Consider the following 72,089-nt stretch of genomic DNA (forward strand, 5'->3'; position numbering starts at 1 on the left):
CAGTGTATGTGAAAGGTAGAACATGTACTCGTGCAGGTGACATGCTCTGGTAGTGTATCACAGCCATTTTCGTTGTTCACTATTGTAAGGCTATCTTGCCCCACAGGCTATCATGGGGAATGCTGGCTACAGTGGCTACCAGCATATCTTCCCATAGGAGCAAGATAGGACATAAAAGTTTAGTATCCCTGAACTCAGAATTCAATAACACATCTTTTAGGAAAGGTTGTCTATAAATCCTGTGTTTGAGAACAGCACTTTTAGAAAGTTGCTGTTCTCTTGTCTGACCTTTCTGTGTGCCTTGGGCTGTTTGTGAATTGACTGTCTGGTTTGAAAGTGACAGAGGCTGGGAGCCCCCAGGAGGCTGGCTGAGTCCGCCCTATGTTGAATGACTCTATCTGCATCTTGAGTGGTGGGAGGGAATAGCACCTGGGCCTGAATAGGGCTGTGCATGCCTCCTACAATGCTGGCTCCACCTCCTGCTTGGAGGCTGACAACCCTGCCCCTCTCCGTGAAAGGAAAGGAGAGGCCAGGAGCTCAAGGAACACCCAGAACTGGTTCAGACCGGGCTCAGAGCCCTCCTGCAAAAGGGATCAAAGACTTTTAGGGGTATAAGTACAGGACCGTAACTACAGAAAATGAGATCATCCTGGAATCAAGAAGGAACCTCTGCCAAGGAGAAAGCTGATACTGAAGAAGTAAGACTGTCCTGCTTTGCTCTGCTGGACTGGCCTGCTGTTGCTTTGCTGCCAAGGAGAGGGGAAGGACTTTGCTTTGTGCTGTGTCCTCTTACTTGAAGGAATCCCCAAGGGCCTGAGAAGAGCTGGCTCCCTGTTAGGAAGTCCCAGGAGCAAAATTACTTCACCCCCAGCTTCCCTGAACTCTGCTGAGAGAGTTCTGTCCTTTTTAGAGTGCTTGGGCCAGTTGTGGTGCCTCTGGAAGTTGTACCTGTGTTGGGAAGCTAGAAACCAAGATTTTAAAGACTTTCTGCAAGTTTTATCGCATCACTTGCTTGTGGAGCGCATCCCTGTCAGTGCGAGGAAATTCCCACCGCTATGAAGGCCGAGATCGTCACAGCGCCTGTTGCAGCTGCCAGAGTCATCGCATCCTTCCTTTGCGGGACGCACCAGTCAAGTGCGGGAAGATTACCATCGCTGCGAGTATCGTCGCAGAGCCTGTCGTCACTGGGTGGGTTTGCCGTAAGCATGAGCGGATTTTGCGTATTGGCAATCCGCGTATTTGCGTATTTGCGTATTTGCGTATTTCGAAAATACGCAAAATCCGCGGATCCTAGCGTATTTTTTTTTTTTTGTGTTCGCACGGGTTTCTGCAAGTTCGCGAGGGTTTTATTGTATAAAACGCTCGCGAACGTGCAGAAACCCGTGCGAACACAATGTGCCTGGGTATTGCGCTCGTGAAAGTCAAGGATGCAAAGTCTATCCAGCATCACAGCTGATTTTCGACGGTAGGTTTGGGAAGAAGGCACATCTGCCCAGCCTTGACAACGCTTACGATTGTTTTTGGGCTGATGAATGAGTCACTGAATTTAAGCTTCAACTAGGGCACATGCTTTATTGATATCTGTAAGTGCTTCCTGTTGAGGTTTAATTTTTGTGCCAGGACCATCGTGCCAGAATGAACCCTGCCCTTCATATTTATTCAAGAAGACGCCACCGTTTTGTGCCATACCTCTGCTCAACTGGAGTACTTTCTACTGGATAATCAGTAAGTGCTACCTCGTTGGGTAAATGTATAGTGCTTTTACTATACTACAGCTTCCTAAAGTGCCAGAGAGTTGTCTACAGCGACCATGTGTGTGTTACTATGCAATCGCCCCGAAGGGCGCAGGGGTCCCTTGGGTGAGCTGCTGCTGTAATTTACAATGGCGCCAGCAAGCTGCCAGCGCCGTTGTAAAATAGTTACAAAGTTAGCTTGCACAGGAAGCACTTAGATAAAATAAAGCATCACCTGCTTCGTTTTATCTAGTGGTTCCTGTGCAAGCTAACTTTGTAACTATTTTACAACGGCGCTGGCAGCTTGCTGGCGCCATTGTAAATTGTGGGGGTTCAACTTTTGAACCCGTTACGTCCGCGCTGATTTTTTTTTCGGATTTTGTGGGAAATCCGTAAAATACGCGGGTTGCGGATTTCCCAAAAATCCCAAAAATCCGTGGGCGTAACGGATTTACCGCTCACACTTAGTTTGCCGTACCGCTTGCTTGCAGACCGCATCACTTCGCTGCGAACATCGTCGCAAAGCCATCGCATCGAGGAGCTGCGAGAGAAAGATCACCTCTGGACCGCGCATCGTCGCTCCGGAGATCGTCGTAGCCCCCAAAGAACATCGCATTGTGCCTTTGCGAGCTTTTTCACTACGAAACCTATGCACCGGAATCCATACAAGATATCGCCTCCCTCCCCATACAGACCGGATTCGTCGCAACACGCCCTCTACATCCAGCGGGGTTGTCGCATCGCCTCCCCATGGTCTCAGGAGTGATGCATCGCTTGTTTTCCACCGCACCAGCTTCTGTTTTGGAACTTTGTCGCCTTTAAAGGCACAGTTGGCTAAACGCGACGCAACTGTGAACTTTCACGCAACTGTGGATTATTTTAACGCAACCTTAAGAACTCTTTTGCAACTATAATCTTGAACTGTGTATGTTGGATTTTTGTCGTTTTGGTCTTGTGTAGTTTAGATTAAAATACCTTTATTTTTCGAAACTGTTGTGGAGTCACTGTGTTGGTTGGCTGGTGCAAATACTTTACAGATTGCCTTTGATAAGCCTGACTGCTTGTACCAAGCTACTTAGAGGGTGTGCAGAGGTTATCTAAGAGTGTTTCCTCCTTACCCTGACTAGAAGCAAGGGACGCTATTTGGACAGTGGTACCTACCAACTAGAGACCCCCAGTTCTAACATGAATGTAATATTTTGTTTGGACTTTCAATGGTGAATGAATTAATCAGGTTTTCTTTACTCATATGTATGTTGATTGTTGTAATTGTGCGACATCAGCCAGGCGCTTTTTGTTCATGGTTTTGTGCTGTTGATGTGCAGTATCTTGGTCCGGGGGAGGTGGGGGTGCTCGCGGTAGGGCCGGGGGGGGCTAGTGGGGGTGATCCAGGGGATGGTGGCGGTGGGTGTTGTGGCCCTCTTGGGTGTTCGACCCGCATGATCAAGTGACTCCATTGCATCTATTGCCCTTCAGGTGTGGCTCTGGGCTGGACTCCCTGGTGCAGGCTGTCATCTGACTTTGCACCAGGTCAGAGCAGGTGTTTCCTGCTGCTAACGCGCCTTATCGGATGTTTTAGGTTTTTGTTGCCGATCTGGCTGGTTGTTGAGAATGCTGCGGTGTGGTGTTGTTGCGGCTTTGGGCATCTCATTAGCGATAGTTGCCGGGGTCATCTGTGGTGATGTTTTTTGCACCTGCTATCACGGGAAAACTGGTGGTATGGGTTGTTAGCACGAGCTTGTGAATAGGAAGATAAATTTATCGCAACTTTGACTGCGATAGAGTGTCGTTAACGCGGCGATAACTCCTTGAGAATATGCCCCAGAGTGTGTGTGTATGGGTGGGTAGGTGTATGGGTGTGGGTAGGTGTGTGTGTGCTCACAAAGGAAAGTGTTTTATTCAGACAATGCCACAATAAGAATAATTGGAAATGGAGACTGAGAGAAGATCGGTAGTTGAGCACGGAGAAGGATAATTAGGCACCAGTTTCTTTACCCCAGAGTGCTCAGTTTTTTGGCTAATTTTCAGCACTCTGTAGGAGTTCTCCCATCTACTTCCTCACTATGGCAACCGTTTTGACAGGCAGGGAAGACCTTTCTGTATGCCGCACTGCTCATGCTCCTCACCCAGGCAGAAGATCTCGTATATTGATTCCCTGTGTTGCTTTCTCAATTATACTTCATTAGGGCGAGTGGGTATCTGTGCTGCATCAATTCCAACCCTGTGAGCCTGCTTGAGACCAGAGCTACTATTCAGCCCGCGAACAGCGGCTTTCATGACAGCTACACTTTCAGCCCATCTAGACTGACCTTTTTCAGTTGATATTCTTTTGCTGTTTTTATCAAAAGGTTCTTTAATAAGTTCAGACATTTTTGGTATCTTAAAAATAATGATGTTGTTGGATGAAAGAATTCGTTTTTTTCCTTGCAGTCAGGGCTGCAAGTCAAAACCGGGAAAAAAGTGTGTTCTATAATGGCAGTCATATTCCGTTTCACCTCTATGTGCCCAAAAACTTTCACTTCACCATCAGAATATTAACATTTAAATATAGGTTTCCCAAAATATCATTGTATCAAATCTGCCTTTTCTGATTGGCCGCTCTAGATTTTTCTTGCTTTATACTGTGGGCCTCATTTAGGAAAACTGTTGCATCGCTGTGTGAAAACAGCGATGCAACCGTTTTCACTGTGCCATCCTTGCAACAGGATGGATTGTTTGTATTTAATGTATGGCACTCCATGTCGCAGGGAGTTACAGATACGTCAGTATCTCTGATGTATCTGTAGGCATAAAAGTGGTGTATTGCTGGGGTGTATCTGAAAATGGATGCAACACCAGCAATGTGTCCTTTAACATGGGGCAAAACCCATGTGAAAGGGCCTGCATCAGCCATGCCCCTGCTGTGAGGCAAGCAGAAGATATTGACGCAGTAGGGTCCAAGAAGTGTTGCAGTTAAATCTCATAGATTTAACTGTGCCAATTCTACGACCCTTTACTGCGGGGGAATGCCCACACAGCATACATTATGTGTGGTGCACGTATAATGTAGCACAGTGGTTTACAAAGTGACTCATCTGCTTAGATGCATCACTTTGTAAATATGGCGCAATGTGACGTATTATTTACACCACTGCAGCGTCACAAAAAGTGATGCAACAGCGGCGTAAAAGTGTTGCAGGTCATCATAAATAGGGCCCAGTGTAATTTACCACTGCTAAACAGTAGCTAAGAGCCTGTGCTTCCCCACTAAAGCATGATCTGTACTTTTGAAAACCCAGTTTGGCGTATTTCACTTCCCTTTATGTCTCTTGTGAATGGTGCCTAAAGGACGCTTTCAGCATGGGAAGTTAAATGTCATATGTGGGCTGTATAGTGTAGGCACACCACCGACATATATGATGAAAATATATATCTGTCAGGCGCTCCACTTTGCTCTGGCTGGGCTACAGTTTAAATGCACTGCAGCAACACCGACTAAGTTAGAAGGTAAAAACGTTTACCGGATTACCTGCTTGGTGTATCTGACCTCTGCTCCATCATGGTCAGCCTGAAATTTCCCTTTGGGCCTGGTCAGCTATAAGCTTGTTGCTTTAGTTTTTGTGGCACTTTTTGCCCTAAAAGGTTCAAAAACATTGCTGTTTCTCCTTAACATGTTTTGATTATCTTGATGACCTTGACTCATTACAGTAGCCTTTCTTTTCCTAAATTGGTGACACATTTTTACTCTGTTGTGTTCTTTGATGTAAAATTATTGGTACTGCTTGAACTAAACGCTTCTCTGGGAATTCCCTGCTGCTTGTGAAATAGTTACCAGGGTTTGAGTAGTGATTCTCTCAGAACATTTTTTGACCTAACTCGAGTGGGTTTATTGAATGTGTGGGGTACCCCCTGCCAAATTAATGACCCCATTTCTTACAACCATGGCCAAAGTCTCGACTACCAGCACAGTGCGAACTTAAATATGTATTGGGCAACATACACTTAACTTAACATTTATGTAGCTTGACAATATATCTGCAAGGCGCATAGATTTGTAGTTAAGAAAACTCATTTTATGTTTTCCCACATATACTTACATGATATTCTGGTAGTTGATATTTTTAAAACAATATTTGGTGGTTAGATATTTTTGTCTAGGCACACTACTGAGGCCCAGGTTTTCCGATCATACTGATTTTGTATACAGACATGAAAGCATTTTTTTCCCCTTTGTATTGATGTTTAAATAGGGATGAAAAATGGTAAGCATGCTATTTATTGCCTCCCCAAGCAAGCACTCTTCTGAGTTGCATGAGGAGTGTTAGGGAGAACAAAAGGCACATTTAATATATCCTAGCATAGTGTCTTTCCTGTAAACTGGTGTTGCATCAAGTAAATGCTCATCCCGGGTGCCCCCTCATCTATGCCTCATTAACAGTTTATGCAGCAGTGCAACTGCGACCTGCTAACACACCCTTTTGTTTTAAACTGGACAAAATAGAAATAAAGTAAAATAAAACACAGGTTGCTGCAAACCTGGAAACAAAACAGAATGGAATCAAATAAAAAGGATTAATGTGCTGCACAGGCAGTGACAATTAAACCAACATTTTAAAACAATGGAAAAGAATGATCAGAAATGAGAGATGAGGATTATACCTGAGACATTTTTATGAATGCAGAATGCACATTCTCATGAGTGACCCATTGCTGTGCAGAGAACAGACATGTGTATGTCTGCGGGGAAAGAACACTCACAATGTAGTTTGTTTAAAGGTAACTTACATTTACCAAAATATTAAAAATGGAAAAATAACAGCTGCAGTGTCCTTTTCTTGCACAAAGAACATGAATGTGGATAAATGCTGATAAAGGAATTGTTATATCCGACTTGTGTCTTCCCTGCTGCTCTGCTAGCATGAGTGCTAGAAGGCCTGATGACCTCTTGGAATTTTTGGTGCCTGGCTTGTGTGTGGAGTGGCAGTTGATGGCAGGCAAGCTGAGCGGTAGGGAGACTGCTCCTGGTGGGATTACTTTATATCTACTTACCTTATTCCAATGAACTTAACCTGGAACTAAGGGGCCCATTAGGATGGCGGGTGGATCACCCCCGCCAGGCCGGCGGCAGCTACCACCGGCCTGGCGGGGGGCGATCCGCCCTCCAACCGTGCTGGAATGACCCCCCCGCCACATTAGCATGGCTGGGGGGTCCGTGGCGGACGGAAAGACCGTCCGCAGCTTTTCCGCCCCGGTCGCAAGGCGACCGGGGCGGAAAAGGATTCATATGCTGGCGGTGTCTATCAGACACCGCCTGCCATATTACAATGGTCATTTACCAATGCCATTCCGTGGCGGCAAGGCATGGGGAGTCTGCTCTGGGGGCCCGTTGCAGTCCCCCAGGGACTCCAGGGGCGTGCACATGGGGGGTACCTATGGTACCCCCCTGCATTTCAAAGTACAACGTGCCAGGCACCGTGAAGTGCCTGTGACGTTGTGCTTTGAAATGCACAACATATATTTTTACTATTGCGGCGGGCGGTGCTTTTAGCACCGCCCACCGCAATGGTAAAAATACAGGATGCGCCCGCCACTGTGGTGGGCGCATCCTAATTCCCCCCACGGGACCCCCACCCTTATAGTGGGTGGTCCCTTGTACCGGGAGGATGGCGGGCGGGCCGGAAATGTCCGCCGGCCATCCTAATGGGGGCCTAAGTGTTGTAAATAAAAGATCTTCTGTAGCCAAGTAGTATATAAGTATGTTGTAGATTTATTGATGAGATAACAGCTTCAGATTCGTTACTGGAAGATGTAAAGTCCAGGTAATGCCCCACCAGGAGCAGCCTCTCTCCTGCTCAGCCTGCACACTCCAACTGACATTCCCAACCTCACCAGGCACCCATACATTCCACAATATCATCAATCATCCAACATTCCAGACATCTCTAAGCTCACCAACACTCATTCTGGCTGAGCAGTAAGGAAGAGATACATAACAAAAAGCTTTAATAAATCCAACCTATTTTACACACCTGGATCAAAGGACTTTCAATTACCACAGGAATTAAAAAATAAATTAAGATAAACCATACAGAAATGGAAAAAAAATAACATTACACAAAAACCCTATGTACATTCTATGACAGATGCAAATACATCTATCAAACATCTAGCTCTGGTGAAAGCTGTATTTATTAATGTATTAATGTCTGTATGCCATCAAGTTGTTCATCTTCCAGCATCTACAGAGCATTTTATTTTGCAGACGTGCATACATCGTAAATGTGAGCTTATAAGTGTGGTGTAAATACAATACTTTGTAGTGTTTGCTTCCTACTTGACATTGTATTCCCCTATTTTTCTCCTTCGGGACATTCTTAGGCTTCATGTTTGAAGACCTAGTTGTCCACAAGTATCCTTTTATATTTATTGGTGGCCAAAACTTTCCTTGTTCTTACGGGAAAGCTGAATAGCACCAGCTCATATTATACTGGTATACCTTGGATTCTTGAGACTTTGACTGAGGGTGTGGAACATTTACGTAATTACACAGAATTTTTACAGAATTAAGTGAAATTACCCCAAATTATGTGAAATGAAAATCTGTCATTTCCCACTATATTTCAGTACAAAATTAATCCTTCCATAATTTTGGGGCACAAGTATATAATTAAACAGGATTACCATAAACAACAGTCACTCTTGTTCTGCTGTTACATTGTGTGTTTGTGGAATTGTTTTAATGCAAGTTATGAATTATAATGAATTGCGCCAATTGTTGTAAATTTTTGCCATGAACAGAGCATAAATGCAAAGTGGCATGATAAAATAATTTCAGAAATTCCACATAAAAAGAGAATTTGAATTCCTGAAATTACGCGAGTGGCGCCGACATAATTTAAATTTCACTCATGTCTAATTTTGACCCGAAATGATCAATGATGAATTTCTGAAGACTGGACCTCGAAGATGTGGCATTGGCCATAATTGCAAGAAAGTGCTAAACAAGGAAAGGCATCAAGGACAGCACTGATCAAAATTGTCACCAGATATTAGTGGAGGCTGGGTGCATGATGTCAGCACTTTTTGTTAAGTTGTCAGTTTCTTTCCTGCTTGGGTACAAAACATTATACATGAACTTTGGCCCAAGTTCATCGTCCAATCACAGAGTGTCAGTATGAGCTGCAAGCAGAAGATAACGGAAGTGGATTTCAAGAGACAGCAAGCTGTTTGAGCAGTTGAAAGCCGTTAAACATCCACTTCAATGAGCTGGACAACAGCTTGGAGTAGTTGGAGGGGTTGCGGGAGTGGGTTCGGCAGTGCAAAGCTACTATTGAGGACCTGAAGGCTGAGAATATCCTCAGCGAGGGTGCCCTACTCCCATCAATAATCCTTTTTAGGTCTCGCCTAGACGAAAGCAAAAGCGAAGCTTTTGCTGTCTAGGGAGACTACTCATGTCGCCACTTTCGCCACTTTCCGGGGAATGTGGACAGCAGACTGTGACGAGCTTGTCCTCCTGGAGATTGTAGCTCGTGAGCGCGCACGTCGCGTCGCCGTGCCTGCTATTCCCATGCACAGAAAGGCTCCCGCACGCATGCGCACATACACACACTGCATACACACACACACACACGCACCCCCCCCTTTAACAGACACACGCGCAGACAGACACACGCACGCACAGACACACTACAACAGACACACGCGCACACCCCACCCCCACTCACCCCTCCTCCTCCGCAACACACTCACCTGTTCTGGCGATGCTCGGCGTGCCTCTCGGGCGGCGGTTGCGCTTTGCGGGGCACTCTCACCTCATGAGAGCCCCGCCTTCTTCATGCGCCCGGCCGCTCTTCACCCGGTCCCCCATCTCGGGACCGGGACTCGATCAGGAGCCCTCGGGGCTCCTCGGACAGTGGCTTCTCTCTCGCGCCGCGATGGGGGCGGGACTTCCGGTTGGGGCCGCGCTGCTATTGGCCGGCTGCCCATCCGCTTCCGGGTCGTCGCAGGCAGCGCGGCGGCCTGGCGGGAAGCGGGAACTTGAAGAAACTCCGCTGGAACACACATTCCAACATGTAGCAAGCAGCAGCTACAACAACGCAAAGTGTTTTTTTTTTCTTTTTTGTGTATGAAAACACTTTGAAATATGTGCGCTACCAGTTGTAGAAAACCTTCTCAGTGCAGAGCGATAACGTGCAGCATTAACACCAAGCCTTCACATTTTAAAGAACGACACCTTTTTTAAAGAGGCCGTCATATTTTGACGAACTCTCGTTATTTACCGAATCACATGCTCATGCTGCTGCCTGGTTTGTCTACATGCACACAGGCAGAATCACTCGGTACAAAATGGCTCCTGTTCACTCGTCAGTACGGTCTTGCGCCGCCCCACCTTCCCCCTGCCAAATACATTCATTCCAAATACTGCTTTTTTTTATATCAGACTGACTTCTCACATCTGGGATAGCAGGGGCACCTTCCACAGTGATTAGTGCTTCACAAAAAATAATTCTCGGCTAGCGCTCAGAAACCTTGAAGCTTTGATTGAATGACACTGCAGTTTGATGCCCCGCTCGTCTTTGATGCTATGCGTTCCAGACACTGATTTTATTAAGACTCACTTGGAGCTCTAAACTGTCACTTGATCTTTCTTTGGGTCATTTCGTTTGCCCGGAAGGACTAACATATCTGTGAAACCCTCTTCTTTTATAGTTTGAGCATCGTCTTCGTTTAGCAGGATAACATTATATATTTGAAAATACAAATATCCGGGAAGAGCAGAGAGCAAATCTCCGTGATGTTGGGCATTCTCCTATCATAAAGGAAGCGTGCTGGTGGGACCTGTGGCATCTAACGCATCATTTAACCCTATATGCGTGGGCACCTACCACAAAAATGTATAGGATGAGTTTGTTCCGTTCCCGTTTTTAATTTGATGTAAAACTCAAATCACTGCACACTCTCTACTACACACTCTCTACTACAGTCACTACTCTCTACTACACACTCTCTACTACAGTCACTACTCTCTACTACACACTCCCTACTACAGTCACTACTCTCTACTACACATTCTGCTACACACTCTCTACTACAGTCACTACTCTCTGCTACGCACTCTACTCTCTACTACACACTCTACTACACACTCTACTACACACTCTCTACTACACACTCTACTACACACTCTCTACTACAGTGACTACTCTCTACTACACACTGTACTACACACTCTCTACTACACACTCTACTACAGTCACTACTCTCTACTACACACTACTACACACTCTCTACTACAGTCACTACTCTCTACTACACACTCTACTACACACTCTCTACACACTCACTACTACAGCCACTACTCTCTTCTACACACTCTATACTACACACTCTCTACTACACACTATCTACTACAGTCACTACTCTCTACTACACTCTCTACTACACTCTCTACTACACACTCTACATTGTACACTCTACATTACACACTCTACATTACACACTCTCTACTACACACTCTCTACTACACACTCTACACTACACACTCTACTACACTCTACTACACACTCTGCTACACACACGCTCTACTACACACTCTACTACACACCCTCTACTACTCTCTACTACTCTACTACACATTCTCTACTACTCTACTACACACTCACTACTTTCTACTACACTCTACTACAGACTCTCCACTCTCTACTCCACACTCTCTACTTCAATCTCTCTACTTCAATCTCTCTACCTCAATCTCTCTACTTCAATCTCTCTACTTCAATCTCTCTACTTCAATCTCTCTACTTCAATCTCTCTACTTCACATTCTGTATTACACACTCTCTACTACACACTCACTACTCTCTACTACACACTCTCTACTACACACTCTACTACACTCCCTACTACACACTCTCCTACACACTCTACTACACACTTTACTACACACTCACCACTCCACTACACACTCACTACTCTCTACTGCTCGCTCTCTACTACACACTCTCTACTACACACTCTCTACTACACACTCTCTACTACACACTCTAGTACACACTCTAGTACACACTCTAGTACACACTCACTACTCTACTACACACTCTACTACTCACTACTCCTCACTCTCTACTACAGTCACTACTCTCTACTACACTCACTACTACACACTCTACTACACACTCACTACTCTACTACACACTCACTACTCTCTACTACACACTCTCTACTACACACTCACTACTCTCTACTACACACTCTACTACTCACTTACTACTCTCTACTCACTCTCTACTACTCACTACTACTCACTCTACTACTCTCTCTACTACCCACTCTCTACTACTCACTCTCTACTGCTCATGACAATGCCATTTATTTATCTGTTTCCAAAACCAACACATAAATAAAACATTTGTCATTTACAATGCCAAAAGCGCTAACTTTTGCAAAGGCGTTGCATTGTAAATGCTTGTTTTCTGAGTGTTTGAGCAATTGATATAGATTACCTGTGTATAGGAGGAGAAGGCTTCAATAGCGTGTTTTAATATGGCTCTTCCTGCTGAGTTTGGTGTGGAGACTTACAGAGGTAGCGGTGGTGGTCAGGGTACAGAGTGTCATCCTTCCTCTCTGTTTTGGACCTCAAAGACAGGTTCATTTTTGACCATACTAAAGAGACATTATGCACACCTGTGAACAAATTATAGGTTTATATGATGTTAATGGCTTCACTATGACTTTTAGGCAGTCCATATATACATGGATGCGCAGATTCGTAGCTGTAATTGTATCCCTTGCGGACTCCTTTCAGTCTGTCTTGGGTATGGATCCAACAAACAGGGCCGGACTGGGAACCACAACCGGCCCTGGCAAAGTGCTCGCCCCCCCACAGGGGGTCGGGGGTGACGCCGAGCTCTTTGCCGGGGTCAGTTTTCAGTTGATTTTGGTACAGGGCCGGTTATGCTGCAAAAACTGCCCTGTAACCAAAACGGCCCCAGGGGCCCAAAACCGGCATCCACCTGCGCGGCGCACCGGGGGATTGCCCTGTGCCCGCTATGGCCAGTCCAGCCCTGCCAACAAAGCACAGCTGGATTTAAAGACCTGTGCTGCCTTCGTCATGCTGCTACGTTTTTTCGAGTGATTCCAACTAAGACTGCAACTAATCTGCATTCAACTCGCCCTGTGCAATGCTTTTCATCTAGAATTAAGACTGCAACCTGATTGCCTTTTACATAGGGAAATTAATACAGCGCTTCATTTGCACGACTGATTACACTGCTGTCTCCGCCGTCGCGCCTCTTTTTCTCCATCTGTTTTGTAGCGGCTACGCTGGTTCTTACATAGACCATTTCATTCAGGGCAGTACAAATATAAACTACACAGTCCTGAAGATGGTCTCACAGATGGACACATAAGAGACCGAAACGTCGACCATCGCCTTCTCCTACTGTCAATTGATTCATAAATTTGATGTATAGGAAGGGTGTTTTCAGTACCTACAGTGTTATATATTGATTTATTACTGAAATTCCTGTAGGCCTGTTTTCCATATTTGTATATAAAGATCTTCTGCCATTTTAACTTCACGATAAACTCAATATTTTCCTATACATCTGTCTAGTTTTAGTTTTGTTTTGTCTTTGTGTATTTGTTTGCTGACTGATATTAATTTGCATTTTATGAAATCTATGTGACCTAAAAGAAATAATTTTTGATTGTTTCAACCTTGGGACCATTAATTTGTCCTACCAGTAAGTTCAAATCTATATATATATTTAGAACAAATTCCCTTGAAGGCACCCTTTACCTTTTCATATATATTTACCCAAGCCCCCAAGGGTAGTTTGGGTTGCTCACTGTGGTAAACCTGTGCTGGTAAGGAGCATTCCAACTTCAAAGCTGAGTGCAAAAGTTAATGCCACCATAAAAAAATCAAAAAGGGACAGGTTGAAACTCAGCTTTTTAAAAGTAGCTTTTCCTTATATTTTTAAAGCTCCATCATGTCCACAACATACCCGGGCACAGCCGAGCAACTGAGTGTCGTCGTCAGAGCTTACTTCTACAGATTAGAGGTGGGTGAGTCAGCAAATTAACAGGGCAACCTGATCCAGGGGTCTGGTTTGTCTTTTAGAACCCATGCATGAGCTGAGCTTTGAAAATGATTGCCATGTAAATTGCCCAACAAACCTCATGTAAAATATGGAGGGGCTTATTTATAAGCCCCTTGCAACACCTTTGCGCAACCTTTGCATCACTTTTCATGACGCGTCAGTGGCGTAAACAATGCTCTACATTGCACCATATTTACAAGGTGACACATTTAGGCAGATGCGTCACTTTGTAAACCCCTGTACCACATTGTACCTGCGCCAGGTATAATGTATGCAGGGTGGGCGTTTCGCAGCACTAAAATCATTTTCAAAGTGGTGCATTGAAATTTATACGTTTTCAGTGCCCAACTTCTAGGATGCCATTGCATCAAAACCTTATGCCTGCCTCATGGCAGGCATATGGGTGACGCAATGCTTTAAAGATAGGCCTCCGCAACGCATTGCTGGAGTTGCGTCATGCTTGCGACACAGCTCCAGCAATGCGTGGCTTTTGCGCCAACAGATACGTCAGGATTCCTGACGTATCTGTCTTTCCTTGCGAAATGGAGCGCCATACAATAAATACGGCGCAACCATCGTGTTGCAAGGAGGGAGCAGTGAAAACTGTTGCATCGCTGTTTTGTTGCAGTGATGCAACAATTTTCATAAATAAGCCCCGATATCTCTTCAATATTCAAAAAAGTGTTTCTTTAACATGTGGGACTCTAGACATTAGTATGTCACATTAGAGTACTGCAGTTATAAGTTCTTATTAAAAGTGATAGTTTTTAAACATGAAATTAGAATCATTCTGCCCCTGCCCATGAAATGAGAACCATTTTTCCCCATCCCCTTCATGGCGACAATTCCATTGGGGAACTACGAGGCAATACAAATGTCACATGTATCCTGCACGTTGCCCAGATTCTTAAAGAGCAACAATATAGTCTATTAAGCTAAGCACAATAGGTGCTTTAATATGCCATCATTAATTCAACTATATTTGTTTGGCACTCATGACTTGAATATGCTAAATTTACATAATACATTCACTATGAATTGGCAAAGTCCAGTTTGGATTTAACCCGTTTACCGTGTCGAAAACGGAGTGGGCGGGGCTGCGTCAGCCGTTGGTCGTGTGCAGCACCAGGGAGGTTGGCCGACGCAAGCAGGGAAGGGGTTAATAGCACTTGTTTGCCTTTGTGAGCATGACTGATGACAGTGCCGCCAAGTGCAGAAGGCCAACACTATGTGTTCAGTGCCTATTGTTCTTTTGTATGCTACACTGCACTTTTGCAGTGAGCCCCCTCCCCTTAGTTAACTGTTGACTTCTCAACATTCTCATTACCATCTTAAGCTATGTTTTTGTCACTTCCCTTTGTTTAGAAGAGAAGACTTGGAATATATTTAAAACTGTTTAGTTTGAATTGATTTGCAATAATGTTGTTTGTAATCCTTTGGCACAGAAGCATCATACCTCTTTCGAAGATGCTTGAATCTGTGAAGAATCTAGGTCCTGATTATGAGTTTGGTGGTCCGATGGACGGGCAAACCCATTGTGTCAGTGCAGCAACTGCCACACCGGCCGTCCGACTGCTGTATTATGATTTTGTCTGTCAGACTGCCATAGGGCCTCTGCTACAGCCAGGGATCCATGTTCCCTGGCTGTAGTGAGGTCCCTGGGGTTCTTGCAGTGGTCTGAGACCACAATATGCTGGTGGTGCAGCTGCTGCACTGCCAAGCATAGTATGAGTTGCGTCACTGCCCTCCTTATCATGGCGGTGAGCCCGTCATACAAATAGTGGCAGTGAGGAAAATAAGGGGGCTATACATGCCACCCTTGTGCCTCTGTGCATGGGGGTGCATGCAGGTGCATGCAGGGGGTCACATAGTGATCCCCTGTCTTTCTGTAACTTCAGTTCCTGCACGGCATGAACTTTAAAATCCATGCCATGCTGGAATGCGCTGTAGCGTGCCACAGTGCTGCCCTTGTAAGACTCTCCTTTGAGCCTTTAAAAGGCAGGGCCATTGGCCAGCCGCCGCAAGACGGCCTGCCGGGATTGAAACTTGTAATCCAGCAGGCACTGGAGTTTAGGGGTGTGGGAGCGGGGTGTTTGCATGCTGCCCGCTCCCACACCACCAAACTCATAATCAGGCCCTTAGACTTTACTAAAATTGCTAACCAGTGGTTTGATTTACTGTATTTTTTTTTATTTCCGGAGATGGACTGGTATTTAAATATGTACCGCCACAAACCCTTCCTTTTGCCATCTTTGTGCTCTGCATTTCTGTGTTGCAATGTCACTGTGGGTCATAAGAACTGCTACCATAAGTTTGGTTCAGGGGGTTCCAGGAAAATTCTTCACTGCTCTTTTGTTATGGTAGCCATGAATTACGACGCCCCCTTTCTACTATTGCCCTTAGGGCATTAATTTTAATTTACAGCCTCATGGATTGTGCAAGGGATGCATCCTTAAAAATCCTTTGTTGCTCTTTTATGGGAGCTCCCCATGGATCAGATCAGTAGGCAAGCCTATATATACCTGTATTTGTTTTCCATGATTGAGCCAATGAATTATAATTACATTCAGTAATTATGATGTTTTTTTCTTTTCCTTTTAGTTGGCAATTGGTTTGTGAAGGTGTGACCATAGGCTGCTTTTTTTCCGAGAGTAATTGTATTTCGGTGTTTACCAAGGTAAAGGTTTCCCCAGTGGAAAACGCTAGAAGCACTTCATGCTTGGGGCATGGGCATAGTGTGGCTTCGCAAAACACACTCTATCCTAGATGATGCGTCATATTGCTGCTACCATCACATTTAGCATACTGTAAGCCTGTAGAAAGTTTATTGGCCTAATCCTGCACAATTGTTATCATGTGCTCACCGCTTATGTAAAACACACTCTGTAAATAGTGTATCCTGAGCTCAGTGCAGCCAGACACAGTGCATTCAGGCATAGGCCACACAGACACACACTTTTGGTATTTCACTTTTTTCCAAAATAGGCGAAGCAAAAAAAGATAATACTATTAATATTATTGATAATGTAGGTAAGTGAAATGGATGTTTAGTAGCATTTTGATTGTTGGAGCCTGTTGTTTCACTTTTCCTATAATAAGTATAGACCTGTAAGATCCAAATTGCAAAGCACAGTTGGGTAAAGCATCAGAACTGGAAGAAGGTGTCACACAATGTCAGAACACACAAAGCTATGCTGCATTAATCCACTACACACAACACATTTTAACCCCTCGTAATAACATGTCACACAATTCATCTACACAACACTTCTGTTCCACATAATTCCACTCCATGCCACATATTTACAAACCAATAAAATAAACTCCACACAATTCAACCCCATTCCATGCCATTAAATTCCACTTCATGGGGACGTGGCCTGAGGCGTCAAGATGGCGGACGCTCTGGACCCCCTCCGCCATCCACCTGGCATCGCCCGTCCTCAGCTGCAGCCTACCTGCTCCAGGCGAGGAACTCGACCCACCGCACTGTCCGCTCTGCTCCGATCCCACTCTTGAGCAGATCGGACTCCTCTGCACTGTGAGTGGTCTTCTCTCCCCACCAGCCCCAGCTCTCCAAAATGGTGACCCCGGCAGCTCACCGCGCATAAACGGACATTCCTCTGCCTGGCAGCCGTGTCTGTCAAGCCCGCCACCGGAGCCCTTAGCAGAGACGTTTTCGGGGACCTTCCAGTGCTGGGGCGGCATGAGGTGACGGGGGGTTATTGTCAGCGCTGGTGCCCCACTGCGCTGGGACGACTGTGACCAAGGGAGGCCTGCCGCGCCTTGGCTTTTACCGCCAGACAGAGGTGCTCCTGCCTGCCTCCCCCGCCTGGCCCTGTTGGCGATCGGGCTGCCTGGTGAGTCGGTGGGGGCAGGGCTCATCGGGGACGTCCTTCCTGGCCTCCAACTACTGCTGTGACCGAGAGAGAGTTGTGCATCACCCCCTGAGGCCGCGGGGGGCACGGCTCTGCTTCTGGGGCTGATGTGTGTCCCCCTGAGGGATTTGGCTGGCAAAGTGGAGAGGCTGCTGTGGGACCGGATAGACTCCAGCTACAGCCCTCGGGCCCTGCACAGACGGTGAGTAGGGGGATCAGCCACTAAGTTGGGTGGCGGACGGGGTGACAGAGCAGTGCTTCGACCCCCTATTCTCTCCTCCCCTGGGGGGGGCCTCTGGTGGAGTTGAGGTGGGCGACTTCTCCTGGCTATCCCGTGCCACCCTAGTGGCTAAATCGGACTGGTTGAGGGCGACGGCCCTCCCTGGGGCCCTGGCTTCTGGGGGCATCCTACCCGAGGGGGTGGCCCTGGTGGCGGAGGTGCTGGGGGGGATCAGCCGCTGGGTCTGGTGGTGGGCGCAGTCAAAGCAGGGTCATCGGCGCCCCGGCCCCCCCTCCCATTGAGCGCTTCTTTCTGGGGGGGCACCTTCGTAAATCCACCGGCCTGAGACTGCATCGCCTTGGATGGGCCCTCCCCTACACCTAACTGAGCCCTCCATCTGTCTCTGTTGCACCAGCGAGCCGGGGATGATGGGCCCGCCAGCCCCTGGGTTAGCTGGCCTCCTGGGCCCGCCACTCATTTGCGGCTGCTCTTGTTGAGGGGGCCTGGATCTGGCTGGAGTTGCTGTGAGGGGGCACTCCCCATCCTTGATCACACTCTGCTCTGTCTGTTCTGGACAGTTTGGGTGGGCCACGAGCTCCCTGCGGGCGTTGGCCCCTCACTGCTCTGGGCTGTTCCATCGGAGGTGAGGTCATCTGCTTCGGACTTTGGGGACTTCCTGTAGATGGATGGCGGTGGTGGATGTTTGGCCGGCATGGCCACCCTTCGCTGATAAGTTCTGCCGGATCCCGTGGGTGGCTCCAAGACACGACTTGTTTCTGCCCCCGCCAGGGACCTGAGGGGTTGGACTTGGACACCTGGGCCTGAGCATTGACAGCCTAGGTGTCCGGGGGACCCCCCTCCCACACTTGCTCTCCAACGGATCAGCCACCCACCCTGAGATGAGCAGAAACTGCCCCGTCCAGAATCCGGACCCGGGAGGCAAACCGGCTGTCCTGCCTGGCGCCACCGGGGGAGATCTCGCCATCATCCTTGAGGCGATAAGCACCTCTCAGGCCTCAGTAGAATCCAAGATCAGCGAGGTGAGGGTGGATGTGCCTCTCATTCACCAGGATTTGCGAAACACCACAGCACGCACTACAGAGGCGGAATCCCGTTTCTCCCCGGCGGAGAATGACATCAGCCAACTTAAGCCCCAGGTGGCCCGTCTCCAGACCCAGACCTCGGCACTCCACCGTAGGGCCGTGGACGAGGAAAATAGATGGAGGAGGAATAACCTGAGTCTCCTGGGGTTTCCCGAGGGAGTGGAGCAGGGTCAGGCCGACACATTTGTGGACACCTGGGTGCGCTCTTGGATGCCCAAAGAAGCCTTGTCGCTGTAGTTTGCTGTTGAACGGGCTCACCACTCCCTGGCACCTAGGCCTCCTCCCGGGGCCCCTGCCTGACCTATAATCTTGAGGGTCCTTAACTTTCAAGACTGAGACGCCATCCTTGGGGTAGCCATGGCACAGGAGCCACTGCACTATCATAACAGCAAGATCATGATCTTCCCAGATTACACTAGGGAGGTGCAGGCCCAGCGCCAAACCTATGATATGGTCAAACAGAAGGTTCGCAACATGGGTCTCCGATACGGTCTCCTCTTCCTGGCCCGGCTCAAGGTCATCTTCCAAAATAAGTCATTTTTTTTGATAGCCCACAGGGAACGTGGACCTGGCTCACAGAGGAGAGTCCCCTCCTGCCCTGGCCAGCTTCCTCCCCCACTCAACGAGCTCCTGAGCAGCCGCACCCGACCCTCCCCAAGCCCCAGAGGCACCGGACGAGGTCCCGCAGGAAGACCGACCGTCGTGGGGAGGCATTCCTTTCTCCGGGTGGGATGGCCTAGCACCCTCCATCTCGAGCCTCGGTCCCGGGTTCCACAACTCCCAGCCCAAGCAACTCACTGATTGACTTGAGTGACCGCCCGGGTCCCTCGAACAGTTTGCGCCACACCATTTCCGATTCTGACTTGTCTAGGAGCCCGATGATCTGAGGAACCGGAGAATCTGAGGTCACCTGAGCATTAGCAAACGGCGAGAGCGCTTTCTCATAACCCTCTGAGGCACCCAAAAGGCGATGGTCTTCGAACTTCCCGTGAGGGGGGAGATCTACTCTCCTTGAAACCAATGGTGTCATGAACTACTCCCTCCTTCACTCCCTCGACTCAATTTACATTCCTTGTGTTTACTTGCCCAATGCGTAGTTGTAGCTGTTCAGGATTCTCTAATCTGACCACATGAAGGGGGGTCCATCTCTGCCACAGTCATGTTCCGCTAATCGTTCTAGCTTGGCGACCAGACTTCTTGTTATTTAACTGTTTTTCTTTTTCAGGGCGACAGATGCTTCACGTTCGGATGTGTAGGGTGGGGGGAGTTGGGGAGCAAAGGGGGGGAAGACCATTGTCTCCAGTTCGTTTGTTGTTTTTAGCCACCCATGGGCCGGTGTTCTCTGTTCCTTCTGGTAGCCACACATGCATACATGCCTCTGGTGATAACACAAGACTCACCTTGCCGCACACCTCCTGCCAGAAGCCCCGGCTAAGGGAACATATTCACTCCGCTTGCTCCTCCTCTTCCCTATACCACCAACCACAATGGCGTCCACCCTACCTAGGCCCCTTCACTGCTGTCCTTCGAAGCACTCACCGGCACGCACCAGATATCCTGTTCCTGCAGGAAACACACCTTCTGGGCTCACAATGTAATTTCCTCGCCTGATATGGGCTCGACAGGGTCTGACATCCGCGCATCCGAAGAACAACCACCGGTGGGAGATCCTTCTCCCACCTTGCCGCCAAGACATGGAACACCCTCTCACTGAGCCTACGACAGACCCAAGACCTGCTGACCTTTAGGAGGATACTTAAGACCAGGCTGTTCGATTAGGAGCGCCCCCCCCCAGCGCCTTGAGACCCTTGCGGGTATGGAGTGCGCTTTTCAAATGATAGATAAATTGATTGATTGGCACTCTGGGTTCACACGGGGCTCCAGGGGGGTGGCCATTTAATCCGGAAGGGGCTGCCCTTCACCCTGACACGAGCAGACACAGACGCACAGGGCTGCTATGTGGCCCTGACGGGGAGGATTGAGGGACACCCCAATAATCTCCTATGCACATACATCCCTCCTGCCGTCATGGCCCCTGCAATCCGCTGCCTCACACTGGTGCTTTCCTCCTTCCCACAAGGCCTGACGGTAGTAGGAGGTGACTTCAACGTCGTCTTACAGCCCTCACGCGACACGACGGGTGCCCCATCGGCAGCCCGCCTTGCCTCTGCAAAACGTCTATCTGACTGGTCCTTGGCCCTGGGTCCCTGTGATGCCTGGAGGGTGTAGAATCCCCGCAAAGTCCAATTTACCCACACATCGGCGGCTCATCACGCCCAATTGATGTCTGGATCCACAATCTTACCCAGGGGTGTCTCAGAACACTCCCCTGTCTCCCTTCGCTTCGGACACTCCCCCGGGGGCATTTGCGTGGTATGGTAAATGAATGCCTGGTTACTACAGGGCACAGAATTCGCGGAGTCCCTCGGGCAGGAACTGCAGCAATACTTTTGGACGAACGCGGGCTCAGTTCCTTCGCCGGGCACACTGTAGGAGGCCAGCAAGGCCGTGATGCGTGGGGTGGCTAGGGGTCTGGTCCACTCGAAATGCCTGGAACAATCCGCCTGACTCATGCAGCTGATAGCCCAGGTTGTGCAGCTGGAGGAGGCCCAGGCTACCAATGATAGCGATGACTCTGCCCGACAACTTACACTGATCCGTGAGGAGATTTGCCAGATCTCACTGGAGCCCCTCTAAAATGCTTTGGCGCACTTCGGTTGCGCGCGTGCGCGCGTGTACGGGTGGGGTGATAAAAATGGCAAATTTCTCCACAACCTGGTGTCATACTCTAGAGCCAATCGCATTTTTCCCGAGATTCGGGATGGAACTGGAGCCCAGCACACTACCTCCCACGACATTGCCCAGATGTTCGCGGACTACTATGCAACCCTCTACGCAGCACACCCTCCCCGGACCTCATTGGCGGCTTTGCTGCCCGAGACTGGGACTCAGCTGCCCTGCCTTACCCAGACGGACTCCAAATTCCTGAACCAGCCCTTTTCCCTGGAAGAGATACATGAGGCTATCTCACTGTTGCGCTCCAGCAAAACACCCGGGCCCGACAGTTACCCCCAGGAATACTATGCGGCCTACCTCGACACGTTGGTCCCGCACATTCAAGACCTGTATAAGCACATGGTCGAAGTGGGGGCCTTCCCGCCAGAGACCGATGCGGCCACTATTGTAGTCCTCTCGAAGAAGCAGCCACCCTCCCTAGTGTGTACGGACTACCGTCCCATCTCTCTTATTAATACGGAAGTAAAACTCTCTGCCACCGTGGTGGCCCAACGGTTACGCTCCCATTTACAAGAACTGGCGCACCCAGCCGCGGCCGGTGGTGGGAGTACCTGCTGGGCGGTGACGTGGGGAGGGGGAGGGGCAGGGTGGGGGGTAGTAATGTATGGATTACCGAGTTTAACAGGTAAGTAAACATATAAATAAATAAAACGAATTTCGTTGCGCGCACTGCATCACATTTGGGGATGCAGTGCACTGCAAACCTCGTCAGACATCGAACTGAGCATGGAGGCTTGTCACTGAATCATCATTTTAAGCCCACTTCGTATGCTCTAACGTAGACACCTTAAAAGATCTCCCAGTTTGCACAAGCAACTGCAAAGACCACACACCGAAAAATGGTACACCCCCAACTTAAAAAACTTAAAAGGAAATGCCAAAACCTCGAACATCTATGGAGATTCTCAAAAATTGATTCGGACAAAATAAGGTACAAATCAGAACTTAAATCCTACAATCATGCCATAAAAAATGCAAAAAAATCCCACTATGCCTTCCGAATCAATGAGTACTGTAACTCTGCCAAAGAATTGTACAATAGTCAGAAAACTTAGCAAACCAGCTAGCATGTCTCAAACTCTACCTCCTTCAGTTGACGCATGCGAAAGAATAAGCGACTTCTTCTCAGATAAGATAAAGAAAATGTACTCCACTTTTAATGTTCCCACTAATACTAACATAATGAATAGGGCCCCCTCGATTCCTCATCCAGATGCCACATCAAATATGTGTAATTTCACCCCCCTCAAAGAAAATGAGGTCCTAGAGGCCATGAGTGAAGTAAAATCGGGATCCCCCCTTGACCCTTGCCCCCATTTTATTTTTGCTCAGATGGCCTCTTTTCTATGCCCATACATCACCCAACTCTTTAACAACTCCCTCAAAACTGCCACCTTTCCCGATAAATGGAAACATGCTTCAGTAATCCCCCTGTTAAAAAAAGCCGGATCTGATGTCCTCAATCCCGAAAACTACCGTCCTATATCCCAAGTCCCCTATCTTTTTTTATTTTTTTTTATTTTATGGAACTTATAAAGCGCACTATCGCCTGGCAGGCATCCTGGCGCTGAACAGCTCAAGGAATGGGAGTGTGTACAGTGTGGCGGCAACTAAAGTGTAGGAAATAGCCAGGTCTTAATGGCTTTTCTAAAAGGGAGTAGCTCCTGAATTTGTCTGATTTCACGGGGCAGACTATTCCAGAGCTTAGCCGCAGCCACTTCAAACAGTCTACCTCCCATTCGGACTCTTCTATATTTAGGTATCCTCACCAGTCTTGCCTAAGAAGAACAAAGACTCCTAGAAGGAGTGTACCAGTCAAATTTGTTACGCAGGGAAAGAGGACCAGTCTCATGAAGAGCTTTAAATACCAGACATAGAGATTTAAATTGTACTCTTTGCCTCAAGGGAAGCCAATGGAGTGTTGCTAAGGCTGCAGATGCTGAGGCTCTTTTAGGTAGACCAAGTGCTAGTTTGACAGCTGCTTACTGGATTCTCTGCAGTCTATCCAATACAAATTCCGGAGAGTTTAGCAGAAGGGCATTGCAATAATCGAGCCTCGTAAGTATTGTACATAGTGCAACTTGAGCCCGAGCTTGAAGAGGGAGTAGAGGAAAGATTTTTCAAAGAGACTTGATAATTGCAAAACAAGAAGCCATCGTCTTAGTTACCTGAGCTTCTAGCGTAAATCTACTGTCAAATATAAAGCCCAGGTTACGAGCTGCTTGCACTGGCTGTATTGTCATTGGCATTTCAGGAGGCCAGAAATTGTCAGGGAAGGGGGGAGGAATCTTGGATGCTGCACAGTAGATCACCTCTGTCTTTCAGGCATTGAATTGCAATGAGTTTTTTCGTAGCCAGGAGCCTGTGTCCCGAAGGCACTCATGAAAAACCTCCCCAGAGGTCGCGTTCTCGCCATCCAAAGATAGAATCAACTGAGTATCATCAGCATAATTTACCAAGCTAATGTTGTGTGTTTTAATAACATCAATTAAAGGTCTTAAATAAACATTAAACAAAATAGGGCTGATCGCCGAGCCCCGAGGCACACCATGCTGTATATCAGAGAAGGCAGACTGAAATGGGGGAAGAGACACCGCCTGCTGTCTATCTTGCAGAAAGGAGCGAAACCACTGCAAGGCGCGACCCCTCACTCCGACCCCACTCAGTCTATCTAACAGAAGCATGTGATCTACAGTATCAAAGGCGGCAGACAGGTCCAGCAGGACCAATGCCACCGCCTGACGCCTGTCTGTCCACCTCCGAAGCTCATCCATGACCATCACCAGAGCTGACTCAGTCCCGTGCGCTGGTCGAAAGCCGAATTGTGCCTCGTCCAGTACATTAGCTTGTTCCAAATATGCAGAGAGAGCAGTGCTAACCGTGCGTTCTACACTTTTTGAGGGGAAAGGTAGCAGAGAAATGGGCCTATAGTTTTTTGCACATTCCGGGTCTAAGGATGTTTTTTTCAGCAGAGGAGACACCAAGGCCATTTGGTGGGAACCACACCGGTCGTTAAAGACTGATTGCAAATGAGGCGGAGAGTGGGAAACAATTCCTCCCCATATTCTTTCCAGATCCTATGTGGAAGGGGGTCTAACGGTGATCCAGAGGAGATACCCTGTGCCAATTTGCTAAATTCCTCTGAGGATAAAGGCTGAAACTCCGATAAACAGTTTTCATCCTGATCCATCGATCCCTTCCCCATAGTCTTTGCCTCACTCAACAGGCAACCAGCCGTGCTGGAATCCTCCACTGAGAAATTCCCAGCCTCTGTTTGCCCATCTTTAAGGTCGTCAATGATCTGCTGGATTTTCTCAAGAAAGAATTCCGCCAGGTTCTCACAGAGAGCCTGAGAGGGAGTTATCACCTTCCTAGAACACTCCGGTTTGGTGATGCTGTTCAGGATCGTAAAAATACTTCTAGTGCTATTGGAGCTTTTACAAATTAACTGAGAGATGTAATGTGCCTTAGAACTTCTGATCTCGGATTTGTATTCCGCCATTTTTTGTTTCCACAAGAATTTATCTGCCTCCCTATATCCTCGCCTCCATTTCCTCTCTGCCTGTTTACTTGCTAATTTCAGGTTCTTTAAGAGGTCAGTACACCAAGGAGCAGAGGACTTACCCTTGCAACTATGTTTTTCTAGTGGGGCCTGGAGATCCAAAGTCGAGGTGATAACAGAACAAATAGAGTCATAATTATCCTTGACATGTACAGAAAAACAATCTCCCACCTTGAACACCAAGCCAAGACTTCTTGCACGAGCAAGAGCCTTCCAATTCCTACTAACATAGTCAATTTTGGATCGAGGTGCCTGATTCTGGACATTTGACATTCTCACAAAAAATTTGACCAAAAAATGGTCCGTCCAATCCATAGGAAGAATATTACTACTCTGTAAAAGGAGAGGTTCTGAGAAAATTAAATCAGGTACATGTCCGGCTATGTGCGTGGCTGAGGAAACATGCTGAAAAAGGGCGAGGCTTTCACAAGAGTGAGTAAGATTGTAAAGGCCAGAATCCAGTGGTCCATTCAACCATAGGTTGAAGTCCCCCAGAACTATAAGTTTATGGTGAATAGCTGCCATATTGGAAAGGGTGTCCAATAATAATTGCTGCTGTGAGATACAGAACGCACCAGGAGGCCTGTAACAAACAACCCAGTACATATAAGACCAGCCTCATTTTTTAAGGAAATGCCACATAGTTCCATGCCTTTGACCCTGTCAATGTCAATGGTATCAATCACCCACGTATCTTTATAGATTATTCCAACTTACCCGCCTTTCCCCTATTCTCTAGGTTGATGGTGAGTTTTATATCTCTCCAAAGTCCTGGAAAAACTGGTGAACAAACAACTATCCGATTACCTAGAAACAAACTAGCCTGCTAGATCCTTCGCAGATGGGATTTAGAACAAAAAATAGCACAGAATCAACTCTGCTGGCTGTATCAGACAACATTAGATCCTGTACTGGCCAAGGAGGGGCAGTCGCATTGATACTGTTGGACTTGTCGGCAGCGTTCGCCACGGTCTCGCACAAGAGTTTGTTAGAAATCCTCTATGAAAAAAGGAATTCACTCAAAAGCACTGAGCTGGATCAGCTCCTTCCTGAGCAATCAAACACAATCAGTCCACCTCGGCCAATATCAATCAAAATCGAACCTCATCAGCTGTGGCGTCCCGCAGGGAGCATCACTAAGTCCCACCTTATTTAATGCCTATGTCTCCTCACTATCCAAAATCAGCAGGAAGTGGGGCATTGGCATTTGCTTTTATGCTGACGACACACAGCTGATGGTGACCCTGGATGAAAAGCCTGAGGTCACTAAATCAAAGTTACACAATTGCCTTACGGAAATGGCTCAATGGATGCATGAGCACCATTTCAAGCTGAATGCAGGGAAATCTGAGATACTACTTTTTGGAGGCGTCAAATTAGTATGGGATCCTACATGGTGGCCACACACACTTGGCACTGCTCCAACTCCAAAACACTGCGCTAAAAATCTGGGCATCACCACTGATGACACCCTGTCCATGAAGGACTATGTATGGGCCCTTTGTAGCCAAGGCTTTGCAACCCTGAAACTCCTGGGCAGGCTCTTCCCCTGGATATCTCTGGACTTCAGAAGGTCTGTCACACAAGTCTTGCTAGTCAGTCAAATGGACTATGGGAATGCACTATTTGTAGGCATGAACGAGCTCCTGTTCACGCGACTCCAAGTACTTCAGAACGCTGCCGCCAAACTTGTCTGCAACAAAGGCAGGCTAAGCTCGGCCACCACGTGCATGAAGGGCTTGCACTGACTACCCATGAGACAAAGAGCAGCTTTCAAGCTTCTCAGCCACGCTCATAAGGCTCTGTACCGAACCGGCCCTTTAATACTCCAGGAGAAAATCGAGTTTTATGTCCCCACTAGGAGCGTTCGCTCACTTCATTTAGCTCTGGCCAGAACCAAGCGCATCAGGAAAGTGAGAACCGGAGGGCGATCATTCTCCTATCTGGCAGCTAAGAAATGGAACGAGCTACCTCTTGGTCTATGGCTCACCTCCAACTACACATTGTTTCGGAAAACATTAAAAACTCATCTGTTCGCCAAGCACTAATTCCTAAATCCCGCCACCGTACCAGGATAGCCGCCACCAGCGCCTTGATATCCCTCGGGATGAGTGCAGCGCTTAATAAATCCATATATAAATTCCCCATCCGGAGGGGCACCCACCAGGTTTGCCTGCTCTCGCCGCTTCTATTCGCACTTGCAATGGAACCCCTACCTTCTCTTATCCATCAGGATCCCATCATCCGCGGCTAAGCCTGGGCTCCGCACAAGATCCACAAAATTTCCCTGTATGCTGATGATGTCCTTCTTTTCCTGGCAGGCCCAGAGAGCTCTGGCCTGCGATGACTAGACACTCTCTCGTCTTTTGAACGGGTCTCTGGCCTCAGGCTCAACACTGCGAAGTCCACCCTAGTTCCCTTGCACTCTTCTCAGGCATGCTTTGACTGGCAGATGACCAATCCCACTGTGGAGGCAATCCTTCAAGTACCTGGGGGATGTGGGTGGCCCTCCTACTGGAGCTCGAGTTGGCCCTGAACATCACGCCCTTGGTCACTAAAGCCAAAGCGGACCTCAGAAGATGGCAGACCCTTCACCTTAATCCCCTCGGTAGGAGTGCTCTTTTCAAAATGATGGTCCTCCCCCACTTCCTATACATCTTACAAAACATGACCACTCATCTCCCTGACGGTTGGTTTCAGGAGTTGGATGGTGTACTCACCCAATTTTTATGGGGAGGAGGCAGGCCGCGCGTGTCCCAAGCGCATTGATGCATACCTCCTTATGATGGAGGAATGGGAGTGACCAATCTCCACCTCTACTATCTGGCCATGAGGCTGATCATGATCCACGACTGGTTCACAGGCGGCTGGTCCAACCCGGCATACCGAGTGAAGCTCCGGTTGATGGATTTTGCGTAACTCCAGGCCTACCTGTATGGAGCCCAGTCCCACTGGCTCTCCTCCCCATCACTAGAACGGTGCTCACGGCATGGCGTACCGCCCTTCGGTACGTTAGATGGGATCGGAACCTCACCAGACAGACGCCTTTATGGTGTGGGGCCTAGCTAGAGGAGGTCCCTCCAGAACTTCCGTAAATGGACCACATCGGGATCTCACTGCTCGGGGACGTTTGGGTGGGGGACCATGTCAGCTTGTTTGCAGACCTACAACACCGCCACTCCCTCCACTCCTCCCAATTCTACAAATACTTGCAGTTGAGGCACGCCCTTCCGGGCCCACATTCCATCCCCCACCTCCTTCCCCGAATGTATTCCCCTGGAGGCCCAAGTGATGATGGGGAACCGGAGCAGAGGAGGGGTGTCATGGATTTACCGCTCCTTGGTGAACAACGGTGCCGCGTCTTTAGACTTGCTCCGGGCCCGGTGGGAGGGGTGGCTGGGTCCCCTGGAAGACGCAGAATGGAGGGACACCCTTATGGCATTCAAGACCCTGACGACCTCCTCCAAGTTGCATCTAGTCCAACTCTACTACCTTCACACGGCATACCTCACCCCGGCACGCTTTTTCAGCGCCCACCTGCGACCCTCCCCAGCATGTCCACACTGCAGTCACACCCCAGCTGATTTCTACCACATGGTTTGGCAATGCCCCATGCTCACACCGTTCTGGGCAGGGGTGGAACGTGAACTTACGCAGGTTCTAGGGTGGGAGGTCCCTCACGACCTGCTACGCCTGATCCTGGGAGTGTTTGATGGCCTTGATGGATCACAGGCAGACAAGCACTTTCTGGGCACCGCAGTGGCAGTGGCAAAGGGTGATATCACTGCTCTTTGGTCCCATGTCAAGCCGCCCACCTTGAGGAGCAGGAGGCGGGGGTCTGGTGTGGTACCCAAGACGAGCCCCTCTTTGAAGCCCGAGGTTGTCCAGAGCTCTTTGACAAAATATGGGGCAAATGGTTTAATTTATCGCCAGTGTGACAGGTCCAAATGGTCGTGTAACGGGTGAGCAACGGGCTGGGGCAGGGTCCCGCCCACTTGTGTCGAGTGAGTCTAAGTCATATTCCATTTAATATAATGTATCTGTATAACGTGTCTGATTGCTACCAATGTTTTTTTGAGCAGCAAAAATTTAATGAACTTGATTAACAAAAAAAATTCCACTTCACATAATACCACTATGCTACAGAACTATACTCTACTCCAAACAATGTAATTACTCTCCACTCTACAGAATTTAACTCCAGATAATTCCACTTCATAGAATTACACTCCAACCTACATTTCACCCCAAATATTTACACTCCACATATCTCAACTAAATTCCATAACATATAATTACACTCCACAAAATAAATCCACACTTTATAACACTATCCCGCATAATTCCACACAAAACCACACAATATAATTACACTCCACCTAATTACACTCCACATAATTACAGTCTATTCAATACAATAAGAAAACACTCCACATAAATGCACTCTATGCACATACCAGCAATGCCCCTAAATGCACTACACACCATGACATATGATACCAATATGCATAATTGCACTCAACACCACACAGTTCCACACCACACAATTCAAAACCAGATATTTCCAAAGCACACCACATAATTCCACACCAAACTACATAGTTCAACTACACAACACAATTCCACAGCACACACACAAACCACAGATTTCAACATCATGCCAAAAAATGAAACAGCACACCGCATAATTCAACTCCACGACATGCTACTCCACAAAACACAACACCATTCCACATAATCACCTCTGTAACACACACTCTCACTCTACATAATTGTACAACAGTTAATACCCTTTAATTACTTTCCATAAAATTCCACAGCACACTGTGCCACATATTTCCACTACACAACGCCACACCACAACACACAATTCTACACCACACAATTCCACAACAAACAGTTCCAATACAATCCATCTCTACATTGGACTTCCAACAACCCTGTCATCTCTCCACCACACACCCACTGTTCTTCTCATCTCTTTCACACACTCATATTACCCCTCTCATCTCGCAATTCTACTGCCCCCTCCCATCCCACACTCATGCTCCCCATGTCCTACTTATACTGCCTGCTCACACATGCTACCTACCTGTACCTCCTCACGCTTTGCACTGGTCCATCTGTCACCCGCCATCTGGGTGCCCCCTCACACTTCCCTCTCTCTCTCATACTCTCTCTCACACATCTCTTGCAGCCTCTCTTATATTGGTTCGCTTCAGGTCTTCAAGCACAGTTTCTTTCCAGTGCCTTTTCAAGATTTCCGCCCCTAAAATCTATGCTTTCCTCTTCTTCTTGGGCTGTTTTTTGAGTACACAAGCATACCCTCTTTATGTGTCTGTGGCCTGCTCTCTCCTTCTTTCTCTCTTTCACACACACTCTTTCTGCTCCTCTCCCTCAAGTTCGTTCACCACTTTGTGCACAAACTACCCATCCCTCTCTATCGTCCTTTCTATCTATTCTGTACAGCTCTCAACGTTATCTATTCACCATGCTACATAGTTCCACTACAGAAACACACTACATACAATACAATTCCACCCCATACAATTCCACAACTAACAATTTCAATAAACCCACAAACTTCCACTCCAAGCCACATACATCCAATTCACTCTAAACCAAAAGACATGGGTAAAAGATGTTGGGGCAGATTCACAGAACTAATCTGAGATAAAATCCTAAACGTACTACTTTTGGTATTCACAGAAGGCATTTACTAGTAGTAAAGTTAGGATTCCTAACTTTACTACTACTAAACTGAGATAAAATCGTAAACTTACTACTTTTGGTATTCATAGAAGGCATTTAGTAGTAGTAAAGTTAGGATTCCTAACTTTACTACTAATAAATGCCTTTTGTGAATACCGAAAGTCGTAAAGTTAGGATTTTGTCTCAGTTTAGTAGTAGTAGGAGTCCTAACTTTACTACTACTAAATGCCTTCTGTGAATACCAAAAGTAGTAAGTTTAGGATTTTATCTCAGATTAGTTCTGTGAATCTGCCCCATTGTCATGAAGGAGCGGCCCATGCAGGTAAGAGAGGTGAGGCGTTGGGGTGGGCGGGGGGACTCGACAGACGACAAAGAGGGAAAATGAATTACTTATTTAATTTTCCCTCGTTGTCGTCTGTCGAGTCCAACCCCCCACCCTGTCCCACTGCTCTTACCTGCATGGGTTGCTCCTGTTGTAATTTACAACACCAATAGCTCTAACTCTCACAAATGGGAGACTGATCACATTGCAAATGCTTGTTTTTTTTATACGTGGGTTTATTTTGTCTTTAACAATTATGTCATTTGCACTTACTTTACCCCTTGAACATGATAGATTCTATGCTGATATCACCCTACCAAAAATCACTTTCATTGCTAATAAACAGTTATAAAAAGGAAGACTTAGTCTTAAAAGGCATTGTTACTCGTAAATGTGCACCAAAAGGATCAATGCAGCCTTTTTATCCTTTATTGTTTCTTAAACCGCTCTCCCTAAGGTAATTACAAGAAAACATCTAAAATGAATTTATATGCCACAGCGGATCCCAAATTCAGCGCCTCCCCTGAATGTTGCAAGCGGTGCGCGAACACAATCCCCTCAGCAGTCAACTGAATAGCTCAGCCTCAATTTCTCTCTTTACGAGGCGGAGGCTTGCTTTTGACATTTTATTTCTTTCACTTTGTGGTGCCCTATTACTGCGAGAAGGAATGTATTCTGGGATCTATGTGTGAATTACAATGCAATTACATTTTATGGAGAGTCTATCATAGAACGGTTTCCCAAAAGGCATCAACGTGGCATGGAAAGGCGCGGAGCCGTGGGATGCAATCAAGTAGAGGGCAGGTGGGAAAGGGGCGAAGGATTTCTGTACCAATGTGAGCAGAATTTCTAATCAAGGTTCTTGTCAAGACTTGACTGACATTGGTGATGGAGTGATGGCAATTTTTGAATATATCCCCATTGGATAAATTTGAATCCGCTTATTTGGCATCATTCCATGGTCCGTGGCTTTCCTGAAACCCTGGCGCATTAATGCCCTTTAAGGACCTGGTTAGATGCCCCTGTTCTAACCAATAATAGGTATTTCTATTGGCCCAAGCACTATGACATTTTGCTAGGCCTGGCAAAACGTGCTCAATTTTCATTGTGGTAGTTATGCAAAATGTGCAAAAATGTATGCAAGATACTCATATTAGGTAAAATGCCACCTTAATCATTTTGCACAATTTGGTGTGTGAAAGACACCCTTTATCCCTTTTTTGCATGAGGACACATTTCGCACTAAAAAGGTGCAAAATAATGTGTGACACAAACAACAGACTCTTGTTTTTGGCTTTTTGGAGTTCTTCCTATTCTCCAGCAGTAGGATTTTTAAACAAACAAAGTTTCAATTTTGAGACGTGATCTAAGGGCATTATTTCAGGTATTTTGCATAGCAATCATGATGTGAAATGCCAGAAATAACAAAATATATTTCTGGCGTCAATGAAACGCCAGCCATTCCCTGGAAGCTGGGCTTCATAGGGTGCTTGTATGTGTAATATGCATCACCCTGGTGGAGAACTACTTCTCTCAACACATCAGAGCCTCCTCCTCACTTGTTGAGTTCTGCAAGAAGTTGAAGACCTAGCTCTTTGTATAAGCACCTTGGGGACAACACACCTACACACTTGCCAAAGCACCTTGATACCATATTGGGTGATCAGTGCACTACACACATCAATATAACATTTATTACCATAATACTGTTAGCATGCAGCTAATTATGCCCTGACACAGAACAGAATATAATACTCGGGTGTCTTGAGATGTGAGTATAGGAATGCTTGTATGGAGATAGTGCAATGCAAGCTCCGCTTTGCCTTTTTAATGTAAGTATTTTTATACATTTAATTTAAATTGTGTTAAATTACAAAGACTCCTTAAAAACCCCTTTCCCACAAACACGACAATAAGTCAGCTGTATTCCATTTTAAATCTTAGAGATCCTTATAGCTACTTACTAAAAATATAACCTACTTTCAAAGGCTCTAGGCAACACTTAATTACCTACAGATAAGTGCCCTGAGGAATACACTGCACACAGTGACATCAGGCCATTGCTGAGACTAATTGGTGACCTGTGGTGGCCATATTTTCTTCTTCTTCCCCGGTTAGTCTGTCAGATCATAACTGGTGATGCATGCAGGCCTGGCTTTTAGATGGTGCCACAGGTGTCCCTCTGCTCTGTACAGAAGTCGTGTGGGCGCTGTTTTTAAATAACTTATGGATTTAAAATCACCTTCTGCCGAGTTTGTTGTGTCTCCAGCAATTTACAGACAGTAAAATTGTCAAGATACTTCTGGTAATTAATGTACCTTCCACAGAGAGTTGAGTTTTTTATAGTTGCAATTTTGACTAAGATAACGTAGCGCAGAAAGATAATATACCTGCTGCAAAGAAAATGTACTATGCAAACCACAGAATTGTATTTTATGTAGATAGCTAAGTGGGTTGCTGCTTTTGTCAGAAAGAACCTATTATGACTTGCAGTTCATGAATTACAATCCTAATATAGCACAGTGAGCAATGAACTGCCATCAAAGAGCTGCATGCAAACTGCATGCTATAGAATAGAACGTTGTGCTTTTCCAACAGGTTTTCAATATGCTAATGTTGCTAAAAATGGTTCGATGTTGCTAAAAATGGTTCGTTTTGGTAGAAATAAATGTGTATTAGTAAAGCCAACCACCCTGTTATGTTTTCAATCCAGAGTTTGTTTTTTTCCGAACCAAGCACTCTTAAAATATACTTTCTACCGGTATGGATGACATGTGACTCCTACACCTTGTAGTCCTCATTGTCTTTTGTACCACTTCTTATATGTTGATTTACGCATGTATGATTCATGATCTCTGTATAATGTCTGTGCTCTGACACGCTACACGGGAACTTCTAATGCTATAAAACAAATCAAATACTTGTTAGACGGGCCTATGGAGAGATGAGGGACACTGCTGGTGAGTGGTAGAGAAGGAACCAGTGGAGAAGGAGACCAGTGGGGCCAACAAAGATTGTCTCCCTGGAGCCACCAGCGCTCGTTCTGGTCCTGGATGCAGGGCTGTACAGCCAGCCTGATTACAAGTAACATGTAACAAGAACTACATTGATTCAACACTTTGATTATCAGTATCTATATTTTGCATAGTGCCCCAATCTTGTCATCTTTGATGCTTTCATCTATTGAATGTTTAGTTAAATTCTGTAATAAATACTGGAATCACAACATGGCTATACAAAAACATAAAATAAATGAATCATTTAATAGATAAATAAATAAAAAATGCTGCTAAAATCTCTTTGAGCATGAAAGAATATTTAAAGACGCGCACGCTTGTACACATCTCAAAGCCAAATGCACGTTTTGTTTCTCAATTTTTTTAGTGGCATTTCAACAAATGTTGTTTACACAACATTACCGGATGATACAACCATAGTTCGACAGTATAGCACCTTATAGTTGTCATACATCATACTTCGGTCAAAAATGCTGTTTAAAGCGACAGGTACTCACTGAAAGTATTAGTCATTGTTCATCAAGAATCAGAATAAACATTTGAAACAGAACACATATCCAGACTAACTCACCCCACCCACTCTCACAGTCAGTTACAGAGAGAAACAAAACGAAGCAGCACAACTGTTAAAGTATTTGACCCTGTCCAAAACTTTTTATTGTGCTCGTGGCCAATGGTCTCTTCTATCTAGGGCCGGACTGGGAAGCAAAACCGGCCTTAGCAAAGTGCTCTGCCGGCCCCTCTCTGCCCCCCCCCCCCCCATGTTGGAGGGGCCGCCGGACTCTTTGCCGGGGCCGGTTTTCGGCTGATTTTGTTACAGGGCCGATTTTGCAGCTATGCCGCAAAAACGGCCCTGTAACAAAAACCAGCCCCTCACCCGTGCGGCGCACTGGGGGATTGCCCGCTGCCCGCTACAGCCAGTCCAGCCCTGCTTCTATCATTGGGTACTGTCTCATTCAGGGCACCAGTCTGCATAGCTTTGGGAACCTGTAATCAATTAGGTGTAGTATCTTATAAAAGTTCTGTCAATATCTGTGTCATCGCTCCACAGGAAAGCAGGTAATCTGCCATCCTTTCATCCCGTCTCATCTGCCGCATATGTGCCTCCTCAGCTCCAGTCCACTCCAGCAAGTCAGGGGGGTCTAGCACTCAACCAATTAATTGCAATACACCTCTTAGCTATTATCACCCCCAGCACCCTGAACATCCTGATCATCTTTTTCTAGGCATTTCCCAAGAGTAAACCCAGCAGACATAGGGGTCTAGTACAATGTCGGACGGATCGCCACCACCCGCATGGCGGTGGTCATCCACCCGACAGAATCTCCCGCCCGCCTGTTATGATGGTGGAGGTACCACGACAGACGGGAAGACCATCCGTTGCTTTTACGCCCAGTCGAACGGGTGGAAAAGGGTTGAAAATGCTGGCGGTGTCTGTTAGACACCGCCATCCTTATTAGAATGGCGGCGGGAACCGGCCTTTCCATGGCGGTGTTACCGCCACGGGAAGGCATGCGTTTTTTGCAGTTGGGGGCCCGTTGTGGGGGGGTGGGGCAGGGCACATGGTACCCCTGCATTTGCATGCACGACGTGGCATGCACTGTGCTGTGCCTGCCAAGTTGTGCATGCAAATGCACAGATGCCTTTTTTGCATTGCGGTGGGTGCTGTTGACAGCACCGCCCACTGCAATGCAAAAAATGTGGGATGTGCCTGCCAGTGTGGCGGGCACATCCTAATTGTACATGCTGGACCGCTGCACACATAGCGGGTGGTCCCATCTCCAGGTGCGATGGCAGGCAGACTTTGCCTGCCCGCCATCGTAATAGACCCCATAGTTTAAGTTTAGAGGGGACCCCCACCATCCCGTTACGGATTTGATATGGGCCAGTACCTCCACCCAGTAGATTGTAATAATCGAATATCGCCACAAGACATGGAAAAAATCTGCTTCAGTACAGGCATATCTAGTGCACGTGGGTGTTCTGTTAAGGTAAATAGCTTAGATTATCTTCGCAGAGACATAGGCCATATGGACGTAGTTATATTGTACCAGTTTGAAACGTGCACTGACAGAAACCCCACATACTGTGTTGTGTATTTTCTTCTTTTCCTTAGGCGTAATGGGCTTGTCACAAGCCTGTTGCCAGATTTCTTCTAATCAGACCGGCGCTAACCGCTGATCTGTTGGCAATGCCTGATATAGGTGTGTTATTTTCCTACTTCCTCCAGGTAGGGAAAGCATTGTAGCCATGGTCTGTGTGGGCTCCGGGGCCTCAGGAAACGATAGCCACCATTGTCTGGCAGTGGCGGCTATTTTTATATACTGTAAGAATTGTCCATGTCCATGTCCAAATGAATCAAAAGCATCCTGTATGGTTATACAGTGGCCCACCCTGGGCATAGGTCAGACAACATAATGCATCCACCTTCTGGCCATTAGTCAGTGGACATTGTCTGAGTTATTTGGACCAACGAACATACTATCCACAGATCTAGGTCCGGTGTCTACGGTGCTTGCTGTATTACCTGCCTGCCACACAGTTCTCTCCCTTAGTGAACACAACTGTTGAATCATTTGGGGTAGCATATCAGAGATATTTCTGACCCGCATCAGGAGCTCTCCCAATTAGTGTCCACCGTGAGTGCCAGCAAGGAGTGATCTCTCCCAGTTATTCTCGCCATCTAACTAGTGGATTGCATGTTGGAGGTGGGCTGCCAAAAAAGAGCTCCAGGTCTGGGACCTCCATACCTCTCCTCCCCCATTCTCTTTTGATAATGGCCAACCCAATGCTGCAACGTTTCCCTGCCCACGTGAGGGCACTAGAAGACTGTCTAATTATCCCAAAACCCGGTGGGGAATCTCATATATGGCAACCTGCAGGACGTACTAACATCTGAGCTGTACGACAATTGTAATAAGCGCTATCCTACCAACTGCAGTGTGTTCCAAAACTCTATAGATGAACGAGGATTGTGTATCACCTGGCCCAGATGTAATTTATGGGTCTGTTGTACCTCATGCATGTTGTAGATTCCTAGATACCTGACTTTATCTGTCTTCCACGGTATACCTGCTTCTGGTCATTGGCCTATTGGCAATTGCCTCAGCAACCCTATCGGGCACAGGGCTGATTTAGTATTATTAATCCGTAGGTCAGAGGATTCACCATATTCTTAGATAACGTTAAAAAGGATAGGGCTGACGGTTCATGTTGACGAAGATAAATCATTGCATTGTATGGATATAGCGAGACTATATGCTTCATATGCCCATTTGTATGCCCCAACCCCATAGCATCTGCCGGAGACCACACACCAGGGGTTCCATGGCAAAGGTGAACAGCAGGGGCAAAAATGAGCACCCCTGCCTTGTGCTCTGTAGTAGGCAAATCTCAGACAAAACATATTGGCCTGTTCACAATCTAGAGACTGGGCACCCATACAATAGTTTAACCCACCTTATATCATTGTGGCCCAACCCCATCGTATTTAATACCTGCCAGAGAGTGTCAGCTGACTGAGTAAAATGCTTGCTCTATATCTAGAACAGCAAGTGCACAGAGGTCATCCGCTAATTCAGGGGCATGGAGAATTTGCTTCAGACGTCGAATAATACTCAGGGTGTTCTGACGGGGGATAAATCCCGGCTGATCCATATGTATCAGACATGATAGATAGGCCAGTAATCACACAGCTAGTGCATGACTAAGGATTTTATGTCTATGGTTAACATTGATAATGGGTGATAAGATCCATAGGGTCTTTTGGGGGTTTCGGGATCGTTACAATGAGGGCTTCCATCACAGTATGCAGGAGCATCCCTCTCTTCATTGCCTCCCTATACACCAGCAGAAGTTTCCGTATTAGGGTACTCGAAAAAGCTTTATAAGACTCTGCCAGTAGTTCATCACCCCCAAGTGTTTTTGCAGTTTTCAATAAATTACCAGCTCCAGGAATTCTTGTTTGGGCCACGGGCCCCCAGTGTCTCGCAGTCCTCTGGCGTGAGTCATGTCAGCTGTAGTCTCAATAAGTAATCAGGGATTGTGTGCAGGTCTGTACTGTGAGACATCATGTACTTTTATTGCATGTTGTGTAAAAAGAGTACAGCCTGTACAGTCTTTCAGTGCCAGTACAGGTTAGGTCAACATCTCCGATTATATTAGGACCAGCCAGTAAGCATCCTGCCCTATCTCCCTGCATATACAATCTTCGGCGGCTAGTAGTTCAGACATGCTTGTCCAATTGATCCCACAGATTTCATATCTGATATCGCTGTCTGTCCCATTCAGTCAGTGTTCCTGGAGCGTCGGGCTACACCTGCTCCAGAGTCACCAGCGCCGCCTACCCTGTGTCAGTTTTTTCCCCAGTGTTTGTCGTATACCCACTGTCGTCGCCATACGCACACCCCGGAGGGCCAACTTCATGGCAGCCCACTCAATGGCCCTACTACCCGCCCTTTCCCAGTTAGAGTTAAAATAGTGATCTATGGTGTCCATTAACATATTGAGAAATACTGGATCCATCAGCGCCTCCACCAAGTGTCGCCACAGTGGTACCTCAGGCAGAGTCCGGAACAACGAGTACGTACACAGCAGGGGTGAATGATTAGAGATGTGGCATCCCAAATAAGTTGCATCTATTACACGATACAAGGCTGTGGATTGTATTAAAAAGTAATCAAGCCTACTATGTGTAGCCGACGTGGGGGTGTAACTAAGAAAATGCATGTATGTGCTAGTGAAGTACTTACCAGATGTCAAGCATTCCCTTCCCCGCCCGCACCTGTGCGAGGGTGGACGTCATATTAGGTTTAGTGTGTTGGCGTGGGGGGATCTAACTATCTCACTGTCCACCACACAATTAAAGTCTCTTACCAAGAGCACGTCTGCCTCAAGGTGAGCTTGTGCTGGCACCAGAACTGTGCCAAAGAATGTGCCATCTTCAACATTTGAGCATAAACATTTATGAGGCACAAATCATGGCCAACCAGTGTTCCTGCCAGTATAATGTACCTCCCATCCATGTCTACCTGCGCCTGCATTTTAAAATTTTTTACCCACGGGGCTACCAATATCAAGGTCCCATGTGCATAGGCCAAGTCGGATGGGGCATAAACCTGCCTCCGTGACCTCCACCCCAAATATTTGATACAATCCCCCAGACATATATCTCTTGATGAAAGGCCACATCCACCCCACATCTCCTGAGGCATGCATTCCTTTTCCTAGGTTTTTTTAGACTTTACACATTCGATGTGAGGAATTTGTACATGGTCCCTTCACCTTTCATAATAGGCACAACTTGTGTGCGACAACTGTGTCTCTCTAAGTCTGGCAATGGTTCTGCAATCCATTTTACAGCTCCAACTTGCAGTGGAAGCTCCCCAACTAAACTACATAACTCATTTCAACATTCCCTCAGTCGGTTTCCCGAATCCCACCCCAGTTGCCCACTCTTTTTATCCCCAACTAAACTGTTATTTTAACTCTAGGTGTAGATTTCGCCTGAGCCGCAAAGACCACTGCGAATGTTGTTTCGTCTAGAATGCCCCTCTGCGTCTTCCCTGCCGTCCTCCATCAGTGTTGCACTGCACTTGAGTGACGCCCCAGTGGCCTGGAATGTCTTGTTTTCCGTTATATGAGCGGTGATGCCGTCTGCCAAATATACACACTTACACTATTTTTTTCTGTGCCATGGCTAGCAGCAATGAAAATTCTAACATCCTAATGCATTGCTAATTTAACAGCTGGGACATTGAAGTGAGTGGAAAATCTTGGGCTAAGTACTTTTTTCATTGTTTGCACTGGCCTGGTATGCCACATAGAGGAGCTATTCGCATGACTTTCGTTCCCCATGTCCATAATGTTTACTTACATCAAAAAGGCCATGCTGGGCACAACTTTTAGAGATTGTTATCAGAATATCATTGATAGACTGTCTTCTGAAATACAGATTGCATCCTAAACATTGCCTACAAAAACGATTACCTTATTGGAATTAATAATAATATATCCAATTGGAGAATAGTTTTTGTAAATTATATTGAGGAAACATATTTACGTCGAGCAATATTTCAGAATAAAAATTCTGACACACAATGACAACAATTCTTTCACTGCCATGGCATTTTTTTTATGCCATGGCATGAAAATAAATGTGGCCAAATAAAGCAAGTTATTTTGAGCAGATGTACTAAATAATAATAAAAGTGCATTCACAAATAATTTACTGGAATGAAAGCTCAAATGTGAGTTTATTTTCACAGTACAGTAAAATTGAGATTAGAAAAAACATAGGGGGATATTCTTAAGAATGTTTGATAATTATCGCAAAATTAGCTTTACGCAGCTTTGCACATTGCAGTCTATCGTGACAAAATAACACTGTGTTAACGTTGTATTCTCGACCCGGCTGCACCATGCGATAGTCTCACGATAACGTGCCAATTGACCTTGATAAAAATTAACGCAATGCCGAAAAAAAGCGAAACATGAAGGCAAAAAAAGTCACGATGTAGCCAACCGCAATACAAAAATCAGCGATAACCGACGACAGGCCTGAAATTCCCACGCCTCATGTGGGAAAATACACTATAAAAGCAGAACAAAGAAAGGCAAAAAAAAAACTGCGTAGCACCATGGCAGAGGACAACGTGAACACCACAAGCCCCACAGATGACCACCAAGGAACCTCTGGGTCGGGGAAGGCCATGGAGAAGATGAAGAGGAAGACGCGGTTCAGTCTGCAGGAAAACAGGATCATTGTCACGGAGGTGCTAGAACACTACCAACAACTGTTTGTCACCTCAAACGTGTCATTGGCAACAAAGACGCAAATATGGCAGACTATCTTGGACCATGTGAATGCAGTTGCATCATTGAGGAGGACAATGGAAGACGCCAAGAGGCGCTGGAATGATGTGAAGGGCAAAACCAAGAAGAAACTCGATGTCAACATGAAAACAGCAACACTGATTGGAGGTGGGGGTCCAGCGGCACACCAGGAGCTTGATGACATGGAGAAAATGGTGGCCACAGTTATCAGTCGGGATACAGTGCCAGGAGTTGTGGATCCGGACACTGCTCAACATGACCTGACACAACATCAACAGGGTGAGTACCGACCAGGAACTGGGGGGCCGGGTGAAGATGGGCACAATGACACACACATGCACAATTAAGTAGAGCACATTGCACACCCACAATGACTCTGGATCATGTCCCTGCTCCCTGTGGCACACTGCAGCACACATACAAACACCAACTAGGCCCCCGTACCCCATGTCCCCAAAGGGATCCCGCCCCACACATCACCAATCTCACTACCTACAAATGCACACACGCGAAATCCAGCAAAGATGCACATTTGTGAGCCACACTGACAATGCAAGTGACACTACATGACCATTAGCATGGCTGAAGTCCAATCATCATGACATTTTGCACACCACAACACTGAGGTGGCTGAGTGTGGACCACATTCGCAAAGGAGCAGGTCATACTCTGACACATCCACGTGCACAAACAACCCATGACGTTAACAACACATCTGCGGATAAACCATGCCCAAGAGTCTTAACTTGACCAAGAGCCCAATTCACCCAAGTCCGCTACATCTCAGCACTGCAGAAGCACAGAAGTCAAAGGCACACCGCCTGAAAGGGGTAAGGGGCAGCCAAATGAGAGCTGCAGGGGCGACTCACCCACAATGCAGCACACACATAAGAATAAGAGCACCTTGACATTGACAACAATGTGGTACAAACTGCAACACTTTCACAGCAGAACACAGGGCACAACTGATGCCGCATGTGTGTACAAAATGGACAATCACATCTGGCATAGTAGGAAACTGTGAGATGACAATGTACGAGTACACCCTCACATCTGTGATGTAGTACAAATGTCCACTGTCCCGCATCAAAAAAGGCATCTCCTCACAAACAATCACAATGTACATTGTCATGCAGTCTGTAAGTAAACTTCGCCAAAGCGTCAACATACATGGAACACACTGTGAAACTGCATCTCTCCTTTACATTGCAGAGGGACAATCAACACCTCCTGCAGAGCAGACTCTACATCACGTCAGTGATGATGAAGACGACCCCCAGGACATCAACTAAGACATACTCCAACGGTTAATGGACAGCTTCGGCACCCCACCTCTAGTAGCAGGGCAGCCCAGCACCATCAAGGTGAGCCCACTGCACAGACCAGACAGCAGGGGGCACCCACCACCACATCTGGCTACTAGTACCTCACCGAAGAACTCCTGGTGTTCCAACGCCGTGTGTTAGACTGCCAGAAGGAGCTGGCAGAACAGGTACTGGTGAGGTTCAGCCTCATGGCAGCCAAACTAGATGCCGTACGTGAGTGTCTAAGTCCCATCAGGGACCATTTACTCTCTCTAATGGACACCCACAGTCCACCCCATGCCCTCCAACAATCCATGGCTGGCATCGCTGGAGTCATGACTCGGAGACAACAACAACTGTCTGGTCAGAGTGGCTACAGCGATGTCGTCCGTGATTTGGGAAACATAGGGAGGGTCATGGAGAACATGGAGCAGATGCATGCACAAAGAATGGCTACCACGGCTGTACACGAGAAAGCTGTAGATGGGGTCTTCCATGCCCTGCAGATCCTCATCATGGGAGTGATGCCACAAGACATTGCGGAGATGAATGCTGCTGCTACTTCTACATCCACATCTCTGGCCTATTATGTGTCAGTGTCATACAGTGCTGCAGACCAAACACTACCACCCACATGTGAGGCACATGAAACGTCATAGGTCCAAGATGAGGATGAATCTGCCTTAGTGGTAAGAAGGAAGCAGTAGCATTCATCTCCCCCATATGGCATCTTTCTGCTTGGTTCTGCCCTCGGCATTATGCCCTGGAATAACACTTTGCATTGTCCCCCGTTACACTCTGCGACACTAACCTTGCACAACAACATGGACTGCCATATAGTGTTTGCATAACAATGACACAGTAATCAGCCTGCGGACTGGACTCTTCCCCTTCCGAATAACTTGTCAATCCCTAAAGGACTCTGGCTGGCCCTCCACGGGGCAATATTGTGAAGTGTTGTCTGCAAGGCCCAGTACTAAGAGAGCTTCAACACTCCACTGAACTTGAATAATACATTCTAATACACAAAGATGTGTCATGTCTATGATTAATCAGGTATGAAAGCATGGACAAATGCAGGGGCAGTGATTCCCCCACATGCCCATGTTGCTCATGTTGTGGGACTTGAGTCACATGGTGCATCCCTGCATCATGGTGGTACATATCTGACCCAAAAAAGAAGCCCTGTTGTCAATTGTAGGTCACAAATGACAGCCTATATGTAATGATTTGGGACACATGTGAAACGCTGAGGAGTGGGATTCTATATTATCTTTTACACACAGAAATAGCATTTTGTATATGTGATACCCCTAACTACCTCTCTGTACAGAGGTGACACACCCACCATCTATTTTCAATTTTTGAAGTTGTTAGCACTACATGTTGCACTTACACTTGTCAGAGTGAAGTGCTTGTACATAGGAGTGACATACACTCAGAATGTTTTTTGGAATGAATTTATCTACACATGTTGTGCTTGTGGTCATTTTGTACGGTCCCATGATTGCTAAGGACTGTGACAATGTGACGTGCTCATGTAAAGAAATTGTCAATGATGGTGTTCCTACGGGCTATTCCTGCTGCAGCTGCAGTCGGGTGTAATCCACCTGCCTCATCTTCCTCATCATCATCCGGTGCATCTGGCACTTGTAGTCATGGGGCATTGGTGCGTACACATATGTTGTGTAACAGACAACATGCAACAATCATCTTGCACACTATGTCGGGGCTGTACATGAGCCTTCCACCTGTGATGTCCAGGCACCTGAAACGTGACTTCAACACGCCAAATGTGTGTTCCACAATGCCCCTGGTGCGTTTGTGGGCCGCATTTTACTGCGTCTGGGCCTGTGTGTTCGGGCTCAGAGGGGTGTCATCATCCAAGGGCAGAGTGTATATCCTTGGTCACCTGTGACAGTGCAGAGAGACATGAGTCAATAGTTGGTTCTGCATGATGTGTTGGCAGGCTCACTGGTTCATTGGTGTGTGATATGTGTGACTTAGAGATTCCAGTTTGACATGTACTGCTTGTAGCAAATGAGTAGCATCAATGTGTATTACGTAGGGGGTTGTGGCCTGCAGCCGATGTAGATGGAGTTGGACGCGAGCTGAGGAGCTCCGACCGCCATTTCCCCGTCTTCAAGCATCCTGATCCCCTGACAAAGCGGGGACAGCCGCAACCCACACCGTAGCCCTTTGGAGTACATCTGCCAGACTCGGCAGTGTGCTGACCTGAAATTAGGGCTATCCCTGGGGATGAATTCCAGCTCCCCGCCGTGACGGACCTTGCGGCAAAATGGCCTGTCATATGCTATGGAAGGAAAGTGTAGGGGAGAGGCTGTAAGGTACTGAGGCATACAAGCACCGAGGAGAGCAAGTGGGACCTGTAATCTACTGAGCGGCGCTCTGACCTGCAGCGGTAGTGGATTACCAGGTGGCACACGATTTCGGTGAGATGTGTTGGCTCGCGGTGCCCACAGTGATGGGATTGGTGAGGGCAAGGCTAGCTGGGACTTTCTGTACCAGGGTGGACCGCCATCTTGGAGGTGACCTCTCGTGCTAAGTGCTGGGTGGGGATCTGGCATATCACCCCCAAGAGCCGACACAATCAACTGGGCACTACTTCCATATAGCCTCGAGATGAGGAGATCGCTGAAGAAAAGGGGCTTCGTTGCCCTGAGTTTGGACGACCCTGGACCCCAATCAGAGGAGGAGGAAGACATGCATGACGTTAGTGGATAATTGCCCACCCGCAAGCCCACACTAGCAGACATCATGCAAGCAATAACGGCCTCCAGAGAAGTGCTGGAAGGAAAGATAGATGCTATCGGCACAGATCTCACCCTCCTAAAGGACGACCACCGTAATCTCAAAGACATGGTGTTGAGCAATGAGAAAGAACTTAAGGGCCTGCCGTACACAGTACGTGACATGAGACTTTCTCTCACTATCCTGGAAGCCAAGGTGAAGACTTTGGAACTGCGTGCCGAAGACAGCGAAGGGAGATCATGGTGGAACAATAGCCGTGTCATTGGGATACCGGAAAAAACAGAGGGGTCCGACCTGATCAAGTATCTGGAAGGCTGGCCGCAACCCGCAGTGGCCCCGGAAGGTCTTTCCCCCTTCTATGCCCTGGAGCGGGCCCACAGAGTGCCGGCTAGACCGCCAAAACCAGGGGCTCATCCCTGACCAGTAGTGGCTAGATTGTTACACTTCCATGACAGAGACCATATCCTACAAAGTGCCCGACAACGACGCCCGCTCGGCATAGACAATGCTACAATCATGATCTTCCCAGACTTTACACAGGAGGTACAGCAGGACAGGGGCTCATTCTCTGCTGTCAAGGCTAAACTTCGCACGCTGAACTTACCCTACGTGATGTTGTTTCCCGCTCGGCTCAGAGTGGCAGATCCAGAGGGAGTACGCTTCTTCAATTCCCCACAAGAAACCTGGGATTGGCTGGAGACCCGAGGCACACAGTACCGCCCTATCTCGACTTCAGGCGCTCCGCGGCGGAGTCCCAACGGTCATGGTCTGGGCTCCAGTGCCCCCTTGCCCAGGGAACTCCGCCTTGAACATCGAAGAGCGTTGCAGGCTGTGGTGTCCCACAGTCAAGCTGACCATGCCTCGTCTCTGGAGGAGAGAGAACGTGGACGCAGCCAATAAGAATCTTCATCAGGCCGCAGCGACACTGACAGCTTGAGAGCCCACATGCCGGTGGTGACGCCCTAGATGATGGATGACCTTATGTAGGGAAAGTGACATGCCCTTTATCATGCAGCTCCTTCCGAGATCTGATGTCCCTGCGAGGCAAGTGCAGACTCCAAGTCTTGATGACTTACCTTTTCTGGACCTCTAGGTAACATCCAGCTGAAAGGGGGCATACTGACTGGAGCACTTAGCGGGGAGGCGGCGTCACGGTGTATATGGTGGAGTTCTCCTTTTTTCTGGAGGGGGGCCACTCCATCTTGTTTTTTTGTTTTTTGACGATGCTTGGAATTAGCACAGTTTGGATGGGACACCCTGTTGGCTACCTGTTCTGGGGAGGGGGTAGTTCTACTAGTTGGGGTTACATACGGGGACACAGACGTGTCACGGGGACACTTTCTAGGGCCTACTTGAGCAGAGAACAGCAATGGGATCCCCATTAGGATTGGCATGTCTCTCGTGGAATGTGAGGAGTATGCACTCTATGATTAGGTGCCACAAGATACACTCGTACCTAATTTGTAGGGAAATCCAGATAGCACTCCTACAGGAAACTCATCTCCTGGCACCGGAAGGGAGGGCACTACAGCGGCGCTGGAGGGGTCAAGTTTACTATACTGCATATTCTGTATATGCGAGAGGGGTGTTGATATGGATACGAGTGGGGGTCCACTTTCAATGCAAATCACAGGTGTTAGACCGGGAGGGAAGATTTGTAGTGGTAACGGGGAGGCTAGACAGGAGGGACCTTACCCTTGGTAGCATATATGCACCTAATATAGACCTGCCGGCCTTTTTCTCCCTAGTATCACAAAGCCTTGTGAATATATTCACAGGTTCGCTGCTACTAGGGGGAGACTTCAACTGCATCACTGATGTTACCCTAGACGGCTCCCACCCACCACTTCCTAACACACCTGCACACAAGGTCGTAGCATCACGTCGTAACTGGCAACAGAAATGGGGCTTGATCGATACTTGGAGGGCGGGACACCCAATGGAACAGGATTATTCCTTCTTTTCTGCCCTTCATGACTTACATGATCGGCTAGATGCCATCTTATGCTCACCTGATATCCATGGGGGATTAGTAGTAGTGAATACCTTACCAGGACACTTTCCGATCACAACCCTATCCTGGCACTGTTGCAATGGACGCGTACATGCCCAACAATCCCCACATGGCGCCTGCGTCCAGAGGCCCTAGAAGATCAAGTCTTCGGAACCACTATTGGTGCAGCCATCTCGGAATATTTCCAGGCTAAAGAAGGCACAGCCACATCCACAACTGTGGAATGGGACGCTTGCAAAGTGGTGCTCAGAGGGCGATGTATATCTGAATTAGCTGGGGTCCAGAAGGTTGTCCTCCGGCATATCCAGTGGGACGACAAACACCTACATACTCTGGAAAGGGACAGGCCTGGGAACCCGGACAAACACCGGGAGATGTTAGAAGCGAGAGAGGCAGTGGCTTCGCAGGTTGCGCACCTGTGCTTCTTCAACTACAAGACTTATATAACGAGGGCACAGTCGGAAAGGGATAAGTCAGTAGCCCTTTTGGCTTGGCTAGCGAATCCTGCTAGGTGAGGGACATCTATTCTGGAACTCAGGGATCAGGGGGGTATTGCTATGTACGATCAACAGAGTATCAACAAACTCTTCTTGGACTATTATACTGAACTCTATTGAAGTCGCTTGGCCCCATCTGATGCTGAGTTGCACATGTTCATGCAGGCGCTGGACTTGCCGGTGCTTGATGAGGACACAACGACCCTCCTATGTCGCGAAATAGAGACTCGGGATGTCAGCATTGCCATCAAAAGTATGGCCCTTAACAAAACTCTGGGTACTGATGGCCTCCCAGTGGGATTTTACCTTACCTACATGGACCACCTGGCTCCCCAACTCACTCGCCTATACAATGATGCCAAGACGCTTGGTAGGTTACCGGCTTCCACTAGAGAGGTGATCATAATCCCCCTCCTAAAACTGGGCAAACAGGCATGGGATAGAACTGTGTATCGCCCATTGTCTATGCTCAATCTCGAATATAAAATACTAAGCAAGATCCTGGCTTCCAGACTACTCCCCTACATGCCTACCCTCATTCATGCAAACAGTCCGGTTTCATTCCTCAAAAGAACACGGCCCTAATTGTCCAACGGCTGTTGCACAATTTAGAAGCAGACTCCTCCAACGCTGACACTGCTGTGATATTTGCAGTAGACATGGAAAAAGCCTTTGACAGTTTGGAATGAGCGTTTCTATCCCATGTAATGGGCATAATGGGTCTTGGTCCCGAGTTTCTGAAATGGACATCTCTATTGTACGCTGATTCTACTGCTAGGGTTAGGACGGGAGGAGCAATCTCAGAATCATGCCAATTGGGACGGGGCACATGTCAAGGTTGTCCTCTCTCCCCACTGTGGAACCCCTGGCGGCACGTGCTAGACTGGGACGAGCATACCAGGGATGTGACGTTCACAGACAGATGCATCTTATAGCACTTTATGCAGGTGATCTCCTCCTCTTCTTTGCTGACTCTGGGGCGGCCCTACTGGGAGCCAAGAAGCTGCTTCACGATCTCAGCAGAGTGGCGGGTTTGAAAGTGATTTGGTCCAAATCGTACCTCTTTCCGATGCGAGGGAATAGGCGAGACTGAAAATGCATGGAGGGAGTGAACTGGGAAGACAGATGCTTGCCCTATCTGGCACCCTTATTTACCACAACCTCTCGGATATTCTTGAAAGAAACATTGGGGAGGCCATCGGGGGGGCTAGGGCCCACTTCGAATTTTCGTCGAACATGTAGCACTCCTTAAAATGGTGACCTTCCCACGACTCCTGTATCTCTTTGGAACCCTCCTGATATGGATTCCGGCTCCCTACTTCAAACAACTCCGTACAATGATGACCGCTTTCCTGTGGGGCACGGGCAGGTGCAGGGTGGTCCTTCATTCACTAATGCGTCCCCGAGCAGGGGGGGGGGTTGGCGGTCCCAGACTATGAAACCTATTATTTAGCAGCTCGGATCCAATGGCTCACACATTGGGTCGCACAGGCCACTAGAGGGGGGGGGGAAGAGCTGCGTCTCCCGATTGGTCCTCAGCCTCTAATCCTGGAATTTGCCACAGTACGGAAATGCTGGAACCGATACCGGTGGAGAGCCTAGATCAAACACCCTTATGCCCCAGTGATACTGTTGCAGATGTGCAGGTCTTGCCCCACGGGGGCACCTGGCAGAAATTGGAGGATTGGGAACATAAAGGGTTAACCAAGATGGGGGACCTCTATGAGGGAGGAGCCTTTCTCCCGTTTGCTATGCTGCGGGCCCGTCAAGTCTTGCCTTGAGGCTACTTCTTACAGTACACTGCCCTCACGACAGCCATCAGGAAACATTGGGGGATAGAATTGATGAAGCGCTCACCTCTATGGGATGCCAATACATGGTGATGGCAGCAGGCACATTCAAGGCAGTGACATGCCTCTACATACGCATGACACTGGAATCCTTATCCTCCCTTTCTGCTCTAAAACTTAAGTGGGAATCCGACAAAGGGACTGCTATCCCCGACAAAGCATGGGACGCACTGGTAGAGAGAGCCTGGAAGAGCACAAGGAATGCGAGGTTCCAGTTAATAGACTTCCATATTCTTCACAGAGCATACCTTACCCCACAGAAGCTACATACATACTTTCCGACCCACCCTGCGACTTGCCAGAGATGCTCAGCAGATAACGCAGATTTAAAACACATGTTGCACATGGGAGTGCCCGGTGCTAGATAGTTATTGGGAGGAAGTGACAGCATTACTATCAGACATAACCGACAGGGACTTGGATCCCTCCATGGCCCACTGCATCCTACACTGGTTTCCTCACACCTCCCAAAATAAAATTACCAGTAAATTTATTGACCTGGGCTTCCTATTAGCCAAAAGACCCATCACCACACATTGGAAAGAACAGCGGGCTCCTAGTGCCGCTAAGTGGAAAGCGTACCTACTGAAATGGGCTGAATGTGAGGGGATGATTAGATTGCAGATTGCGAACCACACGGGGAGTGATAAGGCGATGGAAAGGGTGAGAGCTTGGGAACTGCTTGTAGTAACGCTCAAAACCCCTGACAATGCTGAAGATGAAGTACCTGCGAGCGGCCCAGTGGCAGCAGCAGATTAGTTTGGAGTATGCTGGGCACCCTCACTGTTTTGTCTCCCCAAGAAGGGTAGTGGAGCCTGCCCTGTGTCTATCTGTTTCCCCTTACATCTCCCCTCATTCCAACAAGTTGCCTCTATTGCAATTATGACTCCCTAAATCCTGTGAGATCAGCACTTAAGTGGCATGCCTGGGAGGGTAGGGAGGGAGAGGGGGGAGTTGGGATTCACATTTTGTCTATGACTGATCCAGAACACTGGCGCAGGACTTACTCAGGGCTCCGCCCGGGCTATAGGGTTGGGCAGCCCACGGGGTGTGCATTGTTTCTTTTGATTAATTATAAAGGCCCAGGACTATTTTCGGTTGCTAATAAGTTTGTTAGAAAATTGATATGCACCATTGTCTGATGATATGTTTGGGCCTTCACTAATCTGCATGATAGCTGACGACTGTCGATTAGATGGGGCATATAACCGAAACCCATTGCTTCTCTTCAAGCTTCACGACCTCTTTGGATGTAAAGAAAACCAATAAAAATGTCCACAAGCCTGACAACGAAACTGTGATGTTGTGTGTTGAAGGTGGGCAGCCACGTGTGTGTAACCCTGTGGTAAGGATAGGGCGGACACAGATGTAGAGCTCATGGCTGACTGTTCCCACGATGCGGTTGAGGGTAGACCTTTGGCTTATGCTGCGGTAATATCGACACACACAATAGTTGGCATGAGTGATCGGGCTTGCGCTCCCTCATTTACCCCTTCGTCTGAGCCCGCACTGCAGGGGGCATGCTACATTGCAACATTGTCCATTGCGGGACGGGTATGCCGACACTACAACAGAGACACACACATTAGTTACTTCCTTGGCAAGGCCAATATTTAGCCACGCCCAGATCGGTTTGATTAACCACACCCCTACGCTGGACTGTCGTATGCCAGTCCACTCCGCTTACGCTTACAGGGGGTTACGACACAGCTACATGGCTCAGGTCTACCCCTCTGCCTGAGGTGACATGGTTGCATGACGCGTCCCCTGTACACAGCACAATGTTCTGTGGTAGGGCCCGGACCCTCATACATACATAATGACCACATGAACACACTTATATAGTTTGTTGGACTGGCTATGGGCATGTGCGCCCAGCTCCTTTTAGTGCCAGGTCACATGTCCAGTGACGCCTGTGCTGGATGGGTGTGGGGTGAGTGTAAACCAGCCATCAGGGAGTGGTTGGTGCTGGCAACAACTACAACAGTGGTCAGACAATCAGAAGTTCAAAGTTCAAACAGCAAGGGTCCATGACTTGAGCTGCACAGAGTTAGTGGACCCGGATGCACTGCGGCCGACACAGGCACACCACCATGGGACGGTGACATGTGGTGCACTGAGGTAGGGCCACGAGAGCTGAGCGGGTCCTCGTCGATGTCCAAGGTGAATTTCATGGAGTGTTTTGGAGGACAGTGGCAGGTGTTTTTACAGGGCATGATGCAGAGGGCAGAACCAAGCAGAAACAGGCAATATGGAGGAGATGAATGCTACAGACTCATTTTTACCACAAAGTCAGTATCAGCTACATGATGATGAAGACAACCCCCAGGCCATATACTCAGATGCCACCAAAGTTCAACCAGAGAGTGTCCATGAATTTCGGGGCACATAGTTAGTGGCACCAGAACTGAAAGGGGATGCAGTCTGCGATGAGGCCTGTACAATGATATAAACTCTGCCATAAAAAAAGTCAAAACTCAGTGTGACCTACTTGACCACAGTGTAGGCCGGAGGCAGTGGTCAGCACGGGCCCACAGCCAAGTGTCATTGGCTTGCGATGCACAGAGCTAGTAGCACCAGAGCAGTTGTTCGTAGTGTACGATCACCTCCATAATGGTGATCTTTTTTCCTCCGGACTTAACCGCGTCTTCCTCTTACTCCTCTCCTTGCGTACAATGATATGAACTCGGCCATTGAAAAATCAAGACTCAGTTCCAAATGTGTGACCTACTTGACTGCAGTGTAGGCCGAAGGCAGTAGTCAGCAAGGGACCATAGACACATGTCGTTGGAATGCTATACACAGAGTTGGCGGCACCACATTGAAGGGAATACATTGATATCAAATGTCCCATTAATATATGAACTCGGCTATCATCATATCAAGACTCAGTTTCAAATGTGTGACCTACTAGAGAGCAGTGTAGGCCGGAGGCAGCGGTGGAATACTTCAACTGGGTGCTGCGGGCCTGTGTCGCGGTGGTCTGAGGAGGCTGCCAAGGTCGCGGGCCTCGGACTTGGAGCTTACACCAGCACATGGTGGGCCCTCTTTAACACACGCCAGTGTTGAAAGGTGGGCAGTGAGGCCTGGGTGCACAGGGGTGGGCAAGACGGGTCTGGGGACCAGCGGCCTGGGGTGCAGCAGGCGCACAGGATCGACTGCACCACTGCTCATGGCGTCAGTCTCGTGACAGGGTGATAGGCTCCACCCTGGCAGACATGTTGGCCATTCCGGAAGAGAACCACGCCCAGAGCAACACGCTTTTTATGTACAGCTCTACACTAGCTGGCGTACCCTGGGCCAGCCCACTCCGCTCACACTTACAAGGGGGGACATACCAAGCTACATTTCTGTGATGTTTCCCAATGGCTGAGGTGACATGGTTGCGTCCACTGTCCACTACACTCAAAACACCAGCAGTGTATGTTGACATGGATTTGTCTGTGGTCTGGATACTGCAGTCTGGCCAGCACATCCACGCCACAATTGGCATTGTGTACATTCTCATTCATGGGTCACTTGCCTCCTTGGCACATGCCTGGTTCCCACCTCTCCCCACAATCTGCTATTGTGTGGCTGAGGTGCCATGCCATTGATGGCATATGTGCATGGCTAGCCCAGGTTACCACAGTAAGTACTGCTGTTGTGTCTGGTAGATGGGCATGTTATTTGGCATGTAGTATATGATTTTGCAACTTGTGCATTCCCAGAGTTGTAAGTTGCATGAATGTAGAGTTGAGGTGTGTGGTGTGTCCATTTGGTACTTACCAACGAGCAATGCATTTCCGTAGGTGCCAGCCTCAAAACGCTGGTTGATTATGGACTCTCGGAAGATGAAGGAATCATGCACACTGCCTGATTAGTTGGCGATGACATTGGTGAAGAGTCCCCGGTGGTCCACTATTGCCTGCACATTGATGGAAGGTGTATGCTTCTGCTGCGGTAATTGTGTGCAGTGTCTGCAGGGGGCACAAGTAGGACATGTGTGCAGTCAATTGCCCCCAACAAGTGCAGGAAGCCAGTTATGGCATAGATGCCTTTCTTGGTCTCCAGCTGTTCCTGTGCAGTGTGGGGGAAGTGAAGGTACTGGGGTACCAAGCAGATGATGGCATCCAAGACAGGTTTGAGGAACTTTGATAGGGCTGGCTGTGGGACTCCTCCGACTCCGGCGGTTGTTGTTTGGAAGGTACCAGAGGCCAACAGGTGCAGCACAGCCAGCAGCTTTGTCTTTGGGGGGGTGACAGGCCTGGGGGTGGTGGCGGTGGATGTTGTGACCCTCTTGGGTGTCCGAGCTGCATGATCAGTAGCTCCATGGCATCTGTTGTTCTTCAGGTGTGGCTCTGGGCTGGGCTCCTTTTTATGGTGCAGGTTGTCGTCCCACTTAACACCAGGTAAGAGCAGGTGTTAAATCCCTGCTGCTAACGCGCCTTATAGCATGTTTTGGGATCTTATCACCGATCTGGCTGGTTGTTGAGAATGTTGCGAAGTGGTGTTGCTGCAGCTTTTTGCACAGGTACACCTACTCTGCATATCATTAGCATTAGTTGCCAGTGTCATTTGTGGCATTGTGTTTTGTAGCTGCTATCGCAGGAAAACTGATGATATCGGCTGTTAGCACCAGCTTGTGAATAGGGCGATAAATTTATCGCCACTTTGGCTGTGATAAAGTGCTACTAACTCGGCGATAAGTCGTTGAGAATATCCCCCTTTGTTTACTGCCTCACAGACAGATTGTAATAATTACCTTACACATGGAAAGCAACTGTCTTAATCACCAGGAGGACTCTTCAAAGTGATTTTAGTTTACTGCTCTTGAATCCTCTTTTGTAAAATAACTTTTGTGAAAACAAATACACATGAAAAATGTCATGGCTTAAACCATAAATGCAGACGTGCAGAGTAGAATATGCAATTTTGTATCATTGTTAAAGGAGGGGAAGAATATCATGAGCCACTTGAGATTTGCCTCTTGTGTCTTGCTACAGTTAAAGTGAAGCTACAGTTGTAAAAAACAAACTCTAAAAGCCAATCAAGTTGTAGTTAGGAGCACAATCCATACATTTCACAACAGCCATGAAACCAAAATTTGAACACCAAATGCAAAGCTCTCGACTTCACCCTTGATGTGACAAATGCAATAACAAATATTATAAATATTCTTACAGATGAGATTGCATATCAAATTACCACTAACACTATGAAAGAAATTGACCTAATTTACAAAAAGAAGCATGTAAATTGGCAAGGCTAGAGAAAAGTATTCCAACTAAACCATAAACTTTGAGGCAAACCAGATTTTTTATTTAACCCCTGGAAAGTGTTGGCTATTCTCTCTGTGGCAAGCTTATCTTTTAACCAATTTAATATTGACATCATCTTGCTATCCTTTGAGTACGATAAAAATTGGTTTCTATGATGAAATAAATCCTGCCCCAAACAGACAGGCAACTATGCTAAACAGAACAATCCAGAGGATTTCAGGCTTAGGATTACCCACACTGCATATAAGTGCCACAACCATTTACTGTCTACCACTATAAAGTGTGCTCTAATATGGGCTTGTGCGTTCATGATCAGCAATGTTCAAACAGCATCCTTCAGTGTTCAGTTCTATCCTTGCCACTTGCCTCTTTTTCCATCATCAGTGGCCCCATTTTAAGGTAGCTTAGAGTAGCAATTGCATACCTAACTTGAAGCACTGAAATCCCCTTAATTTACCTGTTCTAAATACAGATCTTTCAAACACCTTTAGAGTGCAGTCATTTTAGTAGCTGGTTGTACCAGTCACTGTGTATGAAATATTGTGCAGTTTAGAGAGAAGATTATTTAGAATGGGCAGGCATTAGGGTAACATTTCTTGGGTCATAACTTCCCATCAGAGGTCTAATGGCAGGTAAGCTGCTATATTGGTGATTGTAATGTTTACCAGTGTGTAGCATTTCAGCCTACCCGCACCCGGAATTGACGTAGTGGCGCTGGCGCATGACGCCACGCGCATTTGGATAAAATAAAGAGGCGGGCCCTGTAGTTTCAGTCGGAACCGCGCCGCGGTACTAAGCACAGGTGTGGTGTAATTATTTAGCTGCCGCAGCGCACGATATGCAAAGCGCGCGCTGCACACAACTTTACACTGGCGACGAGGGGGATTCCAGAACCCTCGCCAAAAGACTGCCCTGATCAGCTCCACAATGCCTGCTCAAAGAAAAGGGAGAATCCTGCCTGCTGCCACCGAAGCCAGGAGGCCCAAGTAAGAGTCAGCATACTGCCATAGGAGAGGGCCTAGTAGCCGCAGCCAGGACCAGAGGTCACAATCCCACTTTACTTTGAAACCCTGATCTGGGGGTAATTCATGGAGCTGGCTTTATAGCAACCCCTGGAGGGCATTGATAACCAGGAGCAGCCTGGCACACCACTGCGCAAAGGCCCCAAGCGTGACCTTGGTTAGGCGGCAGCCATCATGCCTGTCACAGAGGCAGTGCACGTGCCACGAGGTGAGCCCACGTCCACGCCCACCAAGGCAGCGATTCCGGCTATTGAGCCATTCATAGTGGATGGTGCCCCCTCTTCCCTTTCCCTAAAATGGAGGGACTGGACAGATCGTCTACAATTCTACTTCGAAGGAGCAGGGATGGCCCAGGATAGATGCAGAGCATTACCACTCCACCTAGGGGGCAAAGATATACACCGCATCTACAATACCCTAGTGGAGGCCACACCCAAAATGTATGTGACGCTGGTCAACACTCTCAATGCGCACTTTGAGCCAATGGCAAACAGAGACTACAAGAGATTTATCTTTCGCCAGGCCAAACAGGAAGCGGAAGAGTCGTTAAACACTTTTCACGGGCGTTTGAAGGAACTCGCCAGCACGTGGGGCTTCCAGGACAAACAAGAGGAGACCTGGGGTCAAGTAATACAGGGATGCTACCCGTCCAAGCTCAGAGTGAACATCCTTCAGGAGTTAGGTAAATCCTTGGTTGACATCCTCACCCTGGGTCGGTCAAAAGAGCTGTCGTAGGCCAGAGCATCCGATATGGAGGTTGCCCTCCATCGCCCCATCAAGACGGAACAGGTCAACGTGGTGGAGAAGGTGAACGTGGTGAGATCCAAGTCACGCCAAAGCCCAGGAAAACAGCCGCAAGACAAAAAGAAGGAATGTGGCTACTGTGGAGGCACACCCCCATTGCATGCAGGACTGCCCTGCGAGAGGGAAGCAGTGCACAGCTTCCGGGTGGATGAACCATTTTGCGGCAGTATGCAGGTCATCAAATCCCCAGAAAGAAGCAGCACAGACAGTGGCTGAAGCGCAAGATAGTGAAGACATGGATGCCGACACGGGAGACTAACTTGTCCATTATGTATTTGCGGTGGACCAACCACGACGGAAGATACGACGACTTCCAAGGTGCAGACTCAAGATCCACCACCAGGATGTAAGGGCCATCAGAGACACAGGGGCCTCTATCGAACTAATGGCTGCCAATGTATACAACCAATTGAGCCCACGCCCACCTTTGGGCGAAGCTAAGATTTGTGTATTTGCCTACAGACAGAAGACCCCCATCCCACTCCCAGGATGTTTTAAAATGGAGCTTTGGCACCAGGACCTCAAGATCCCCACCACAGTGTATGTGACCAAAGAAGGAAGTGGAATGCTGGTAAGCGGACAGACAGCAGAAGAGCTCATACTGATCTCATTTGCCCTGGCGATACAAGAAGAGGAACTAGAGGCCACCATTGAAGAATTTGACGATGTCTTCAAGGGCATTGGATGCCTAAAAGGGAAAGAAGTCTCTCTCCATATAGACCGATCAGTCCAACTGGTAGCGCTGAGGCACAGGTGCATTGCGTTCCACCTGCGAAAGAAGGTCGAAGAAGAGCTGGAAGCACTGGCGAGGCAAGGGATATAGAGAAGGTCAGTGGGCCCACTCCGTGGGTATCTCCGATCGTTATGGCACGGAAGCCAAAACAGCTAGGGCAGGTTAGTATCTGTGTCAACATTCGCCTCCCAAACGCAGCTGTAAAAAGGGAACGCCACCTAACCCCTACCATTGACGACATCCTGGGGGAACTGAACGGCGCAGTGTGGTTTACAAACATGAACCTAGGTTCCGGATATCACCAACTGCCCCTACACCCGGACTCTCGATACATCACTACTTTCTCTACACACGTCGGCCTCAGGAGATACTGTCGCCTCAATTTCGGGATCTCGATTGCCGCGGAGGTGTTCCAGAACAACATCCGTGAAGTCCTCAGCGGACTCCCTGGAGTTTTGAACATAAGTGATGACCTGTTAGTATATGCGTCGTCAATGGAAGAGCACCACCGTCGACTTTGCAGTGTTCTCCAAAGGATCAAAGAGTCCGGACTTCCCCTGCACAAAGAAAAGTGCCAGTTCTTGAAGAACAAAGTCAGCTTCTTTGGCTACACGTTCTCCGACAAAGGAGTAGCCTCCGACCCCGACAAGGTGCGAGCCGTTCAGGAAGCCCCAGCACCCTCCAAAATCTCGGAAGTACGGAGTTTCCTAGGGATGGTAAACTTCTGTGGGCGTTTCGTTCTGGATTTATCCAACCTCACAAAGCCCCTCAGGGAGCTGACGAAGTCCACCACCACATGACAGTGGGGCCCTGACCAGGAACAAGCTTTCAAGGACACGAAAGCAGCCCTTTCAGCAGACACCACGCTGCCATACTTCGATCCGGCCAGGCCCACCAATGTCGCCGTTGACGCCAGTCCCTACGGGCCAGGGCCAGTGCTCACGGTGCAACAATGCAATGGTGAATGGGCCCCAATTGCATATGCAAGCCGCTCCCTGATGGACACGGAATAGCGCTACTCTCAGATAGTGAGAGAAGCAATCGCCAATCATTGGGCCTGTCGGCATTTCCATGTCTATGTGTATGGCCATCCATTCACAGTCTCCACCGACCACAAGCCCCTCATCTCCCTGTTTCAAGGGTTGGTATCTCAGCCTCCCCCGAGGTTTGAAAAATGGATCCTTCAACTGCTGGGGTATGATTACCGAGTGGAATACAAGCCAGGCTCACTGAGGAATACGTCCGATTCATAGCGGAAAGGTGCCGACCACTTCCGATGAGCCTTGAAGCTATTGTGGAGGCCACCCGGAATGATGAATGCCTGCAACTGCCCATTGTCCCAGTTCAGGCGAACGACTGTTACCCCATTCAGTCCACAATGACCCTAAGGACACCCCAAGCGAAGACCATCCTAGAATCAATCATGTGGATCAAGGACGAACTTTCTGTAGACAGCAGTGGTTGGCTAGTCACAGGTCCGCGACTGGTGATCCCATCCAGCCTTGCTCAACAAGCCATGGACCTCACGCACAGAGGGCACTAAGGCATGGTAAAACCGAAGAGTCGGCTAAGTGCAAAGGTGTGGTTCGCGGGAATGGACACGATGGTCGAGCAGACAGTCAGAAGGTGCTCATGGTGCCAAGTATCAGGCCAACCGGATCTTCCTCACACCGTCATCAATGAAGACAACCCCCGACGACTGTAGGAGTGCGTTAGTGTTGACTCTGGGCATCTTCCGTATGGGCGCTACTCCCTCGTGGTTATCGATGATTATACAAAGTTCCCCGAGATTGAAATCATGGGAAGTCAAACAGCCACGAATGTGATCACCAAAATGGAGAAAACCATTGCCACTCACAGGATCTTTGAGGTGGTGAAGACAGATAACGGCCCACCTTTTCAGGGACAAGAGTTTGCTGACTATCTCAAGTCTTGGGACATCCAACATTGGAAAATAACACCACGCTGGCCCCAAGCAAACGGGGAAGTAGAGAGGTTCATGCATACTCTCAACAAGGTCATTCGCATCGCGCATGCTGAGGAAGCCCCTCTGGAAAGAGCCATCTACAGTTTCCTGAGGGAATACAGATTGACGCCTCATCTCACGACTGAGAGGGCACCAAGACCAGCAAGCTTGGGTCGAGTGGTGCGAGACACTATTCCTCATCGACCAAACTGGGCCCCTTCCCAGATTGACGATACAAAAGTCCTAGACAAGGCGACCTGTACCAACGACCATGCCAGTGTCAACCGTAGAGCGAAGGTGTCGACCTGGTCTATGAGCGAGACAGGCACCCAGAGAGCAAATTCCAACTCCCATTCAAACAGTGTCCATGGACAGTGACTCGCTGGACAGGCACGATGATTACAGCTCGTAGGAGAACAGAAGAACTCAAAAAGAATATATTGGTTTTCAAAAAAGTCAATGCAGGGACTCCCAACATTCCATCCCAGGGTAGCATGAAGGCAGGCCCAAGTCAGCAGATGGCGGATGAGGAGGCAGAAGATGGACAAGGAACTGTTCCTATGGTTGATCAGGACAGATGTGACCAAGCTGCATTATCACCTTTCGGAAGTCCGGATGGACGACGATCCAAGGCCACAGTGAGATCTCCGGAAGGCAGAGTCTCGCAGGAAGTGACTCCACCCATATCGTCAGCACGGGGAGATCATTCCAGGTACTGCCTGCGGGGCAATCCTCCTCCCTCTTCCTGTCTGGCAGGGTTCATGGTGTGACAAGCTAAAGACTGGCAGCAAGCGGCGTCCTGTGGCTGGGTAGGAGCTGAGAGCAGACGACCCGACCGGAACAGGTAACAGATCCACCAGTTGATGTTTTGTTCATGTTTTATAAAGGTTGGAAGGAATGTAATGTTTACCGGCAGGGTAGCATTTCAGCCTACCAGCAGCCGGAATTGACGTAGTGGTGCTGGTGCATGACGCCACGCGCAATTGGATAAAATAAAGAGGCGGGCCCCTTAGTTTCAGTAGGGACCGCGATGCAGTACTAACCACACGTGTGGTGTAATTATTTAGCGGCTGCAGCACGCGGTATCCATAGCGCGCGTTGCTCACAACTTTACAGTGATTTTGGTGAAATGACAACACTTCCTCAACAACTCAATTTTCTATCCTCTTTCGTGTCTCATCAAATTAGTTTTACGAAATGTAGATTGATGTTTCCCTTGCATGTATTGAGAGCTATCCATTAAAAATTCATCTGTTCACGTCATCAAGTTACCAAATTGCTAATAATTATTTACGTGTGTTGTGAATGTTAATTTGCAATAGCTTCAAGATGTTGCAGTCACCTATTCCGGTTCTAGCTGTCATGGCAGGATTCTTCCTTGAAACTTGTTTTTTTTTAGCCTGCGAAGTTGCACCTACTTAAAAAAAGCTCTTTTCACAAGCTCAGGTGTGAAGTCATTCACAAAATGGATACTGCTGATGAGAATCTGCACCCTCTGGGCCTCACACATCTAAATCTGAAACAACGCCATCTTGGAGATGCGTGGAGTTTTCGTGCAGATAGTTGTGATAAGCTTTCTTGCAGGAGTGCAGGGGTAATCTCATAATATTTCTTTAACGAAGGTAGAGCGCTTTAAATTGAATTTGGTTTTAAAGAGTCAGTCCAGTGAGCTTCTTCTGTTGTCTCGCCTATTCAGACTTATTTGGCATGCTTACTTGTGTAGCCAGTCAAGCGGTGGTTAACATCAACATTAGCTGGCATAACGTCCTTTCCTGTCTGCGGATTCCTTAGATGCTACAAACAGCTATTTCATCACAACAAAGGCACCCATTATCAGGCATAGAACTGCAAGCATGCTTGATTACCCTGGCACAGATTACCACTGCATTTTGTAAGCATGGGTAACTAGAGAAGATAAAGAGTGAAGCCTTTTTCTGAAAACATGGAAGCAAGCTTTAATGCTAATTAATATTATATGAATACATTCAGAGCTTGCACAGATCGACTGACATTATAAACTCTACAGTTCCAAAAATGGCACACCACAGTACAGTAACATTCAATGAAAGTATCATTAAGTATAGGTAGGGTTGCTGAATGGAACATTAATTCAGTAGAATACTCCTGTGATTCACATATAACACTAGTGAGAGGAAGGCAAAGAGGAAACAAATTCACTAGTCTGAGAGGGCTGTCCTACTCACCCACTGTTGTGGTTATTTTAATCTCGTCAAATTACCAAAGAGTTGAGCACGAGGTTTAATTCTATGACTGTGTCCGGCAATGATAGTTTATGAGTATAAATTGCACACAATTTTTGGTTGAGGTGTACATAGCGGTCCTTAACCCTTTCATGCGTTTGCTCGATGAGGTTTGCATTGTGGTTTTCTTAGTTAATCATAAATGGGCAACTACAGGTGGTTTTAGGTTTTCTTTTTGTAATCTTAACAACACTTTAACTGTGTGCTTTATTGCAGGGTATCCATCTCTCCTCAACCTATATTGGTAACCCTTGGATTATACCATAAACCAGAGTAAAGCGAGAAAACATTTATGAGAGATTGTTCAATCACGATGATGTTTACTGCATTTTTTTTTTACAAATCATCATGGTGCAATGCAGAAAAGAAATGGAGCGCTACTTAAAGAATCGAAAAAATTGTTTCTGGTGCAATGATGTTTAAATATATCAATTTCTCCCTCACAAAAGCAAGGCGAAAGGACTTGACGTGGATAAAGACCGACATCAGCCTACAGCCAGAGGTACCATTAGCAACTAAAACCACTAAAATTATTTAGTTTTGAAAGATGTTGTTTTTTATTTTAACGTTTTTGTAATGCATTCTTACAAGCAAAAGATTACTTTGAAAATTACTTTGATTAAATGAAATTGATTACATTGGGATCAAAAAGGTGGCAAACGTGAACATTGTCTTAGTAGGATAAATGCTAGTCGCATAAAGCAATTAGTCATCATTATGAGTGGCCCATACTTTTCTAATCCCTCTGCAACTACTGTTTGCAGAGCGATTGAAATTACAAGTTTTGAAGTAATCACATCCCTTGCCATATTGTATTACACACAGTATCAAAATCTGGAGGTTATGTCCCATTATAAAGGGCACAATTTGCAATAGGGTATCATATTTTAAAAAGTGCTATTATTATTGCACCACCCACTTTTAAATAGGGCCCAATGGTCTATGATTTCCTAAAATAAACACGTGGGCGGGGTTGGTAATGGTTCTGGCTAGAGTGGACTTCAATGTGCTCAACCCCCTCCACTCTCTTGTCAGCCCAATGTCAGAGGGTTTGAGTTTATTCCTTTGTCAACAGAGGACCTCTACAAAACGATCACATGTCTAAAGCTCTCTAGCTTCCCGGGTTGCCCCAGCATTTTTGTTAATTTAGCCAACCGCAGAACATGGTACTGCATAGTCCAATAGCAGTAACATCTTCCTGCAACACAAAGGAGTGTCCAATAATCTAAAATGTGGCCACGAAACACTCCTCATCAAAATAAAAAATAGCCAGAACGTGAAAGACTTTCATTTCACCACCAGTCAGTTGTTTCTGGCAGAGTCTAGGGATGGGTGTGGATCCTTGCAACAAACACATCAAATGCCTCTCACGAGCCAATCAACTGGCGTTTTAGCCATTGGGGTTCTGTCCTACACGCTGTACAGTGATGAGAACTACGCAAATTGTGAAAACTCTTGTCAATTATGTGGGCAGTGGTGAGACATCAGACTGTGTGTGATCCATGGCCTATGTGCACCTGTTTAATATTTCACATTGACTTGCTTGTCCTACTTTTTCCCAGTATGAAGAATGGCCCTTCTGCTTTGCACTACTCTACGCAATTTTAAGTGCCGCTTTTAGGGTCCAATTCACAGAACTAACTTAAGATAAAATCCTAAACTTACTACCTTTTTGGTATTCACAGAAGAAACTTACTCATTTTGGTATTCACCGAAGAACCTTACTCATTTTGGTATTCACAGAAGTCACTTACTCATCTTACCTTCCGTGAATACCAAAATGAGTAAGTGGCTTCTGTGAATGCCAAAATGAATAAATGGCAGTAAGTTTAGGATTTTGTCTTAAGCTAGTTCTGTGAATCAGGCCCTTTGACAATTGGATTCATTCTACAGTCTGTCCCTTAGTTGAATATGTGAATTCTCAATAAACTGAGCTGTTCCTATCATAACACATATCTTATAGTATTTATACCATATGCGGAGTCATCCACATTCTTAATTGGTAAATATAATACTTTATTTGAATTTTTAGAACATACTTTATCTGTGTCCATCACACTTTGGAGTTCATGATGTCATGCTGATAACTCACTGCGCTGTGGTGCTTAAGCAATTACATGCCCTTTGGCTGGACCCCAGTTGCATTTCAGTTGAATCCTCATTATGGGGTTTTTATGTTCAACTTTACTTGTCATAAATCTAAATTCAATAGCTGTAAAATAGAAAAAACCTTCCGGCACTATGGGGCTTAATTATTGCTTTATGCATTTTAGGGTTGCAGGTACATATTTCACATGCACTGCTCAGTACTCTGCTTCTACAGAACTAGTAAATTCCTGGTGCATTAAGCCAAGTGAACTCCAGAAAACTCCCTAAAATGTACCTAACTGTTTTGTTGGAGTAGTACTTCATGTGACCTTCTCCTAAAGAAATCAGGGGTCACCCTCCAACCATGCATCAATGTCATGGTTTTTCAATAACTAGTTAACATATTGACCTAAGAAGTCCTTAACAGCCCTAACACTGCATCAGATTGGGAAAGTGGATAACGCACCTCTTAAAATAAGTAAATAAGATTACATCACAACGCATTAACTGTCCAAAAATTAGCTAATTCTCATATTGCTGGTTGCATTTAGGCCGTACTTTGACCCTGCATGGTGCTCCAGTGCCATTTGGCTAAGGTTACACTAAAGCAATACCAGTTAGACACTTACATACATACTAAGTGCCAGATTAACAAAAGTAATCCGAGACCAAATCCTAACTTTACGACTAAGATTTTGTCTCAGTCAATCTTAAATGTTGGTCTTAAGTTTAACTCAAGACCAAAACTTAAGTTGAACCGAGACAAAAACTTAACTTTAGTACTCCAAAATGCCTTCTGTGAATACCATAGGTCGTAAAGTTAGGATTTTGTCTCAGATTACTTTTGTGAATCGGGCCCTATGTCACTATCTGGAAAAATACTCCATTGGAAACAAATTGTACAGGAATACTGGAGGGATTGTAATTGTGGCTAGAATCAGCAGGTAGCTGAACACTCACTGGTGTTCCCTCTTCTATGATGCTGTGTGTCACATGTAGCCTTAGAATGGTCTAGTACAAAGCCCTAAATGTAATGTGGTTCCTTACGCACTCTGCATCAATAGGGTGGAATGTCGAGTTCACCAATGATGTGGGCACATGACAAGGGTATAACACTGTGGGAAAATGCATAAAAAGTTGCTTTAAGTCACTGTAATGGTTAGCACCATGTTGATTAATTTACTGCCACCTTGTTTCTCCATGTTGTGCCCAAGTTATACTCAGCTTCATCACTTTAGACATATTCAGCCTCACTAACGTCCGTGGAACTACTAATAGAGGATTTACATATAGCGTGCTCAGCGACTGGACGTTTACATTTCTTGCATCTCTTTAAAGGTTTGTTTGCACTCTTCTCATGAGGACAACGTGCACCTGCTGTCTGAGTTTTGTTTTTGTAACATGTATATTCGTATTCAAAGCAATATATGCGAATTAAACTTTTGCAGACTTCACATGGGTGTACGAGTGATCTTCTATTCTCTGACAGTTATATGAAGGTTATTTACTATGTGCATGATGAAACATACTTGTTGCCATATTAGGGGTACCATAGCCCTGAATAACCAGTTGTTCTTACAACTGGGAACTATGGGTTCCGAACTATTACACTCATTCCTTTCTTGTCACAAAAGCTTCGGATCTGGATGTAGGACAAATAGAAACCTGGGACACACCATTAACTATAGAACAAAGTGCATGTTCTATTCTATCACTGGAACTTTTATGTCTCTAGATGTCTAATATTTTGATGCAGAGTTCTCTTGGCAGTAATGTTTTATTGTTGTTTATGTTTGCATCTTTTTCGGTAAATTCCAACATGTGAAACTTCATTTAGTTTACATGGATGTGTATTTCAAGTGTGCATCCACTGTGGATTTTTCATCGGACGTCCGTATGATTTTTTTTTCTCCACTTAGCCAGAGTTCCACTTTGCCTAAGTAAACTTTTCCTATGGCAACCGCCTCACTCCAGTTCATTACGGACACTGTCTCTGGTCCTGAACTTTTCACCCAAAAATCATTGATTTCAGGTGTTATAATTCTAATTAGGTCAATGGAGGCACAACAAGAGGATGGCACCCAGAAAGCACTGAGTAATTGGACAAAAGTCCAGGACTGAAAACAGTGTAAGCAATGAGCTGGAGGCAAGTGGTCACTGAAACATTTTCACTTGGGTATTCAAAGAGGTGTATGGAGCTGGATGTATCCTGATTGGCATGGTGCTTAAGGGAGTCCTGATGAAGAGTTTATGGGAGCAATACCTCTGATGATGACATTGCAGTGCTCACAGTTAAGCCAAGACACTGCCTGGGGAAGGTGGGGTACAGTTGACCAAATGCTTTCTTTTGATTGAGGAGATCAATTCTCTGTAATTGTTGGCGTCATTGAATGGCAGTTTTTTTTCAGAGAACATTGTGTTGAAATCATCGCCAACTTGTAGCAGAGACCAGTGTTTCAAATTATCTTTTCTATTTACTCACGTTTATATCAAGCAGTTATAAAGGATAAAAATATCGAATACCCGTAAAATACAATGTTTTATTAACAACATTATTATTCGATGGAAACAGTAGGTAGTTTGGGCGTTGTAAACTTTGCAAACATACGTATTTGACACTGCAAACGAAGGCATCCAATCTTGCGTGTCCCCTGTGAGTGTCACTCCATTCTATTCGGGATTCAACACTGGATCTTGCTCCACCTTAGGTACGACTCTTAATCGTGGTATGAGTGGAAGCAGTCCATCTCCCTGCTCTGTTTGTATGACCAGGAACCAATAAAGAATGCCTGGGCACACAGCTGCCTGAGTTGGAAAGGACTTCCTCTAGTCTCTCTCTACCTTCCAGGTGTGTAAGGCAAACCCCTGCAGTCCCTGAGGCGCAGTAAAACCTCTAGCCCCTCAAGGGGCCCAATTCAGTCCAAGGCCAATGAATATCTGTGAGATATGGGAGATACTGGTCCCCTCAACACATTCTACAAGGAGAGGCCCATGATTTTGCTACACACAACTGCTACATTCCAATGAGTAGAGATCAGGATGAAATCCTGTGCTTAATTGTAAAACAATAAATCAAGGGGTCCAAAGCTTTCTTAAGGGCCTGCACCTGCGCTGCCCACTGCCATGGCTTCCGAATGCCAATGCTGCCTTATTTCACCTCCTTCTTCTTACATCCACCACCCCACACTTACTATCTCTTTATCTCATGCTTTAAGGTACATTTTCTTGCCTGTTAAACACATCTCATTAGATGACACTTAATTACCAACTTACTTATGGCACCACATATGGGTGGCCTTTTCTCTTTTCTTTCACTCACTGGAGCGCGCCAAGGAAGATAAACGCGGGCCAATTCAAAGTATGATCGGTATACCCTTGGTTGCTTCCATGAGGTGACTCCTCATTTTTTAGGGTAACTGTATATCTGTGTTATTGTTGTGTGCGCCAGACTTCGCCCTTGCCGTTGGATTGATATTTGAGGAGTGAACAGTGCCACATTTGATCATCCCTATAAGCTGCGCTGGTTGTGGAAATCCACATTGTTGTGCCAACATTTCTTTGACCTAGTAAACAAAAAAATGTATGCCAACATCGCATACAAATCAACAGAAACACCACAAAAGTGTATTCATCTTACAATTAAGAAATCTAAATTCACTAAATGTGAGATATACACATTTAAACTATTAGATCATGCTGACGCCACTGCTTTTAACACCAGAATAACAGGGAATTTATTAAGCATTATTGCCTATTGGGCATTAACACTGTTGCAGCAGATACAGGGCCCTTTTCAATAAATACAATGTTTCTCTTATTACTATTGTCTCTTCCATACGACTTAGCTAACTGACACTCACTTGATCCTCCAATGGATCTTCTATTGTGGTACTTAGGGGTTGGATATAAGAGATCTAACATCCAGATATCCAATGAGGATCAGGGATTGGATAACCGATTAACAAATGTATGATTACATTTATGTACATAACTCTCAACCCTAGACTATATTAGTAAAGGATTTTTACAGCTAGCCCGAACAGTCTAACGAAATTTGGCCTGACTAAAATCATGCAAACCAATAATTCTGTTATGGCAATCGTTAGAACTAGGGATCTCTAATTGGAAGAGGTATGCACCTTTGTCCAAGTAGGGACTCTTGTTTCTAGTCAGGGTAAGTGGAATACACACTCTCGATAACCCCTGGTAGCTTGGCACGAGCAGGCAGGCTTATCCAAAGGCAATGTGTGTAGTATTTGTACTCAATACACACAATAATATAGTGAAAACACCACAAATGGACACTACACCAGTTTGGGAAAATAAAGTATCCTTATCTAAACTCAACAAGAGCAAACAACAAAAATCCAACATAGATGTAATTAAATAGCACTTAAAAATAATTATTTCCAAAATAAAGCTTTTAAAAAATAAATAGCTCCACCTGGGGCTATTACAATGTTGTGACAGCAATAATTCCAAATATGGTGCTTAGTGCGAGGTGCGCGGTGCCGGGCATGGTGGCACACGGACCCCCAAGCAACAGTGCCTTGGAAAGCGAAGTCTAGGAAGCCACCCAGCGTCTTGGAGGTGAAGCGTTGGTGCTGAGGTTGAGCCCGGTTTCCTGGCTGCCACGGGGCAGGTGAGGCGTAGGTCCGAGAGGAGGCAACATGTCGAATCGAGGACAGGGGAAGATGGTTGCATCGGTGGTGAGGCATCAGTTCCGGTGAATTGATGTGAAGTCGGTGAGTTCGTGGAGTTACCCTCAGCGTTTACCTTGACCCCCCATGGCTGTCTACAGTGACTGCACATCCCCATCCCCTGTCACTCTAAAACCAGACAGTCAATCCACAAACAGGCAGAGGCACAAGAAATGGTTAAACAAGAAAATGCCTACTTTCTCAAGGTGCTACGCAAACAAATGATGAACAGAATGCTGAATAAATCATACATTCACCCCCAGTCAAGAGATCTGGGTTAAATCCATTGTTCTTTTGCTCACCATGCCACCCCGGTTCAGACGCAGCCATATGCAAATCAGTCTTGACCCTGTGCCTCATTGGAAAAGTCCAGACCGAACTGCCAAACCAGGTCCTCACTAGACCAGATGTGGGTCTCATGCTCACTACACCACTGGATTCAAGCTAGCCTGGCTGAGGAGCGGTGATGCCTTTATACCGGTCCCAGTATGCTTGTTTTCGGTCCAGGGAGGTCCTGGCTCGGTAGTAAGGGCTGGACTGTTCCCACAAGGAACAAGGTCAAGACTGATTTGCATATGGCTGGGTCCAAACTGGGGTGGTGGGGTGAGCAAAAGAATGATGGATTAAACCCAGATCCCTGTGACTGGGGGTGAATGTTTGGATTGTCCAGTATTCCGTCCACCAATTGTTTCTTTTGCATATGTTGACCTAAGTGGGAAGGGTATGCCCAGATTTGGGTCCTGTGCTCACTACACCACTGAATTCAAGCCAACGGCTGATGAAGGGTGATGCCCTGAAACCGGTCCCAGGATGCTTGTTTTTGGTCAAGGGAGGACCTGGCTTGGCAGTTCGGGCTGGACTGTTCCCACAAGAAACAGAGTCAAGACTGATTTGCATATGGCTGGGTCCAAACTGGGGTGGTGTGGTGAGCAAAAGAATGATGGATTAAACCCAGATCATTGTGACTGGGGGTGAATGTTTGCATTGTCCAGCATTCCGGGTGCACTTGCTAGGTCGGCATGGCAGTTTATATCTGCAAGCAGACACTGCAGTGGCAGATCTGAGATACATTTACAGGGCTACTCATGTGGGCCGCACAACTGGTGCTGCAAGCCCACTAGTAGCATTTGATTTACAGACCCTGACACACACCATGCACTTTACTAGGGACTTACCAGTAAATACAATATGCCAATCATAGATAGCCAATCATATCTCAATTTATACAGAGAGCATATGCACTTTAGCACTGATTAGCAGTGGTAAAGTGCCCAGAATCCCATAGCCAACAAAAACAGGGTCAGAAAAATAGGCGGCAAAAGGCAAAATGTTTGGGGATAAACCTGTCTAAAGGGCCAGGTCTAACAGTGGTCTTTTAGCAACAGGCACATGGGTGGGTTCAAGAGGACAGTTTTCCATAGCAGATGTTCCAAAAGTTTCACCTTTTGTGGCAATAGATCTTGTAAGCGAGTGAGAACTCTTCCAGTAAGACACAGTTTTGCTTCACATTGAAAGTTTTGGAAAACTTCTCATAAGTGTAAGGCAAAGAAAAGTAGGTGAACATGCAGGCCTTTATTAAAGTTAATTTAAAATATGAAGAATATAAATTAATGGAAATAGTCATTACATAGGGGAAATCAACATTCTAAAAATCAGTTCAACTTATAAGCACTCAGAATATGTTATTTGTTGGATTGCAAAGATCACATGTAACAATGACGCATTACTGCATTCTCAGGATGCTAGCGTAGATAATTATTTCAAATCATAAAATATTAATATTGTTCCAAATGGTTTACATTGGTACATATATTAAGATTATCAGACAATTTCTGAACATTTGCATTAAATATGTCTATACAGCATCAGTTTTCTTTTCTCATTCGGAGCACAATTTCACATATGCAAATCACAAAGTTCCGATTGAAACCCTTCAATATGACTTATTATCTAGATTATGATAGATTTCACTAATTCTTTACACTCCTTGTTATTTCAATGAGGATGATTAGGAATTTCATAACATGTGAAAACATCACTTTAGCTTTTTGTTTAAGGTCTATTTTATTTTCTAGATAGGGAGGGGAACATAGATCTCGATGTACACAGCGTTAAGCCCAAACACACTTAGGGCCGGCCGCATTTCATCAAAGTTTCCTCACAAATACTCAAAAGCATTAGTAGGCTAATTGGAACACAGCATGTCCCCCACAACCCTTGTTGGGCCGGCCGCGTGACACAGTACATATGACAATATTAACTTGTTGTGGGAAATCTTGAGACCTTATTTAGATCAATAACATTGAAAACGCGGGCAAGAGGCCCATATAAAGTGGGTAATGATGAATAGATAGAAAAAGAGTCAGAAAAAGAGAAAGTAATGGAAAAGACAAATAGACAGCAACGAAAGCGGCCAGGCAGGCGGACGGGTAGGTGCGCGCAGCGGTGCATGATGCAAATATGTAATACCTTCATGCTTGTCAGAGGGAGTGATTCGCAAGATTGTTCTAATTACCTGAGGAGCCTGCTGGGATCTGGCGGGAGTATAGCATCTTCGAAGAGTCGCAGCGTTCTAAGCTTGGTGGGTAGATAACGTGCATGTTATATTTTACAGAGATGTTTGACTAAGGGTCGCCAAACTGCGGTGAAGCGGGTGTCGCGTGATTGCAAATGCGCTGTAAACGTTCCATTGTTATTACATGCCATAAGCGCATCAACCAAGTGGCATTTGGAGGAGTCTCAGCTTTTTTCCAATACAGTGCTATAAGTTGTTTAGCCGCCCCAAGCATGTGAAGTGCTATAATCCAATCGATGCGGGTAAGCGCTTTTAGGTTGTCAGGTTTAAGACCCAAAAGGATCGTGGTTGCAGTCTCACACAGGGGGAAGCCCAATACCTCCTTAATATGGCTAAGTATTTCCTTCCAGAGCAGGGTTAGGAGTGGCCAACCCCACCAAATGTGAAAGAAGTTTCCAGATGCATTCAAACACCTCCAGCACAAGGGGGACGTGGCAGGAATCATTTTGTGCAATCTAGTGGGCGTGTAGTACCATTGTGTCATGATTTTGTATGCATTTTCCCTCTGTGAGATGCTACGAAAGACCCTAGGAATTTGAATTTAAAAACACTTGTAAAGCGCACTTTTACCTGGCGGTTTCATGGCGCTAGGACTTTTGAACATCGGATAGCAGCTGGAAGGAGACTAAGTGGGGAAGGCATGCAGGAAGGGATGAGTTTTTAAGGTCTTACGAATGTCCCGCCATAGGCAATTCCACTGTGTAGGCATGATTTCCGTGGCTGATGTCAGCTGCCGTTGGCGTTGATGTGGGTGTGCCGTCAGCACCGGGGGGTGTTGTAGGATCTGGTATGTCCGGGAGATAAGGCCTTTCGATTTGTCGAAGGAACAGACCAGCCATTCAAAGGGGGTGAATGGTCGGACAGCAGCTTGTTGCATCTCTGGTGTGGATACCCAATGCCGCAGCTGTGCGTATTGTAATCCCGCCCCAGTGGGAGACGAAATTCCTCCCTGCACTGGACAAATGTCTTAAGCGTCCCTCTTC

The sequence above is a fragment of the Lissotriton helveticus genome, chromosome 1_1 (assembly GCF_964261635.1).
Source record: "Lissotriton helveticus chromosome 1_1, aLisHel1.1, whole genome shotgun sequence".
Classification (NCBI taxonomy): domain Eukaryota; kingdom Metazoa; phylum Chordata; class Amphibia; order Caudata; family Salamandridae; genus Lissotriton; species Lissotriton helveticus.